We start from the raw sequence: 72,089 nt of genomic DNA on the forward strand, positions 1-72,089 counted from the left end.
TACTTTTTTGATTTATTTCTGTAGACTCCCTCACCTCCACCTTCCATGTTTTTCCTGGTTCCCTCTTCCCCTTCTACTTACCTACTTCTCTTGCATGACTTCTCCCGCTGCAGTTTCCTGCCACTCTCTAGCTCTGCCCTGCCATGCTCCTACCCATCCTAGGACCTACTTAATGGTGTCCGCTGCACTCCACTGACATGCCAAACGCAAGCCTGTTTGTGCCCATCCATGCCTGGAACATGCCCAGTGCCATGGACACTAGTCTGTCCAACTGCCACCACTATACCTCTGCTGACTTGCAAGCACTCAACACAGTACGTGACACTACTGCGGCCCCTGCACTAAGCTGTCTCACACAGCAGGACCCTTCTCATGAGTTTATTGCTGCTGCTTCTGCAGTATCTCCCCCACACTACACCCTGAACGCACCTTACCCTGAATAGCCTGCATGCTCCTCAACACCAGATCTCTCTGCTAACATTCTCTGAGGTTTGGAACCTCATCAACACTCATTCTCAGACATCCTCTTCCTCACTGAACCTAGGTCAGGCCATCCCCTCCCCCCACAATCTCAGTGGACACCCCTGGGCTACAGTATCATCTGCTGTGGCAGGCTCCTCAAACCTGTAGGAGACATTGCAATCATCAACAAAGACACCATCACCTGCACTACCCCAACAGATAAACCAAACACTCTCATGGAACACTCTGTATCACAGCCTCTCCACAACCATCTCAGGCACCCTCCCTTAACTATTGCCAGGACCTCGCACCACCTTCACCCATCTCCTCACCGACTTCATCACTTCCATCGCTATCAGATGCCATGACTTTCTTCTGCTCAATGACCTTAACTTTCATCTCGATGACTCAACGGATGCAAAGGGCAGACCTCCTACAGTGCTCTGGAAACATCAGACTCACGCAGCTCATACAATACCTGACACACATCGCCGGACACACACTCAACCCAATTTTCACTGTCAGCTTCGAGATTACCTTCAGCAACCTTAACATGCTCACTAACCATCAACTTCAGCAGCAACTAGAACAACATAACAGAAGCAGACTAGGCCCACACCCTTAGAGCCAACCAGCCTAACCTGACAGGTGACCTAAAGGGCAACCTATGCACCTGCAACAATTGAATCACAAACTGCACCATCATACTGGCCCCCATGAAGAGGATCAGATATACAAGAACTCACACTCAAGCATGATGGAACACAGAAGTCTTAAAAGACTCCAAATGGTATTGCAAATAGCTGAAAAGAAGATGGATAACTAATCGTGACAACACCTTCACTGAGTCCTATAAATGTGCACTCAAAAGGTACCAAGCACAGGTTAAAGAAGCCAGGAAAGCAGACCTTATGCTCAGTCTCAAATCCTTCTCCAGTTGTGGCAAATAACTCTTCAACATCGTCAAAGAAGTTACCAACCCACCAGCAGTCTCCAGCACCATCACCCCCTCTCAATTCTCTGTGATGATCTTTTTGACTTGTTCTATAACAAAATAATACTCAAGACCTACACCAACTTGGCACTCAAACCCACCATAGATGATATCATCAAGCAACCCCCCAACACACAAGGAGGACCCACCCCCTAACTGACTGAAGCCCCATCACCACAGAAGACGCTATCAGACTCTTGCAGACCATCTACCAGGGTCCCCACATACCCCTGCCCTCATCATATTTTCAACCTGGGAAGCACACCGATCAGTATCCACCTTACCCACATCATCAACTCCTTCATCCTCAGCAGAATCTTTCCAGACACCTGGAGATACGCGGAGGTCACTGCTCGCCTGAAGAAATCCTCGGCCAACCTTAAGATCTCAGCAACTACAGAGCCATGTTGATCCTGTACTTCCTGGCCAAAGTCCTGAAGAAAGAGATCAGCAAGCACATCTCCACCCATCATGAAGAGCGCCATCTCCTGGACTCCACCTAGTCAGGATTTCGCAACAGCCACAGCATCGAAATTGTCCCCCTTGCAGCAACAGACAAAATTCAGTTAATCATGGACAGATGAGAAACTGGCGTTCTTATCCTGCTCAATCCCTTGGTAGTGTTCAACACCGTCTCCCATGGAACCCTCATCACCATGTTCCAAGAATCATGTTTTTAAGTGCCTGGCATGTGCTGGATCACCTCCTTCCTCTCCAACAGGACAGAATCAATAAGACTCTCTACTTTCACCTCTGAACACAAAATGCTCATCTGCGGAGTCCCCCAGGGCTCCTTTCTCTGTCCAACCCTGTTCTATGTGTGCATGGCACCTCTTGCCATCATTAAAACCTGCCTCATCAACATTGTCTGTGTACCTCATTTTTTTGCTGACTGTCACCGGTGGTAACTGACTCTGACTGTCTCTGGGCTCTGCGTAATCAGGCCCAGGGCCAGTGCTATGTTGAAAACACAGTGAACACAAGCATCAGGGTACACTATTTGTAGGGTACACCTATAATGTGCATGACCTACCCTATACTTCAATAGTAGATAGTATTGCAGTTGGATGAAAACTACCTTAAATATTAGGTTATGGCAGTTTAGAGGCCAGCAGCCTTTGTTGCACTTGCATGTGTGCACTGCTGAGAGCCAGATGCCATATGCCGTTCAGCCCTGTGTTGCAGCACTGCCTTTAAATGTAAATTGTGCCCAAACTTGACTTTGGTGGTAGGGGCCCTTTGAAAGTGATAATATACAATATTTATATATTAGGTACCCCAAGGGCTCTCCCCTAGGTGACACACGGGTGGGGGTGGGATCATGTAATTATAAGCAGGGTCCTTATAAAAGATGTTTTATATGCCCTGGGGATAGATAAATTGCAAACCTCACTTCTCCCATTGTAGTAAAGTGCCTCCCAAAATCAACGTTGGTGCTAGGAGCAGTATGGAGTGAAGACCTGCAGTATGTTTGCATATTCAGGACCCTTAAAGTCCCCCCTTGGTGTCCCAGGGGTGGGAGGTCATGTACCTTTAAGCAGGGCATTTATGAAAGATGTTTTATATGCCCTCGTGATGGAGAATTTGCACATTTCATTGTCACCATTGTAGATACCTAGTCCCAAAGAATAACATTGCAATAGTTTATGAACGCATAACTATGGCTAGGAATTCAATTAAGATATCATTCAAGGACTTAGGAGAATGGCATTGATAAATCCAGCAATATGCCATTGCTGAATTTATCCTACATTGTATAGAAAAGAAGTGCTAAGACTTTCATGGCTATAAGCCAACATTCAGCCTTCATGCAGTCCTCCCTGATTGGTCAGAGTAAATAGGATTAGCCAAGCTGCTTAGATGAAGTGATAAGTGGTACACAGGGGAGAGGCTATCTGCTGGAGAGGGCTCTGCTTCACAGGAATGCTAGAGCAGGGGGAGGGGTCATAAAGCATGAGGTTGCAGAGAAGAATAGGACAGGCAGGGAATGCCAGGGCCATCAACCACCTTACCCCCTTTGACCCAGCCAGATGGCAGGCTTAAGGCAGGAATTTGCAGATGGTGGGGATGGGGTATTTATGTAAATGAGCCAGACTGCTGAGAATTCAGCCATACTGCATTTTATTTTATTATTATTATTTTATTTTTTTTTCGTTTCCAAAAATGTATTATTCTGTTAAAGCACAGTACACAATAATATACAATCTATTAAAAAAAAAGAAAAAAAAAAAAAAAAGAAACCAATACATACACAGCCTATGAAATTCACAGTTTAGAGGCAGTTAACCAAAGATATCAAAGAACATAGAACATAAAGCGTTTCCTCGAATTCCCGTCCAGTTTTTTTTGTTCTCCAGCTGTAACCTATCCTATCCCACTACGCCAATCTGCTATTGGCTTCCAGATACACAACCCTCTTTCCCTTCCCCTCCTGCCTTTCCTTGCATAGATTGGCTTTTCCATGTTATATGAGGACAATAAGTTAGCCAGCCATACTTGTAGTGAAGGGGGGTTAGGGTCTAGCCAGGCCCTAGCAATACACAATCTATATACTGCCATAGCCAAAAAAACAAACTCTTGGTACCCTTCCCCTTCTTCTGGTATTATTCCTAGAAGTATATGCACTGGCTTAAGTTTCAGCTTAATCTTCAATGAAGTCTCTAGGAAATCTTCCAAATTTCGTAACAATGTGTGTAACTGTGGACATAGCGCGAACATGTGTATTATGTCCGCATCTCCTGAATTACAACGCGGACAGGTTGTACCCTCCGTCCCTCCCCATTTCGCTATCCTTGCCGGTGTGTAGTAGAGGGAATATATAGTTTTGTAATGCTGCGACTGTAGAGATGCCGAGCAAAGAGCTGTGCGCCCTAAGTCCAAAGAATCCTGGAACCACCCTGGTTCCCCTTCTAACTTTTCTGCCCACTTCTCACTATATTTATCCAAGTCATCCTGCATACCACACACAAAGCTGGCGTATAGGTTTCTTATTGAGCAATCCCCCCCTACTCTTATTTTTTCCATTATCTCTACCTTATTGTATCCAACCAGCCCACCTTGCTTATTTCCCCAAAAACTCCTAATTTGTAAATACTTAAAAAAATCCTTATTGTTCAGTCCAAACTTAGTGCTCAACTCCAAAAAGATATTTACAACAAGGGGTGGTGAGGGACAGAGTCTCTGAATTAAGCAGAAAGCTCTCACCCAGTCAAGAGATCAGGGCTAGATCCAACACCGTTTTTTAGCTCACTGCACCATCCCAGTTTCAGAACCTAGCTGTATGCAAATTAGTCTGTTCCTGTCCCAGTGCATGATGGGAACAGAGCAAACCAAACTACAAAAGCCAATTCTTACACTGGGAAGGAAACAAGCTCCCGGGGACCGGTTTCTGGCATTACAGCCGTCTTCGGCCCGGTTTGCTTGAATCCTGATGGTGCAATGAGCAAGGGTCTCACATCTGAGAATACCCTTCCACGCTTAGGGTGGACAAAAATATTTACAACAAGGGGTGGTGAGGGACAGAGTCTCTGAATTAAGCAGAAAGCTCTCACCCAGTCAAGAGATCAGGGCTAGATCCAACACCGTTTTTTAGCTCACTGCACCATCCCAGTTTCAGAACCTAGCTGTATGCAAATTAGTCTGTTCCTGTCCCAGTGCATGATGGGAACAGGGCAAACCAAACTACAAAAGCCAATTCTTACACTGGGAAGGAAACAAGCTCCCGGGGACCGGTTTCTGGCATTACAGCCGTCTTCGGCCCGGTTTGCTTGAATCCTGATGGTGCAATGAGCAAGGGTCTCACATCTGAGAATACCCTTCCACGCTTAGGGTGGACAAAAATATTTACAACAAGGGGTGGTGAGGGACAGAGTCTCTGAATTAAGCAGAAAGCTCTCACCCAGTCAAGAGATCAGGGCTAGATCCAACACCGTTTTTTAGCTCACTGCACCATCCCAGTTTCAGAACCTAGCTGTATGCAAATTAGTCTGTTCCTGTCCCAGTGCATGATGGGAACAGGGCAAACCAAACTACAAAAGCCAATTCTTACACTGGGAAGGAAACAAGCTCCCGGGGACCGGTTTCTGGCATTACAGCCGTCTTCGGCCCGATTTGCTTGAATCCTGATGGTGCAATGAGCAAAGGTCTCACATCTGAGAATACCCTTCCACGCTTAGGGTGGACAAAAATATTTACAACAAGGGGTGGTGAGGGACTTAGTCTCTGAATTAAGCAGAAAGCTCTCACCCAGTCAAGAGATCAGGGCTAGATCCAACACCGTTTTTTAGCTCACTGCACCATCCCAGTTTCAGAACCTAGCTGTATGCAAATTAGTCTGTTCCTGTCCCAGTGCATGATGGGAACAGGGCAAACCAAACTACAAAAGCCAATTCTTACACTGGGAAGGAAACAAGCTCCCGGGGACCGGTTTCTGGCATTACAGCCGTCTTCGGCCCGGTTTGCTTGAATCCTGATGGTGCAATGAGCAAGGGTCTCACATCTGAGAATACCCTTCCACGCTTAGGGTGGACACAAATATTTACAACAAGGGGTGGTGAGGGACAGAGTCTCTGAATTAAGCAGAAAGCTCTCACCCAGTCAAGAGATCAGGGCTAGATCCAACACCGTTTTTTAGCTCACTGCACCATCCCAGTTTCAGAACCTAGCTGTATGCAAATTAGTCTGTTCCTGTCCCAGTGCATGATGGGAACAGGGCAAACCAAACTACAAAAGCCAATTCTTACACTGGGAAGGAAACAAGCTCCCGGGGACCGGTTTCTGGCATTACAGCCGTCTTCGGCCCGGTTTGCTTGAATCCTGATGGTGCAATGAGCAAGGGTCTCACATCTGAGAATACCCTTCCACGCTTAGGGTGGACAAAAATATTTACAACAAGGGGTGGTGAGGGACAGAGTCTCTGAATTAAGCAGAAAGCTCTCACCCAGTCAAGAGATCAGGGCTAGATCCAACACCGTTTTTTAGCTCACTGCACCATCCCAGTTTCAGAACCTAGCTGTATGCAAATTAGTCTGTTCCTGTCCCAGTGCATGATGGGAACAGGGCAAACCAAACTACAAAAGCCAATTCTTACACTGGGAAGGAAACAAGCTCCCGGGGACCGGTTTCTGGCATTACAGCCGTCTTCGGCCCGGTTTGCTTGAATCCTGATGGTGCAATGAGCAAGGGTCTCACATCTGAGAATACCCTTCCACGCTTAGGGTGGACAAAAATATTTACAACAAGGGGTGGTGAGGGACAGAGTCTCTGAATTAAGCAGAAAGCTCTCACCCAGTCAAGAGATCAGGGCTAGATCCAACACCGTTTTTTAGCTCACTGCACCATCCCAGTTTCAGAACCTAGCTGTATGCAAATTAGTCTGTTCCTGTCCCAGTGCATGATGGGAACAGAGCAAACCAAACTACAAAAGCCAATTCTTACACTGGGAAGGAAACAAGCTCCCGGGGACCGGTTTCTGGCATTACAGCCGTCTTCGGCCCGGTTTGCTTGAATCCTGATGGTGCAATGAGCAAGGGTCTCACATCTGAGAATACCCTTCCACGCGTAGGGTGGACAAAAATATTTACAACAAGGGGTGGTGAGGGACAGAGTCTCTGAATTAAGCAGAAAGCTCTCACCCAGTCAAGAGATCAGGGCTAGATCCAACACCGTTTTTAGCTCACTGCACCATCCCAGTTTCAGAACCTAGCTGTATGCAAATTAGTCTGTTCCTGTCCCAGTGCATGATGGGAACAGGGCAAACCAAACTACAAAAGCCAATTCTTACACTGGGAAGGAAACAAGCTCCCGGGGACCGGTTTCTGGCATTACAGCCGTCTTCGGCCCGGTTTGCTTGAATCCTGATGGTGCAATGAGCAAGGGTCTCACATCTGAGAATACCCTTCCACGCTTAGGGTGGACAAAAATATTTACAACAAGGGGTGGTGAGGGACACTCACTGCTCCATCAGGATTCAAGCCTTTCTGGTAAAGAATTGGCTTGGTAGTTTAGTCTGCCCTGTTCCCATGATGCACTGGGCCAGGGACAGACTGATTTGCATATAGCCAGGTTCTGAGCTGGGTTGGGGCAGTGAGATAAATAACGGTGATGGATCAAGCCCTGATCTTTGGACTGGGTAAGAGTGGTCTGCTCAATTCAGACACTCTGTTCATCACCACCCCCTTTTGTAAATCGATTTTGGCCACTATAGGTGTGGCAGGGTATACTCAGACATGAGTCCCTTTCTCACTGCTCCATCAGGATTCAAGCAAGCCGGGCCGAAGAGGCTGAAATGCCAGAAACCGGTCCCCGGTAGCTTGTCTCCTTTCTGGTAAAGAATTGGCTTGGTAGTTTAGTCTGCCCTGTTCCCATGATGCACTGGGCCAGGGACAGACTGATTTGCATATAGCCAGGTTCTGAGCTGGGTTGGGGCAGTGAGATAAATAACGGTGATGGATCAAGCCCTGATCTTTGGACTGGGTAAGAGTGGTCTGCTCAATTCAGACACTCTGTTCATCACCACCCCCTTTTGTAAATCGATTTTGGCCACTATAGGTGTGGCAGGGTATACTCAGACATGAGTCCCTTTCTCACTGCTCCATCAGGATTCAAGCAAGCCGGGCCGAAGAGGCTGAAATGCCAGAAACCGGTCCCCGGTAGCTTGTCTCCTTTCTGGTAAAGAATTGGCTTGGTAGTTTAGTCTGCCCTGTTCCCATGATGCACTGGGCCAGGGACAGACTGATTTGCATATAGCCAGGTTCTGAGCTGGGTTGGGGCAGTGAGATAAATAACGGTGATGGATCAAGCCCTGATCTTTGGACTGGGTAAGAGTGGTCTGCTCAATTCAGACACTCTGTTCATCACCACCCCCTTTTGTAAATCGATTTTGGCCACTATAGGTGTGGCAGGGTATACTCAGACATGAGTCCCTTTCTCACTGCTCCATCAGGATTCAAGCAAGCCGGGCCGAAGAGGCTGAAATGCCAGAAACCGGTCCCCGGTAGCTTGTCTCCTTTCTGGTAAAGAATTGGCTTGGTAGTTTAGTCTGCCCTGTTCCCATGATGCACTGGGCCAGGGACAGACTGATTTGCATATAGCCAGGTTCTGAGCTGGGTTGGGGCAGTGAGATAAATAACGGTGATGGATCAAGCCCTGATCTTTGGACTGGGTAAGAGTGGTCTGCTCAATTCAGACACTCTGTTCATCACCACCCCCCTTTTGTAAATCAACTCCAAAAAGGTGATTATGCCCTGTAGCCCCCAAAGATCTCCAATACTTACTACCCCCTTTTGCATCCACCTCTCCATTGTCATGTCTCCAAACACCTCGTTTGGGAATGACCTGTTTTTAAACAACCTCGTGTATCGATTGAACCTTCCTAGTCCCACTTTTTTCATATACGCCGTCCATATCTTAACTCCTGCCTCCACCGTCTTATATCTAGTCCTTTTAAGACACCCATATTCCACACAAGCTATGAAGCAGATTTCCACCTCTTCACCAAGTACGGCCTTATAAATTCTAGAAGAGTAATCCCTTACCCTTAGATCTTCTCCCCCCTATTAAACCTTGCATATATTGAATGGCCGCAGCCCAATAATACAATTTAAAATCGGGTGCGCCCCAACCACCTCTTTCTCTGGGAAGTGTCATATACCGATAAGCCCTGCGCGTTTTGCCATGGGCCCAAATAAATTTATTGAGTATTCTCTCCAGTGCTGAGAACCATTTCGCTTCAAAGAATAACGGAATTGCCCTAAAAAAATACAAAAATCTTGGGAGTATCAGCATTTTTATCACATTTGTACATCCCACCAAGGACAAGTGTAAATTATTGAGCCGTTCTAAATCGGATTTTACCTTCACAAGTAGGGGAGCCAGATTATTATGCACCACTACTTCCAAATCCGCAGATATCTCCACCCCCAAATAAACTGCAGATTTGACCACTTTTGGATCTACCCCATATTGTCCATTTTGTGCATATCGGTTGCACACTATTTGAGTCTTAGTTTTGTTTAAGCTATATCCGGAGACTTGTCCAAAAGATTCAGCCTCCCTCTCTACTTCCACCATCGTCTCCTCTGGATATGGAGTTAAATTAGCCACGTCATCCGCGTATGCCAGTGTTTTAACTTCACACCCATTCAGTCTCATCCTAGGAATCCCATCATTCAGTTCAAGCCTGCGCAGAAAGGGATCCAAATATAGTGCAAATAGAAGAGGTGACGACGGACATCCCTGCCTTGTTCCTCTTTCAATACTGATTCCTTCTGAATGCCCCCTACACACCCTAATTCTAGCTGTAGGGTTTTTATACAGTGTCTGCATTGCTTTGATGTATTTCTTGCCAATGCCATTCCACCTCAGTACCCCCCACAGAAACTCCCAGGAGACTCTATCAAAGGCCTTCTCAGCATCTAAGAAAATTGCTGCCATAGAGTCTCCTGGAATACTAGCTGCATCAAAGAATGTTAATACCTGCCTCGTATGTTGTGTGGTCCCCTTACCTGGTATAAAGCCGTGTTGGGAGTTGACAACTAATTTTTCAATAACTCCTGCCAACCTTCTAGCCAGGATTTTGGAGTAAATTTTCACATCCGTGTTCATTAACGTAATTGGTCTATATGATCCTGGTTGGTTTGCGGGTTTCCCTTTTTTAAGGATCACAACTACATCCGCCCCCCCCCCAAGAATTAGGAATTGCTTCCCCCAATTGTGCCTTACTCATAACGTCAAACATGTCCATACCTAGCACACCGAAAAAGACTTTATAAAATTCCACAGGTAGCTGGTCAGGGCCTGCAGCTTTACCGGAGGGGAGGAGATTTACTGCCTCTGTGAACTCCTCTTTCTTAAACGGCTCCTCTAACTCCTCCTTGCTTTCTGGAGAAATACCTGCTGGAACCACACCTCTCAGATATCTCTCTACTTCTTGAGAATCCCCCTCCGTATCTTCTTTATATAGCGATTCGTAGAACTGCCTAAATATTTTTCGGATCCCGTCCGCCCCTACTACTCGATTTCTATATTGATCTATCATCTCGAAAATGTTAGCTGCAGCCGCTCGGTGCCTAGTGCGTGCAGCCAGTAGATGTCCGACTTTTTCACTAAATTCATATATCCCCTCTTTTTTAGCCAGGTATTTCCCCACCACCTTGGTTGACATATACTCAGTGGCTTCTGCCTTAAGTGACACCATTTTCAATAAAAATGGTTCTAGAGACAGCTGTTGATGAATCGCTTCTCCCAGTCCCCTCTCTGCCTCGAGGAGTTTCGTATTCAATTCCGTCATCCTATTTTTTTCCTTTGCCCTTGTAGCTAAGAGGTAACTCAGGGTCTCCCCCCTTACCCCAGCCTTAAAAGCATCCCACACCATCCCCGAGCTAGCAGTACCCCTGTTGATGTCCCAATAGCTTCTAATCCAGGATCCCATATGTTCTTTGTACCCCTCCTCCTGCAGTAATGCCCTTTCAAATGTCCACTCTCTTTTTTCCCTCCTATCTTGGCCTATTTTAATAGTTAAAACCAAAGGGCTGTGATCTGAAAATAAACGGGGGTATTTTTCTATTGCAGTTGCGTTAATGAGGGACCCAGAAATTAGAAAGTAGTCCAACCTAACCATCACTCTATGAGGGGCATAATAAAATGTGCTACCATCTATGGCTGGGTGTAACTCTATCCAAGGATCAAACAGGAAGTTATTACTAACCAGATCACATAATGCCCTATAAGTTCTATTTTTCCTCCCTGAGTAAGGAGTCCCTGACCGCAGTAGAGGATTCCTAAAGTCATGTATATTCAAATCTCCACATAACACAATCGGTTCAGGCCAGTTTGCCAATTCCAAGTTTAAATATTGAAATATCTCGGGGTCATCCTGCGTTGAGCCATATACAGTTACCAGTGTAAATTCCTCTCCCCTAAATGTCAAATCCAACATGACCCAACGCCCCCACTCATCCTCCTGTTTTTTATATACTACCACATCCCTGATTTTCCCTAGGATCGCCACCCCTCTATTCCTTGTACCTTGTTTTGAATTGGCTAAAACCGTAAATCCTAGTTGTCCTAAAAGGTAGGCTTGTGCCACCTCTACATGGGTCTCTTGTAAACATACTACATCCAATTGTAACACACCCAACAATGCTTTATTTCTCTTATTGGCATCATTTAACCCACACACATTAATACTCGCAATTCTACAGCTCATTACAGCTTTTCTTATTTCCTAGGCTTCTTCCCCAACCACTTAGAAAAAGTTCAAAGAAATATAGCCTATAACTCCTACATCTCTAGAACCCATTGCAAATTGTATATACCACATACCAAGTGTACTCACAGATATCAACATAGAAGTAAAAAATACACTGTGCTGAAACAGTTCAGTGAAATTAACCAATATTTTTCCCCTTTTCAACCCCCTTTTAACCCCCTTTACCCCCCCACCCCATCTGATCCCTCCCTCCCCCCTTTTCTGGCAAATAGGTCAATGAGACCTATGTGTGACCGTTTTTGGATAGTGCCAATCGCACCCTCCTCCCACCCAGGATCCTGCCACCCAGTGATACTCCCCTGATCGAATGTCATCTATTCCATGTTACATTATTCTACTACCCACCCTTCTGGGTTTTTAACTCATCTAGGAACTGTTGGGCTTTGATCTCTGACAAGAAAAATCTAGATGGCCGCGGCTGGACGGTGCTGAGAGGTCGCACTCACCTCTTCTCCCACACCGGGATGTAATCGGGATGTAACAACAAACCCTGATGTCCTTTTCAAACTGGGGGCATGCGAGCCTGCTTACTGGGCTGAGGAGTTTAGATATCGATGGCAACATCCTCAGTAGTACTACCGAAAGACTAAGGAAGTGGCTCGCGTCTTTGAAACAAAAGATTACTTGGAGCCGGGTACAAGTACAAGTAGTGATAAAAACAAACACATTACTGAAAGGAGCCGGATTTGTAAGGTATCAGCAAGAGGCGGCTAAAATGCGTCCTCCAAAGCCAGAGAGAGGGCATGGTAAGGAGAAAGGACAGATGGTTCAAGCCTTGGTAAAAACTGCTGCTACAGTGGGGGTGAATGAGACGGCGCTCAATTTGGATGGCCCGCCACGCTCTTCAGGCGCAGTACGGAAGAACATCGCCCTCCCCCCGAGAAAGAAACCCGAGCCACGAGGAAAAGTAAACACTCCAGGAGGGCAGGGAAATGCAGCGGCTGCAAGCGACACAGACGCGGCAAAATCATCGGACAAGGACAAGGACAGAGATAAACTCAAAAACGAAGAACCACCCTTGCGGCAGTCTACCTTAGTGGGAGTTTTTTCTCCAAGGATCTCCGGGCTGAGCAAGGGAAACACGAACAGAAGCGGCGGTGTGGCTGAAGTCGGCAGTAGCGGTGTGCCTGAAGTCGGCAAGAGCACCCGCGAGGACACTGAGGGCGCAGGGAGCGTCGAACGCAGGGTTGCTAAGCAACTCCCCAGCCCAGCCCTGGATGGCAAAATCAACTATGTCAGTACTGCTGTAAGCACAGAGACGCTACCAGATCAGACAAGCGCTCACAGCAGAAGAAACTCGACGCCAGGCTCAGTGGTAGACCCAGCAGACCCTGTACTCCCAGAAGGTGAGATGAGGCGAGGCTCATATGAACTAGGAAAAACAGATATGTTGGGAGCCATAATGTAGATGGAAGCTGAGCTGGGCATGGGACAGAAAACTGATAAAACATGGGGAAGTTATGCAAGTTTGCTGGAAAAAAAACACAATAATCAGTAGTAAAAAAAACTATGAAGGGAGGTTAAATATGAATGTGGAAGGAGCCTCAACAGAGGGAGAGTTCTTTTCACCCAATGAGGGTACTGAAACGAATCAAACTACCAAGGGAAGTTCAGATGAGTGTACAAGCTCAGGATTAAGTACCTCTGGTAAAGACACAACTAGAAAAAAACTGAAAAGACTATCAATGTTAAGCAGGCGCCACACTGAGACACCATCTGGGGCTGGTAATCGATTAAAATGGGATTACTCTGCTACCTCTTTAACCTATTCTGAGGAGAACAATACGAGGGAACTACCTCCTGAGGCTACAGCGCAATCAGCTCCTTTCGATATTCTGCTCAACACTCTAAAGCAAATGCAAACAGAAGCAAGGACAGAGAGCCGGAGAGTGAGCCAGGCTTCGAAAAAAAATACAGAATACAATGAGGAAGATGAACAAACTATATGACGAGATTGCGGATAGAGTTACGGAGGTAGAGGAACGCACCGGCAAGCTAGAGGATGATGTCGGGAGCTGGCAGACTTTTCAAACTACGCAGGAAAAACTGTCCGAGGACTTCCAATGGAAACTGGAAGATTTCGAAAATCGCCAGAGGCGAAATAACGTTCGTCTTTTGGGTGTGGCAGAAGGGCTCGAAGGACAAGATACAAGACGCTTTGAGGTTAATTTACTAAAAAGTGCATTTCCTGAGTCCGACTGGCATTGGGAAAAAGAGGTACAGAGAGCGCATAGGTTCCCCTTCACATTGAAGAAAGCCCAAGGAGGGGGGGGGGCGGTCAGGGGAACCTACCACGGGCGATCCTTGTAAATATAGGGAACTACCTGTTAAGGGAAGAAATTATTGAGAAAGCTAGACCCGACAATAGGCGTACAATAGAGGGCGTCACCTTCTTTGCCAGGCCCGATTTTTGTCACGCCACAGTGGAGAGAAGAGGGAGGCTAAGGCAAATGATTGCGCCTCTACAAGCACAGGGTTCAGAAGCATACCTCCTCTTTCCAGCAAAGCTCAAAGTGATAACGAAAGGAAGAACTAGATTTTTCTTGTCAGAGATCAAAGCCCAACAGTTCCTAGATGAGTTAAAAACCCAGCCATACTGCATTTTAGATGAATAGTGCTTTCTGGGAGAAGATTATGCAACACTTTGGAGGAAGTGGTCATGCTCTGGGGGGTTGCCCTGCACGTTTTTGGCAAGGAGTGCTCTCCTGCTTGACCCCAGAGAACACTGAATAAATATGGGAGAGCAGCAGATCCTCTCAGATCTGCTGCTTGAAGCTAAGAGAAGAAGAAGGGTTTCCACACTGGAAACTTGATTTAAACCACCAATGCCCTGCATTCTGACCGACTGCACCTGCTGCATTATCTGGAACTACAGTCCCATGGGTGTACCTTACTTCAATAGGATGTACCTTACCTCAAGAGGTATAAAGAGTGGACTCCCTGCAAGCTACAGGTTAACAGAGCTCACCCGGATCATCATTACCAAGAATCTCCTGCCTGAAGTGCGTACAGTGGATTTGTAAGAGTGTTACCCAGGTGCATTATGCCGATTGTGGTCAAGGCCCATCTTGGAGCTTCCAGACCCTTGGATTGTGTTGTGGGCACTATGGGCTCTCAAGAGGAACTTCAGGAACAAGTCCCAGAAGTTTTCAGAAACTTTGGAAAAAATCTCTATGAGGGGACTGACTCAACCGAGAGAGCAAAGCTGGCCACCTTCGACAATGAGCCAGCCTGAACTGCTAGTTCGTCCAGCTAAAACACTCTGGAAAACCCACTTTCAGAGTTTGACCGGGATCTCCTTGGAAAGCAAGCAAAACATTGGTGGTGATGAAAGTCGTAATATGCTTGAAGGGGCCGCTGTGGTCCAGCCAAGCATATAAGTGCCTCTGTACTGCCGCACTACTACCTAGGAGTGGCGGTTCCCTGGTGGAGTCAGCAGTCTCAGGGCGGCACGACCACAGAGTCCCAATGGGTGCCTCGCCACCTCGATTCTGGCGGTCCTTGGACTGCCAGACTTGTAAAAGGCCCCTAAGTCGGCATCTCCAACCAACCCATGCAAAGACTCTAGACCATCCAAAACACTCTAGCCAGACTAATCATAGACGTCTCCAGAAGGGTCTACATCAATCCCTACCTCAAGGAACTACACTGGCTACCCATCCAGAAACATTGCAAATTCAATCTTCTCCTCCACACCTGCAAAACCCTCCACAACACAAGACCAGCCTATCTCAATATCAACAACTAACTCCAGACAGCTATGTTCCACCTCTTTATACCTCACACAAATCCCCTGCATCCAGATAAGCAAGATAGGAGGGCATGCTTTATCCTTCATCGCCACCAAAAACTGGAACAAACTCCCTTTACCCATCAGAACTGCCACTCCACTCCTCAAAATCTGCAAGAAATTGAAGTCCTGGCTGTTCAACTAGGAGCACAGCCAGTCCTTCACTCCTGTTCCAGCACCTAGATACCCTCACAGGTGATAAACTGTGCCATACAAACTTACATATTATATCATACCATAGCATAACTTAACATAACATTCTAACTTTAGTCAGGTAATCTCCAATCCACCAAAGGAGGACACTTTTAAAGCGCCCCAGGATCTCAGGGGAGACAGACATCTAGAGACTCACAGGTTGCCAGGTAGAAGCCAACAACAGGGTCCATTACAGGTACAGGTCCCATTGATCAGCTGAGAACCTGCAGGAAAGACCTCTTTGAGCTTTTTGTATCCCTGTTGAAGCTTAAACAAGAGGTCAGCCTTCTGACCATTGGTGACCACCTCTTTGTTCTGCGTTCAAAAGAGAGGAGGTCCAGTCTTGAGTGCTTATCTCAGGTCACAGACAGCAGATCCAGCCCTTTCCTGTTCTTCCTCAGGTCCAGGATGTTCTGAATTGGGTGCCTGGAGTTGCCTCATTTGTGCCTGGCACACACTAGTGGATGTGAATAACTCCTATGCATGCCCTAGCCAATGGGGTAAAATTTCCTGGGGCCAACCCTATCCATGTTGGGCATTTTAAAGAAGGTGCAAGTCTTCAGCCACACTAATCATACACTCTGAGGCCTGGAGGTGTTTGAGGAGTATACCATGGTAATCCTATTGTCCGCCGACATCTAACACTAAAATCCAGATTGTGGCAGAAAATGTACCTACAATAAACCCAGAGACAGAAGTTTGGTAGAACGAAACAGCGTTCATCAGCAATCAGAGAGTGGCTACACATAAATTGTCTTGTGTTCTTATCTTGTTCCTGCCCTTTCAAGTGAGCCTCCAGTATTATATGTAAATCCCAAGAAAGAAGTCTGGAAGGACTAAGCAGGGTCATTAAGCATTCAAATATGGACACACAAGAATGATCTTGGCATAATTTTCTTTGTCTTCAAGTGTGCCCAAATGTGTTAAATGGAAACCCAGAAAACCTGCCAAGCAAGAAAGAGGTCTCTTCTGAGACCTCTTTCTTGGATGACAAATAACCATAATACAGTTTATAGAGGAACTGGATCCTCCACTAAGACCCCTCTTTTGAATAATTAATTTTGTAGTAGAGTACGGGTAGTGATCCACTGACATCTGTGCTCATATCCCACCTCACTGTGATGAGTTTGCATAGTTGGGTGTAAGGAGCAACTGGTTTCTCTGCTGACACCTCTGTTTTGAATGATGGGTACACAGAGTGCAATGTGTGGAGGAACTGGCCCATATGCTGACATCTCTCTCCTGGATGATGGATTTGCATAGTAATGTGTAAGGAGGGGTTTACCTGTCTGCTCACACGTCTCCCCTGGGTGAAAGATGTACAACTATGATGTGGTGAGGAAATTACCTCTATGCTGAGAAGTGGATGACACACATATAAACTAGGCTATTGAGAGAGACTGCTCTGTCAGCTCAGACCTCTACCCAAATAATATATATGTATAACAGACTTGTCTCTTTGCTTTTACCTCTCTTCATGGTGATAAAGGTGCATAGAAGGTTCTAGAAATAGATTATATTCTCGGCTGAAAACTCTGTGTTGATCCACTGGTGTCGATAGATGAATATGGGCACACAATCATCTCTTTCCCAGATCTCTCCCCATAGACACAGGTATGCGTAGTAGGGTTAAACTTGTCTCCAGAGTAACAAGCATATATGTAACATGTGCAAAAGAACTGCCCTCTCCACTACCACTACCACAACTATACCAGCTGACAGCAGTTGTTAGTGGAGTATAAGGATACAGTGGTCTGTGTGCCAATACCTCCTTCCATGTTGTATAAGAGTTCTCTATACTGCAATGTGTACCAGGACTCATCTCTTAGCTGAGATTTCAATCTTGCCTGATAACTCACCATATTTGGGTATTCAAATAATTGGCTCCTCCATTAACCAGTCTCTGCAACAAGAGTATTGTATATATGAACAACATATCCAGCTCCCACAGAGACATCCATGGAAGAAGGCACGAACTCGAGGTAGTCAAGATACGTCAGAAATGTATTTTCTCAGGTTATCCCTTAACTCCTGAGATAAGAGACGTGTTTCTGCTTGCTGGAAACCTTTATCAATTTGGTTGGCGCCATTATTTTCACAGTATAAATAGCCCTTCCCACTTAAGGTAATAGTAGTCATGAACAACATACTCTTAATTGCGCTGTCACAATTTCAACCCTATGCAGTACACGCATGTTCTCTTCAGTTGAATATCAGCTATGTTTACGGGGCAACTAATACGTACTTTCTAAATTGCACAATGCAAATCCGTAATTTACACATTTCACCAAACTAACTTTTACATGGGTTAATTCATTTAACTTATAGAAAATGTTGCACGCCATAGCGGGAATATAATGAATTTAGGATTGTGTCTCCAGAGTCTCATCATGTATCGCCTTTCCTGAAAAACAATATTTTTTTAAATTACCATAAAAGAACAGTGCTGCTGTGTTAGACCGGGGGTTACCAGTCCACATAGGGTAGCCTGACACAGAGTACGAAGGTCTTTCCCGAAGGCAAAAATTGTGTAAAGCTTGCGTCACACCCTCACAGGAGCCCAGCGCCCATCCACTCAAAAATGACACTACACCAGTTTAGAAAAATACGGTTCACTTTTATAAAAGTTCTTTGAGCTTTCTTATTCCATCAGTTGGTTTAAAGTTACTCTCATCAAGCACCTCTCCCACAGTTAATTCAGCAATACATCGCTCCTTAAACTCAATGGTTAAACAAGTGCATTATGTATTTATATTATATTAAAGGCAATTTCTTGGTTGATCTGATATGGCACCCTAGGAAGAAAGAATCTTCCACTTTCATAGGAACAGGGAAGGAACCTCAAGCATTCAAACAGATGGAAGATCACTTACTACAACCTGCTTAGTTAAATCGAATTAGGTGATTGACGAGTAAATGCCAGAGTTATTTTTCCCCTTCCCCCTCTGTAAGGAAAAGAGTAGGCATTGATCCAGCGGGCCTAAAGAAATTCTGTCTCAAAAGCACTACCCTACACCATGATACTCACCAATAATCATAAACTCATCACTAGGCCCATAAATGACTGAGACATGAATTGGCCAACTGAATCATGTGACCTAATTAATCGGAACTATTCATAAAACTATTTTCATCTATATACAACTGCAGTTTATCATAATCATGTTTATTTAAATGGAATAATTTAATTAAGTCACTTAGGCAATGGATTAACTTATGGTAACTAGACTCTAAATAACCAAGACCAGCTTGTCATTTCAAAATCTATTTTATTAACTTTATTATCAAGTAAAGAGCATTTTAATAAAGGAATCTTTTATTAGCATTTAATAAGCATCATTTTATTAAGTAAAGGCACATTAGACTGTCAGTTCAAAACAAATCAGCAGAAACAATCTCATTCCCTAAATCCTATTTCCCTGTCTATACTTAATTTTAACCTAAAAGGAAAGATATTAGTTCATTCTCCCTTACGTGAGTCATAAGTCCGTCAGCTTCTCATGCCCTTCAGGATTCAGGAACGAGCCAGCAGAGGTCCCCCCAAGGGGCCAAGTTTTATACCTTTTCTCTATCTAAAACTAGCTAAAAGAATACTTTTTTAAAGACATCCAGCGATTTGATTGGCTGACAGCCGTCAGTCCACATGAAGTCATTGCCTCTTCATTCCGAAATCGTGCTTTTCTATAACATCTTTGTCTATTGTCTACAAGTGACATTAGCTTCCAAGGTCCTTTGCAACAATTCATTAAATAACAGTTTGTTGCTTCCTCAGCTTGGCTTTTCTGCCGTATCCTGTCCTTGGAAAATTATACAACACGGAGCACATCCTGCACAGTTCCACGTATTTTGTTTACTGATGATTATGAACGACAAACTCTTTTTCATTCTTTTGCTGTGCTCGGCTCATCATGACAGGATTCCAAAACACCCATTTTAAGCTAGGCCTCAGGCCTCTTTTCGAAGCACTAGTATGCAAAGAAACACAAAACATTAATTAATTTGAGTAATGAAAGTCATTCTGTTACCCACCCCCATTACTAATGTTAACCCATTCGTTTATGTTACCTAGCTTCAAGCACGAAAAAGCAGCAAATATAAAGACCTTCTTCACTCGAGCCTCAGGATTCTCCACGAGCCTTTGCCACATAAAAGACACAACATAGACGAAAGCACATTTAAAAATAAGCACATGCTATTATTTAAACAGCCGCAATTAATTTTGACAAAACGAAAAGACAAAGTTAGTTTATTATTTAAACGTACTTGCAAATGCAACAAAAAGCACATAATGTTATCCCCATATGTTCATGAAAGTGCATATTAAACTAGGTTGAATTAATACAAATCATGCAAAAACTCATTAATATTATTAATTCATTATCGAAGTACAACTTAGCGAGACATAACACATTTTATTTCACAATCTCGCTTCATCAACTCCCTCATCTAGTGATTTTAAAATCACCAAACAATACCCCAAAATTTTACCAAAATTTTAACTTTTGAAGACATCATATTTTGAACACTCTCTGTGTTAGTATTTCTAAACCCCTGTCTCAGCAGTTTGTCTGGAGCTTTCATATTGAGCTCTGCGCAACTCTTCCATTTCTATCTCCTTCTCTTGTGCCTTTTTAAGTTTGTAAATCCTTCTCTTTTACCTCACATGCTTCTTTCTCTTGTGAATCATGCAACTAATTTTTAACAAAAGTGTCACTATAACTATGATTATTACTGGATAAAGTACTTTGCCAATGATTGAACTGCCAATTTCTCCAAACCATTTCCCAATTGCCTCAAATCTTTTGCTCAGACGTTCTGAAAAATTGTCACTTTCCATAGGTTCTATTTCTGAGTGAAATTCAGTGATATTTTTGATAAGCATCTCTATATTCTGGCTTTTGTCTGGGATATAAGTACAGCAATGCTGGACATGCAAAATCCCACAGACTCCTCCTTCTTTTGCTAGCAGAATGTCTAATGCAAGACGGTTCTGCATAACCATACTTCTGGTGGTGACAAGTTCTGTTTTAACTAATTGAAAACCACTTGCAGTATCTGTGGACAATCTATCTACAATTGTGGAAACCTTTCTGATTTTGATTGCATTCAGGGTTATTCCCACCATAGGAATTATTGCATCAAATATGTCACCCATGATCTCTGAAAAACTTTCTCTCCTGTATCTGTTCAGGTGTTTGCCAATTTCGAATGAACCTTCTGCATTTCTGTCCACATGAACATTTTTTGGAAAAACTAAACCAAGGTAACACGTCCCATACCAGTGGTCTGGGAGGCTAAAGTAAGCTTTGTTCCCACAAACAAAAAAAATTCCAGGAAAAATTGGATCTTTGCCACCTTTAAATCCCCATCCCCCTATGATATGATAAGTATCGTCGCATTGACTAGCACCGACAAAATAATTGTCCTATAATGTGTTGTCTCTTCTAATACAGAATTTCCCACTAACAGGATCATCTATGTGAATAGCAGCATAACTATTTCCACCATTAAGCTTCTCATCCTCGAGCTGCCAAAATCTGGATTTGGTTTGTTTCAGCATCTCATTTCTCTTATAAATCGCCCTTCTCTCCTCAACCAATTTGAGAAAAGATCTTTCTTCATCTCTCATCTTGCAGGTTAAATTGTTCTTGTAAGCGTATTCATAGGTAAGTTCATTAGTCACCAAAAAGAATTCCCTCATCTGTTTAGCAGGTCTAACATTGTTTAAGCTATTTACAACTTTCAGGGTAGCAAAAATTTCATCGTAGTCTGAGTAATAGTTCTCCAGACGACCTGTTTGATAGAACAAGCTAGCTATAACACTGCATGTAATGCCATAAGTAAGGGGAAGCATGTTATATTTGACCCCCTCTGAAACTGAAGCAGGTAGCTTCACACAGACATAGCAATCCTTCACATCCATAACTTTTACATATTCTGACAAGAGTCTTGAGAAAGAATTAGTAGAAAAATCACCAACAGATCTATCTTGGTGGATCTCTGGTTTGTGCTCAATAACTCTATTAGTTTTGCCTACAACATCATGAACATCTTGTTTAGATTCAGCTTTGCCTGTCATGTTAGCTTTATATTCGTCTTTGTCTATGCCAAAAGGAAAGATGACTGCCAAAATTAACCAAACCAAGATAATTAGAATCACACAAATAGAAGACATTTTACAACATCTTCTAAAAATAGCACACGTTGAATTGTCAGTATTAGGTATCTTTTTTTTTTTTACAAAATTTTTACTAAGATCAAATTCAAAAACAAAATTTTTTACAATAGTACTTTATATACACCACCCCTATTTAATTATTTCTTTTTTAGTAACCCTCTAACAGCTTTTTTTCGACCTTGCGTCTTACATCAAAGTGTTTTTCCAGCTAACACAATTTCTTCGACCTTGTGTCACCTAACACAATTTCTTCAGATCGTAAGTATTTCTTTGTTGTTCTGCTACTCTAACCAATCCTTGCGCGAAACTCACTAACAAGCCAATCAGGTTAAGCCACGTCACTACCTTGCTCAACCAATAGAAGTACTGTTTTCAGAAAGGACCAATCAGCTAACAGCTCGTTTCAGTCACGTGAACCAATCAGTGCGCTTGCTGTGACGTATGTCAACCAATCGCAGCGCGAACCCTGTGACGTATACTGCCGCTGCAGCTTCACTGTCTCCGCTCCACAAACTCACCCCTCCTTTACAAATATTTTCACAGCGCAATTTTAAAACAATTCTTTTCACTGAATTTCAGTTAGTAACTACAGAAAAACAAACCATTTGTCTGTTTCGCTAAATAAAGTGATAGTTTTTATCAATCATTCGAGTACACACTCTCGTGAGATAGACGACGCTATTTTCACAAAATCATTTTTACACATTCAAATGGAAAACCTGACCTTGTATACATGAAATCTTCAGCAGGACTTTAACCTACCAATGGAAATCCTCAATCGCCAGTAAGAATAGACGACGCTTCCTTACCCTTCACTCAAGCTTGGAAAAATCCCACTACTCTTTTCACAACGAGTTTTAAAACAGGCTCCTAGTCCCTGTACTCAAAACTACAATTTCATAGGCAATCCTTACGATACATACAACCTGTCATACCTAAAATCCCTAAACTTGTGCTGTACGTACACAATACTAGTGATATATCAATATCACTAATTTGAAACAAAACAAATGAACTGTGTAACTTCACCTGTCACACTACTCTGCTGGCAACTTAACCAGGAATTTTCACACTGCTGGAAAAAACCTTTTGACTACATATAACAACTGGACAAACTTAACATGTGATAAACATGTATCCTATGTATCTACATGTAGCATGTCAGTTACCATAGTAACCATAAGTCTGCTACCAGAGAATAGATCCAGCGGGCCTAAAGAAATTCTGTCTCAAAAGCACTACCCTACACCATGATACTCATCATTAATCATAAACTCATCACTAGGCCCATAAATGACTGAGACATGAATTGGCCAACTGAATCATGTGACCTAACTAATCAGAACTATTCATAAAACTATTTACATCTATATACAACTGCAGTTTATCATAATCATGTTTATTTAAATGGAATCATTTAATTAAGTCACCTAGGCAATGGATTAACTTATGGTAACTAGACTCTAAATACCCAAGACCAGCTTTTCATTTCAAAATCTATTTTATTAACTTTATTATCAAGTAAAGAGCATTTTAATAAAGGAATCTTTTATTAGCATTTAATAAGCATCATTTTATTAAGTAAAGGCACATTAGACTGTCAGTTCAAAACAAATCAGCATGAAAAGTATTTTAGCAGAAAGAATCTCATTCCCTAAATCCTATTTCCCTGTCTATACTTAATTTTAACCTAAAAGGAAAGATATTAGTTCATTCTCCCTTACGTGAGTCAAAAGTCCGTCAGCTTCTCACGCCCTTCAGGATTCAGGAACGAGCCAGCAGAGGTCCTCCCAAGGGGCCAAGTTTTATACCTTTTCTCTATCTAGAACTAGCTAAAAGAATACTTTTTTAAAGACATCCAGCGATTTGATTGGCTGACAGCCGTCAGTCCACATGAAGTCATTGCCTCTTCATTCCGAAATCGTGCTTTTCTATAACATCTTTGTCTATTGTCTACAAGTGACATTAGCTTCCGAGGTCCTTTGCAACAATTTATTGAATAACAGTTCGTTGCTTCCTCAACTTGGCTTTTCTGCTGTATCCTCTCCTTGGAAATTTATACAACACGGAGCACATCCTGCACAGTTCCACGTATTTTGTTTACTGATGATTATGAACGACAAACTCTTTTTCATTCTTTTGCTGTGCTCGGCTCATCATGATAGGATTCCAAAACACCCATTTTAAGCTAGGCCTCAGGCCTCTTTTCGAAGCACTAGTATGCAAAGAAACACAAAACATTAATTAATTTGAGTAATGAAAGTCATTCTGTTACCCACCCCCATTACTAATGTTAACCCATTAGTTTGTTACCTAGCTTCAAGCACGAAAAAGCAGCAAATATAAAGACCTTCTTCACCCCAGCCTCCGGATTCTCCACGAGCCTTTGCCACATAAAAGACACAACATAGACGAAAGCACATTTAAAAATAAGCACATGCTATTATTTAAACAGCCGCAATTAATTTTGACAAAACGAAAAGACAAAGTTAGTTTATTATTTAAACGTACTTGCAAATGCAACAAAGAGCACATAATGTTATCCCCATATGTTCATGAAAGTGCATATTAAACTAGGTTGAATTAATACAAATCATGCAAAAACTCATTAATATTATTAATTCATTATGGAAGTATAACTTAGCGAGACATAACACATTTTATTTCACAATCTCGCTTCATCAGCTCCCTCATCTTGTGATTTTAAAATCACCAAACAATACCCCAAAATTTTACCAAAATTTTAACTTTTGAAGACATCATATTTTGAACACTCTCTGTATTAGTATTTCTAAACCCCTGTCTCAGCAGTTTGTCTGGAGCTTTCATATTGAGCTCTGCGAAACTCTTCCATTTCTATCTCCTTCTCTTGTGCCTTTTTAAGTTTGTAAATCCTTCTCTTTTCCCTAACATGCTTCTTTCTCTTGTGAATCATGCAACTAATTTTTAACAAAAGTGTCACTATAACTATGATTATTACAGGATAAAGTACTTTGCCAATGATTGAACTGCCAATTTCTCCAAACCATTCCCCAATTGCCTCAAATCTTTTGCTCAGACGTTCTGAAAAATTGTCACTTTCTATAGGTTCTATTTCTGAGTGAAATTCAGTGATATTTTTGATAAGCATCTCTATATTCTGGCTTTTGTCTGCGATATAAGTACAGCAATGCTGGACATGCAAAATCCCACAGACTCCTCCTTCTTTTGCTAGCAGAATGTCTAATGCAAGACGGTTCTGCATAACCATACTTCTGGTGGTGACAAGTTCTGTTTTAACTAATTGAAAACCACTTGCAGTATCTGTGGACAATCTATCTACAATTGTGGAAACCTTTCTGATGTTGATTGCATTCAGGGTTATTCCCACCATAGGAAATATTGCATCAAATATGTCACCCATGATCTCTGAAAAACTTTCTCTCCTGTATCTTTTCAGGTGTTTGTCAATTTCGAATGAACCTTCTGCATTTCTGTCCACATGAACATTTTTTGGAAAAACTAAACCAAGGTAACACGTGTCATGCCAGTGGTCTGGGAGGCTAAAGTAAGCTTTGTTCCCACAAACAAAATAAATTCCAGGAAAAATTGGATCTTTGCCACCTTTAAATCCCCATCCCCTATGATATGATAAGTATCCTCGCATTGACTAGCACCGACAAAATAATTGTCGTATAATGTGTTGTCTCTTCTAATACAGAATTTCCCACTAACAGGATCATCTATGTGAATAGCAGCATAACTATTTCCACCATTAAGCTTCTCATCCTCGAGCTGCCAAAATCTGGATTTGCTTTGTTTCAGCATCTCATTTCTCTTATAAATCGCCCTTCTCTCCTCAACCAATTTGAGAAAAGATCTTTCTTCATCTCTCATCTTGCAGGTTAAATTGTTCTTGTAAGCGCATTCATAGGTAAGTTCATTAGTCACCAAAAAGAATTCCCTCATCTGTTTAGCAGGTCTAACTTTGTTTAAGCTATTTACAACTTTCAGGGTAGCAAAAATTTCGTCGTAGTCTGAGTAATAGTACTCCAGACGACCTGTTTGATAGAACAAGCTAGCTATAACACTGCATGTAATGCCATAAGTAATGGGAAGCATGGTATATTTGACCCCCTCTGAAACTGAAGCAGGTAGCTTCACACAGACATAGAAATCCTTCACATCCATAACTTTTACATATTCTGACAAGAGTCTTGAGAAAGAATTAGTAGAAAAATCACCAACAGATCTATCTTGGTGGATCTCTGGTTTGTGCTCAATAACTCTATTAGTTTTGCCTACAACATCATGAACACCTTGTTTAGATTCAGCTTTGCCTGTCATGTTAGATTTATATTCCTCTTTGTCTATGCCAAAAGGAAAGATGACTGCCAAAATTAACCAAACAAAGATAATTAGAATCACACAAATTGAAGACATTTTACAACATCTTCTAAAAATAGCACACCTTGAATTGTCAGTATTAGGCATCTTTTTTTTTTTTTACAAAGTTTTTACTAAGATCAAATTCAAAAACAAAAATGTTAAAATAGTACTTTATATACACCACCCCTATTTTTTTTTTTTTAGTAACCCTCTAACAGCTTTTCTTCGACCTTGCGTCTTACATCAAACTGTTTTTCCAGCTAACACAATTTCTTCGACCTTGTGTCACCTAACACAATTTCTTCAGATCGTAAGTATTTCTTTGTTGTTCCGCTACTCTAGCCAATCCGTGCGCGAAACTCACTAACAAGCCAATCAGGTTAAGCCACGTCACTACCTTGCTCAACCAATAGAAGTACTGTTTTCAGAAAGGACCAATCAGCTAACAGCTTGTTTCAGTCACGTGAACCAATCAGTGCGCTTGCTGTGACGTATGTCAACCAATTGCAGCGCGAACCCTGTGACGTATACTGCCGCTGCAGCTTCGCTGTCTCCGCTCCACAAACTCACCCCTCCTTTACAAATATTTTCACAGCGCCATTTTAAAACAATTCTTTTCAATGAATTTCAGTTAGTAACTACAGAAAAATAAACCATTTGTCTGTTTCGCTAAATAAAGTGATAGTTTTTATCAATTATTCGAGTACTCACTCTCGTGAAATAGACGACGCTATTTTCACAAAATCATTTTTACACATTCAAATGGAAAACCTGACCATGTATACATGAAATCTTCAGCAGGACTTTAACCTACCAATGGAAATCCTCAATCGCCAGTAAGAATAGACGACGCTTCCTTACCCTTCACTCAAGCTTGGAAAAATCCTACTACTCTTTTCACAGCGAGTTTTAAAACAGGCTCCTAGTCCCTATACTCACAGCTACAATTTCATAGGCAATCCTTACTATACATACAACCTGTCATACCTAAAATCCCTAAACTTGTGCTGTACGTCCACAACACTAGTGATATATCAATATCACTAATTTGAAACAAAACAAATGAACTGTGTAACTTCACCTGTCACACTACTCTGCCGGCAACTTAACCAGGAATTTTCACACTGCTGGAAAAAACCTTTCGACTACATATAACAACTGGACAAACTTAACATGTGTTAAACATGTATCCTATGTATCTACATGTAGCATGTCAGTTACCATAGTAACCGTAACTCTGCTACCAGAGAATTGATCCAGCGGGCCTAAAGAAATTCTGTCTCAAAAGCACTACCCTACACCATGATACTCACCATTAATCATAAACTCATCACTAGGCCCATAAATGACTGAGACATGAATTGGCCAACTGAATCATGTGACCTAACTAATCGGAACTATTCATAAAACTATTTTCATCTATATACAACTGCAGTTTATCATAATCATGTTTATTTAAATGGAATCATTTAATTAAGTCACCTAGGCAATGGATTAACTTATGGTAACTAGACTCTCAATAACCAAGACCAGCTTTTCATTTCAAAATCGATTTTATTAACTTTATTATCAAGTAAAGAGCATTTTAATAAAGGAATCTTTTATTAGCATTTAATAAGCATCATTTTATTAAGTAATAGCACATTAGACTGTCAGTTCAAAACAAATCAGCATGAAAAGTATTTTAGCAGAAAGAATCTCATTCCCTAAATCCTATTTCCCTGTCTATACTTAATTTTAACCTAAAAGGAAAGATATTAGTTCATTCTCCCTTACGTGAGTCAAAACTCCGTCAGCTTCTCACGCCCTTCAAGATTCAGGAACGAGCCAGCAGAGGTCCTCCCAAAGGGCCAAGTTTTATACCTTTTCTCTATCTAAAACTAGCTAAAAGAATACTTTTTTAAAGACATCCAGCAATTTGATTGGCTGACAGCCGTCAGTCCACATGAAGTTATTGCCTCTTCATTCCGAAATCGTGCTTTTCTATAACATCTTTGTCTAATGTCTACAAGTGACATTAGCTTCCGAGGTCCTTTGCAACAATTTATTGAATAACAGTTCGTTGCTTCCTCAGCTTGGCTTTTCTGCCGTATCCTGTCCTTGGAAAATTATACAACACGGAGCACTTCCTGCACAGTTCTACGTATTTTGTTTACTGATGATTATGAACGACAAACTCTTTTTCATTCTTTTGCTGTGCTCGGCTCATCATGACAGGATTCCAAAACACCCAATTTAAGCTAGGCCTCAGGCCTCTTTTCGAAGCACTAGTATGCAAAGAAACACAAAACATTAATTAATTTGAGTAATGAAAGTCATTCTGTTACCCACCCCCATTACTAATGTTAACCCATTAGTTTATGTTACCTAGCTACAAGCCCGAAAAAGCAGCAAATATAAAGACCTTCTTCACACGAGCATCAGGATTCTCAACGAGCCTTTGCCACATAAAAGACACGACATAGACGAAAGCACATTTAAAAATAAGCACATGCTATTATTTAAACAGCCACAATTAATTTTGACAAAACGAAAAGACAAAGTTAGTTTATTATTTAAACGTACTTGCAAATGCAACAAAGAGCACATAATGTTATCCCCATATGTTCATGAAAGTGCATATTAAACTAGGTTGAATTAATACAAATCATGCAAAAACTCATTAATATTATTAATTCATTATGGAAGCATAACTTAGCGAGACATATCACATTTTATTTCACAATCTCGCTTCATCAGCATCAATCTCAGTCAGTATCAGTATTATATTGGTTTAGTTGTCTTGTTTTGCTCTGGCCCCTATTTTACTTTACTGTTCAGCATTAGTTCGAGATCAGGTGGATTCCCAGTCTCAGTTTATTTGTCTTGCCAGATCGGCTTCTCTGGCCAGCACGACAGTGATACCAGTATCCAAATGGGGGCGGTCTCCTTTCTAGGACCTTTAGCTTATGATCCCAGGACCCACACCAGCCCCCAGATCCCTCTTTACTTGTGGCCAATAGTGTTTATGTCCATTTCAGCCGTCTCCTGGGCAGTTGAAGAAGACCGGAGCTCTCCGCCAGTCTCTCTCTTCCCAGCGACACCTCCCTCGCAGGCCAGGCCGATCTACAACAGAGCCGGCACCGAGGGGAGGTCGCACTGGTTTAGTGGTTCCACTGAATTCACTTCAGCACAGCTTCTCTTCGGGGCGCTTCCGTCGTCTCCTTGGCAAGCTGCACCACTGAGCAGGTGCGGGAGATTAGCGGCTCTAGACTGATACCGCCCCCTTCTCCTCAGTCAGCCAGTGGCCCTCCTCTGGACCTGCATGTTCGCAGCTATTTTCCCGATGCCACTCCGCCCCCCCCCCCTTTTGAAGTTAGCTATTGCTCCACCGGGCCTGCGCAGAATCGCGCCTCCACTGCTTCACCCTGCCACCTACTCCGCCCTTACTTCAGCAGCTTCCGGGCGTCTCCGTCAGCAGCTAGTTTCCTACCTCCACAGCCCGGAACCACCACTGTCCCTGGTTACTCTATCAGAATTGGGGCAGCGGGTCAGGCGGTTCACACCACGGTGGCCACACTACTTTCCACCAAGTTTTCTAAGTGTGGAAGACGACTATCCAGCAGCGCTTCTAAGCACAGGTGAGGGGAGAACAGATGGGTCAAGCGCAGGCGGTATATGGATTGGAGGGGGGTGACTAGTTCTCTCAGTCCTTTCTCTACCCCTGCAGAGCTTCTTAAGGTTCTTAGTCAGTTCTCATACACTGAACAGCGGGACTGAACTTCCACTCAGCTCAACTCCCCTATAGTCTCTCAAGTTCACCCCAGGCTAGGGGTTAGTCCTTCTTGACTCGTGAGGACCTTTTGTCCAGGGACATCAGGAGTGCAATCTAAGCAGGGCCAGGTCTGCAGGAAGGGGGGGCGGTGACAGCAGTAAGGAGGCAACCCTTAAAAAGAAGTCAACCCTCTGAGTGTCCTACCCCCCTGGCGCCACAGCCTGTACTCCAACTGGCTCTCAGTATGAAAAAATGTCCGCCCTCAAGTTGGACTTTTAAACCCCTAGTCCCAAGTGTCCAGAACAGGCCAGAAGTTTCCCACATATAAGTCTATGGGCCAGTCCCTGAGGTAAAATTCTCTGTCAGTTGGCAGCCAGCATTTTGTGAAGACTCACCTCACTACCACCTCCATTTTATAAGAACACCGGTGCCCCGTTTTGAAGTTAAAAATAATGAGGCACCCAGAGCTCCAAGAACAACACCAGAAATTTGTAGTGGACACAAAAAAAAAAAAGAAAAATTAGGAGGCAAAAGGAAAGATAGGATGGACCACCCAAAGGGCTGACAGGTCCAACATGCTGTTTCACTGAATTGCCGAGCCGTTAACAGTTTCACCATTCTCGAGTCTCTGTGAACTCCGTTATGCAAATAAAATGAAATCCTGCCATGATGTAAAAAGTATTGTATATATGCGTATACATGGAAGAACACTTCTGCAAACAATCGAACTGCCAGTTGTATTTAACATTGCAATACAAACATTGAAATCTATAATAAGTAATAAGCAAAGAAAATCACAGCTAACTTTAAACTTTTTTATTAAAATGATTTACTATTAGAAAACTACAAGAACTATATTATTAAACTACTTAAACAACTGTTAAACAAACAAAACAACCACATTCATTAATTCATAATGCCTTCATCAGATTATGATGAGCAGCCTGGTGTACTTGAAATCAATCCAGCCACATCAGCCTTGCAAATAACTCAGCCACATCAGCCTTGCAAACCGTCTTTAGTATAGCAGTTTTTTGCTTTGAGGCCAGCTAGCAAAATTGTCTCCGCAAAGTTCTCATGCATACAGTTTGTTAAACGGGGTCAACAAAGGCTTGATCAGCCAGAGTTAGCTTGTGCTGCTGAACTGGAGAGCTCTTCATGAGCTTTCACATCATTTCAACCTGGACATGCTGAAAAAGACAACAATCCAGCTTCATCTAAAATGGTTATTTTTTACTCATTATGTACACAGAAAATTATTATTTAATTAGAGACAAGTAGATCTGCAAAGGACAAGGGTTTGCAAGACCACAAATGACCCCCTAGGCACTAAGAACATAATCACATCTCTAATTAAGAGTCTTTTTCTGATTTTCCACACAGTTATTGTTTTCAGTTACTTCAAAAGTGAGCAAGTTTTCATTTTCTTCTCCATACATTTTTTGAACTAGTCGTTTTCTCTTTTGCAATGTGTGTTTTCCATTTTCCTCCTAAAAAAAGACAAAATACCCAGAAAATTTAAACTTGCATACTGGTCAATAACTGAGAGCAGTGATTCATCACTATATTCTCTAAACATTTCAACATCTTTCACCCACAATGACATATTTATATCTAGTGTACCACTAACTTTTACACCCTCAACCCGTAATTTTTTTTCCCAATTACGTTATAACATGCCATCAGCCGCGGTTCCATAGAAGTTTATAAAGTAACGCATTTGTCTCATGTTGTAATACTCTATACATAGCAATATCTCCATTGAAACATCTCATAGAGCTAAAGTGTATGTTCAGTATCGTTCATAAAAACATCAGGACTTGAATTACAGATTGAAGATTCTTTGTTTTATAATTTGAGAAATACTCCCTAGTTAGCTACATATACATTGAACAGTTCATTTTGAACACAATGTGGAATACTTGCTGATATCTCATTACATCCTAATGTCTACTTCTGAAATGCTATTTTTAGAAATCTACACCACTGCAAACAGCTTTTCACTCTGTGAACCTTTGGCCTCATTTATGGCATTTTGTTATAGGGCAACATGCCAAAAGCCAAAGTGAAAGGGTAGGAATGCACCGCATTTAAGCAATATGGTGCATTCCTGTCCTTTCTGCCTGTGCCAGCCTCGTTGTGGCAGACAAGCGCCAATGTGGACACCATTGCACCATGGTGCAAGGGTGCCTCCATTCATCCACAATCCGATGAGGCATTGTCCTCTTCCTACGAGCGCTGCAGAATGCAGCACACATGGAAACATGAAAAAAAAAGGATAAATTAAATTATTTCTCCTTGTTAAACCTCACTTCAGGAGGCATATGGATTTGGTGCTTCCCCAAGTTTACAAGATTTTGTAAATCCGGAGCAGCATCAAAATCTATAGGTGCTGCATGGCAAAAACCCACCTCAATGCCCATGGAACGCATCCTGGGCACAGAAAATGGCAGCACAGCTATTTGACCTGGGGTGCTTTACTCAAGATTTATGAGGCCCCTCAAAGCCACACATGTTGGCTTTGCATGGCTTCAAAATTTAATTAAGAGGCCAGTGTCACGCTTGTACCACTGTACATAATGAAAAAGTGACTCAGGCCTCTCATAAATAGGCCACCTTGTGTGGACTACATTTACCAACAGTAGCGCACTTACTGATACTTCTCAACAAAGTTCATAAAACGTATTATTAAATAACTTAAGTCAGAACAATTTCTCAAATGCAGCTGAAGCCCCCAGTCCCTTTCAGTTCCAAATTAGGTCATATCCGCTGACCACAACTCAAAGAGACATCCTTCTCCTGCAATGTACCAAGGACAATCTGAACTCTCTTTGACTCTGCAGCCAATCACATCACAGCCTTTCATGAACCATGAAATAAGAATGCTATCTATTGGTCCGCCTTGGCCCTTTTTTTCTATTCCTCCCCATAGGATCTGTTGTGGCCTAGAAAATTTCCATGCTGGTCTCGCTAGCATCTCACGAGATCAAACAAGCCTCATGCATTAAGTTTCAATCCCCCAAGCTTGCCTTCCACTCTTGCGAGATCGCAACAGTATTGTAGAGAATGGTAGTATATGGAAAGGACTAGCTTTCCCAAGGACGATCCACTCTTGCATAATGGCTGTGCATTTTTGGATGTGAAGAGGGACTGCCCTCTCATTTCTAGACCTCTCTCAGATGACAAGTGTGTATAGTAAAGTGTGGCGAAGTACTGCCCTCTCCTTTGAGACCTCTATCTCTCTATCTCAATTGGCGGGTGTGTGTGTAGTAGGATGTGTGGAGGGACTAACATCTCCTTTCAGACCATTCTCTCTAATGAAGGGTACACGTAGTAGGGTGTGTAGAGGGGTTGGCCTCTCTGCTGAGACCTCTCAGTAATGATGAGCGTGTGTAGTAGGGTGTGGGTATGGTCAGCCTCTCCTTTCAGACATCTCGCTCTCAGATGACAAATGGGTACTGTATAGTGTGTGGATGAACTGGCCTCTCCTTTCAGATCTCTCTCCCCCAGATGATGGGTGTGCATAGTAGGATGTGCATGGGAAGAGCCTTAGCTCTACTCACATCTGTTCCCAAGCCGATGGGCGTAAATAGTGGACTCCTTACTCCAGTAACAAGTGTGCATACCAGAGTACATTCATAGATCACCTACTCCTTCCTACTTTTCACAATCTAGCCAGAGTCTCACAAGATCATAACAAAAAAAAGAAATAATCTTCTACTCATTACATCACTTATCTCTTGCACCCTTTTTCTCAAAAACAAGGATCTCAATAAGCATGCCTACTCTAGCATAAACAAGTTCATGTTTTTTTGGTTTGCTAATAACTTTGGTCTTGTTTAATGAACCTTCACTAAACTTTCCAAAAACGAAGACCTTCTAACTCAGTTCCTTCATGGAAAGTTTTGGGGTGATCCACGAAGTGGGGCCAGAGAAAAAGAGAAGGTCTCAAAACATAAGAGTAAAACATGTTTTAGCAAAAAGTGCTGAAGGGAATGACATCAAATTCAGCAGGAAGCTAGATCTTCATCAGCAGTTTGTGCATCTTGTGATTTGTGTAAATCGTTTCAGTAGTATTTTTAGATAACAGGGGCCAAACATAATTGTATATTTTGGCAGTTAGGCTCACAAGTCCCGTAAATTAAAAGGTGGGGCTTGTGAATTGGCAGAGAGGCTCATTTTTGCGTGAGCTTTCACGCTCTGTCAGGATTGAGAAGCTCCCATGAGTCCTGCAATCTCTATGATTGGCAGACTTTGAGAATTTCAGAAATGAAATGGCTGTCATTACCGTTCACTGTGAAAAATTGGAGGTGTTATGGAAATGAAATAAAAAAGTTTTATGAGAGGGCAGCAGAAAGGCATGTTGTTCCCCTACATTTAGAGAGAAAGTGTCTAAGGGATAACTACTGTGAAGAAAATAAATGTATATTTTTTTAACACATTTTTAAGAACTCGCAGGACTCCCACAGGATCGTAAAAAGGAGTAAATATGTTCTGAAATTAAAATTGTGTTCTTTGTTTTGAGAGGAAGTTTGTAAGAAATAAGTAGTGTGATGATTAGTAGTTAAATTTGTTTCTAATAAAACAATGTTACTATCTTGTTGTCTACCGCAGGATTGTGAAATATAGAAAGTTGCTGTCGGTTATGATGGGCTTCTCTGGCTTTCGCAAGTGACTCACAAGTGATTTTAAGACTGAAAAAAGGGTAACTACGCAAATCTACATACATGATAAAAGTAGAGGGTAGTTCTAAAAAGACTTATTTTAGTTAACTGTTTAGAGGCTCTTGTGAGAGTAATAACACCTTAAAATAAACTACTGGTATCATGTATCCATTCCATATGAGAGTTGTATCATGTATCCATTCCATATGAGAGTTACAAGAGCTCAGCATACTCACATTTCCTAGCAAAATATAGAATATTTATCTATTAGTACTCACACAAATATTACAAACATTTTGCAAACTATGAACCATACTCTGTTATCTTACAACAAAAAATTTGGTTTTGCAAACTAAGGTCTACCCACTATATATATTATCATATCAGAGAGAAACGTAAATAATTGATTTACTTTAAAAATAAAACCTAGAAATTCACTGAGAAATCCAAAGGTTAAATTAACGTTACAGTTAAGTGTAATACAAATGGGAGTTTTTGATAAAAAAAATCCTTCGAAATTAACTGAAAAAAATAAAGGTTAAAGTAATGTTATAGTTAAGTGAATTTCTCAGTGACAACATTAACGTTTTGAACTAAAAAAAACATAGAAATTCAGCAGGTATATTTAGTAGCACTATTTATAACTTGTACCCCCGCCTTTATGACCTCACATATGACATCACTCATTACAGTTTATATGACATAATTTGTGACATCACTGACGATATCTCAAATTACATCAAATATCATCGAATAAGGCTCTTGGAACCTTCCCTTTCAAAATACATAGGGCATGGGGGATAGGTTTGTCAGGGCCAAACGAGACTCAGGGGGCACAGCCCCCCCTTTCAAAAAAGATATGGCCCTGGGAGATTGGGATCCAGGGCCTTTTGAATTCTTGAGGCGAGGAGGAGGGGAGTTGTGCAGACCCTGTCCCCTAAAACAAAATTGCCCGGGGAGGTGGGTGTCCCCCTGAGCCTAATAAGACTTGAAGAGGGGGCCTCTTTCTCCCCCTTCCCTTTAATAAATATGAGGCTTTGAGAAATGGGGTCCCAAGGCCCTATTAAGGCTCAAAGAAGGGGCCGACTTCACCCATGTCCCCAGGACCTTTTAAAGGCTCAGAGGGGGGGCTGTGCTGCTATCTCCCCTTAAAAAAAACACGGGCCTGGAGATTAAGTCCCATTGCCCTTTTAATGGCCTGGGAGAGAGGATTTGCGGACCCTGTCCCCATTAAAAAAAACAGCCCAGGGAGGTGTGGTCCCTAGAGTCTAATAAGACTCAGGGGTACTTGGTGCACCTCCCCTTTAAATAAAAAGGCCCTGAGGATTGGGTTCCGGGGCTTAATAAATGTGGTGGAGGGGGCCCATTTATCTCCCATCCCCTTTAAAAAAAAAACTTCCCTCAGAGATGTAATCCTGATGACCTAATGAGACTCTGAGAAGGGGGAAGTGGCCCCCCTCTCCTATGAAAAAAGGACCTGGGTGATGAGGTCCCCAGGGCCTTTTGAAGGCTCAGGACAGGGGCCTGCATGAACCCCCTCCCTTAAAAAAAATTACCCTGGGGATAGGGTCCCCAGGGCCTGATAAGGCTTGGGAAAAGTGGCTGCTGGGTCCCCTCCCCTTTAAAAATGAGGCCCTGTGTGAGGTGGTCCCCAGGGCCTTATAAGGCTTGGGGAGGGAGGGCCTCCTTCCCTTTAAAAAACCATAAGGTCTGGTGGCCACCTTTAGACTGTGCGCGACAGGGGTTGGTTTATCATATGATAATAAAATATAATAAAATATAATGTTTTTCTTTTTTTTAAACCTAAAACACAAAAAATTCACTGATAAAACACAAAGGTTAAAGTAACCTTATAGTTAAGTGTTCTAAATAGGTGTTTGTATTTTTTCTAAAAAAAAACTTGTAAATCCAATGAAAAAAACAAAGGATAAAGTATTATTATAGTTAGGTGAATGTGTCAGTGACAATATTAGCAGAACTAACTGTAACTTGCGCTCCCGCCATGCACTGTTTATGACCTCACATATTACATTACACATGAAATAACATGTTCTAAGACATCATTTATGACATCATTGATGACATCTAAATGACATCATTGATGACATCATCCAATTTGTGTGCTATTTTGTTTTATAGTTTACATAGTGGTGGGTAACTACTACATTACTTTTCTACCTAGTTTCTACAGCTTGTGTCCAGCTCATCGGTGAGTTTACAAAATGCATGTCCTCCTAATGCACTATGGGTGTATAGAGGTATTGACATGTTATAAATCTTTGTACTGAAGAGTGACTCTGGGTGCAGGTGACAGTAGACAACTTGTGTTCATTATGTTCCACACACGTTTATGGGTACTGCAGAAATACATAAGCTAGAATGAATTCAGAATGCTGCAGCAAGATGACTCCTCTGTCTCCTCCCCTGGGAACACATCATCCATGCTATGAGGACTCACCTGATTAGTGAGAAGATCAAAGCACTGTGCATAGTATACAGAGCCTATCAAGGAAAAGAACCACTACACCTTCAAATATAATTTAAACTGGTAACACCCCAGTGCCAGACTAGCATCATAGCATCTTACAATTGTAGCATCCTAGCATCTTACAGTATAGAACGCTCCAATACCCTGGAACGTCTTAAACAAGTATATTTTAAATGCTGCTGGCATTAGCATTCAGCCAACCTCCTATCAAAAGACTACCGTTTTGCGAAACAACCAGGGGTATTATTTATGAGATCCCTGAGTCACTTTTGCACCACTTAAAGTGGTGTATGTGTGACACAGGGCCTCTGTCTAATTTATGAAACCATGCAAAGCCACCTCGTGTGGCTTTGAGTGGTCTCATGAATCTTGAGTAAGGCACGGCAGTGCATATCTCTGCGTCATCATATTCTGCGCCCCTGGAGGCATTCTATGGGGGTAGCAGTGGGTTTTGCCATGCCCCAGATTTATAAAATCATGTAAACATGGAGAAGCACAACATCCATATGCCTCCCGAGATGAGGAGTGACAAGGAAATATGTTTATTTCTCCACATTTTTTCCTCTTACTATGTGTGCTGCATTATGCAACACACACAGAAAGAGGAAACCACCTCTTAGGATTGTTTTTGTGCAGGAAAGGGTGCCTTCACAACCACACTAATATCACTTTAGACATACTTCCATAATATAAAGTAAAACAGGTCATGAAAGAAGTATACATAACATTACTTCTTGAACCTCCCCCTTTCGAACCACATGCCCAACTTATAGATACTGAAAATGACTGAAAATGGGTTTAGAGTCTGTACACGCTTTTTGTAGATGAATGTATAGTCATTACATACACTGCAAAAAAGCATTGGAGGTAGATATGGAAATTAAAAAATATTTTGAAATACTGCTGAAAGTGAACAAAATCCATTTTCTTGAATTATAGACACACGTTGATTTGTTTTAAATTCCTACATCAGCTATATGAGAACCCAGTCATGTTCAATTGAATTAAGCCAGGAGTGAGTGCCCGACATCACATGTTTGCATGCAAAAATGCAGATTTAATGCATCTAGTATGGCACTGTCCAGGGATGTCAACATTTTGAGGAGAAGCTATTAAAGTATAGCAAACGTTTGATCAGATACTGTGCAAAATTGGGTTGTTGGTTGACTGAGGTGTAAGCCCTGTTCAAGGTACAGCCCCAGGCCCTTGCACGGTCAACCACAAAACGTCTCTAAATTAATCTGCCCTTAAGCCTGGGTAGCTTGGCACAAAAAGCCAGTGGCGGCTGGCACAGATCAAGGGTGTTGGGGTGGAGGGTGGGGAGTTTGAGGGGTGGGGGTAAGGAGGTAAAGGAAAAAATAAATAAAATGTATGTCCTTGCCTGGTATCTCCTTGTTGTCCCATATCGTCGTCCCTCACTCTGTAACAGGAAACATCCAGGTTTCCAGGCTCCCCTAAGCCAATCACAATGCTGCATTGTGATTGGTCTTAGCACCGTGGTTTGGCACTCAGCGAAGGAGTAGAAGATTGGGCATGCATCCTGGGTGGAAAACATGCAAAGAACTGATGACTATTTGGCCGGCTCAATAGGGACTGTCAATCAGTCCTTCTGCACTCACAGAGTTCCCACCACTCCTCCTATGTCAGGTCTTACCTATTTTTTCCTCAGGAACGTCATGGAAATGAAGATGGATCCACTAATTTGCCAAATCACCTATTGCACCCAACAAAGTCAAAGTGACAATGGAAACCCAGGGAAGAAGGGAAAAAAACAAGGAAGGATGAGGGTAACACATTGAGTCCCAGACTGTGATAGGATCAAGCAAGGACAAGGCGCAACATCTGCAGATAGGAAAGAAGAACACAAAAAAACTGGTAAGTAAGTAGTAGAGTATCTTACTGTATTAAACAGTCTCTAAGGGATGCTCTGCATACCTAAAGTTCCCCTTCTTCATAGTCCTTCAAATGAGTACCATTGTCAGGAATGTGTCTGGTTCTGGTGGAAAAATATGGTACTATTGGTTAGGGAAAAGGTACTATTGAATGAATGAATGTATGAGAAGCCTCTAGTCTAAACCTACCTATTCACCAGACTTCTGATGAAAAGAAAAACAGAGTATTGAAAATACTTTAACCACAGCCTTACATTTCAGGCAACTTTTATAATGTCATTTTCTTTTTGATCACAGGTCACTAAACAAAAATATTCAGAGAAGGAAAGAAGGCCCACAGCCACAAGAGCACCAAATTAGATAAGTATTCAGGGATTAAGTAATTAATAATAAATGACAGAACAAAGCGATGTTACCGTATGCAGCAGTAAAAGGCATTGTCCCTTTCCCCGAATATTTTCGTATTACAGGTCTGCACAACTGAAAAGGATGGAGGACTGGTGGTAACGGTGGCGCGCCAGAAACTGTAACACAGACAGAGGTCCGGGGTGATTAGCGGTAGGCCAAATATAGGGATGCTGTGAGAGGTCCAGAAGAAGCATCGGTGCGAAGTATACTGGAAACGCTGCAAGAGGTCCGGGAGGCGGCGGTGACGCAAAGAATACTGGAGACGCTGCGAGAGGTCTGGGAGGAGGCGATGGCACGAAGAATACAGGAGACGATATGAGAGGTCCGGGAGGAGGCGGCGCCGTGAAGGAGGAATGCAGAGAGGAAACTCGAATCCCGATGTCCTGGAAGAGCCAGAGCAACCTGAAAGGTAAGGCCCACCTCTAGACCGGAACACAAAGCGCTGGCACTCGGAGACGGATGCGCTTTAACCTGTTTGGTTTATTGCGTATGCTCGTCCCCCATGCGGCAGAAATTTTGGTAGTTTGCACGGCTCCCAATATGCCTGCAGTCGAGACAGTCCCCTGCTCTGAGAGCAGAGCGGCCCCGCCCACTCACAAAGACACCTCAGCAGGAACAAATAAAATGATAATAATAATGAGTTATTATAATTTTTTATTTTCACTTTACTTCTACTGCTGAAAACAGTGGGAGTGATGCTACTCTGCCTTAGCGGAGGAGCCGCCACTGCAAAAAGCAGTCAGGCTTAACATAGAGCCAATGTGCAAAGTATTTATGCAGCACACAAACAGTAATGAAGTGAAAGCAGAACTCAAGAAAAAACCCAAAACAACTTAGAATTTAAATTCATTATTTGACACAAAATGACATAAATCCAATCAGTTGAACCGGAGTTATGAATGTTTTAAATTTCTAGTAAAAACCAGACCGCGTACATCTGGTCTTGTGAGACTAATCAAAGTTGAAAGTTATGGCCGACCATGATGGAGCAGTGTTTGGATAAAAGAAGTCGATTCAGCCTAGTCAGCACTTACCTATAGGCATAAAAGAAATTCTGAGAAATTCTGAGAAAGTGTTTGAGAAAGTTAAAGTTCAGCAAGGATGCAGAGGGTGTCCAATGAGAGAGCGGCGTCATCAAATTACCTTTGGTCGAAGACACAGTCAAGATTTCTGCGTTCGGACAAATTGAAAATCTCCAGCTGGACGAGTCAGAGGGATGTAGGCAAAGACAGTTCCACAAGGTTGAAAAACCCTATGGTGTGGGTCCACTGAAAAGGATTTGCCGCTGTAGCGAAGAACGTAACAGGAGAAGCAGTAAAGTCAATGTGTGGAGAGGCAAGCACGTTGTCCTGGCCTCCTCCTGGTTCTCAGAGCAGTTTTTGGCTGCAATTATGGGAATTGGCCATCTGGGCATCTGTAGCACCACTACCAAGCATTCAGGATTGGAGGGACACCACTCAGGCTCGATTCAGGGTTTAGGACTTACTCAGGCTCGGTCTAGGGGCAGGGCCAAGAAGATTGGAGCATTTTATGTCCCTGTGGTTTTGAACAGGAGGCCAGCAAACTAGCCCTTGGAGTCATCTTTGGTAGTCTCGGGTGCAGATGAATATGTAGGGCTCAACAGCAGAGCATGCCTTTGAGAGTTTAAGGCATAATCCAGGCAGCAAAGCAGTCCTTCCAGGTGCAGCAGCAGTCTGGCAGAGTGCACAGCAGGTTACAGCAGCAGGCAGTGCTTTCACAATTCCAATGGTGAACTGAAGAGTGGGTCTGACGGTCCTAGTTTTATACCCGTTGCCCTTTTTTAGGAAGGTAGGATATGTTCTTTGAAGTGCATGGAATTTTCTGACTCCCTTTCCCTGACTCCAAACTGGCTCAGTGACTATACAGGAGTGTTGGACCCCTTGGGTGAAAGAGGAGCACAGGCTGTTCAGTTATAAGTGGTGGCTGTGCTAAGCTCTGCTCCCCCATCCTGCCAGCGGATGGCCCATTGTGGCACACCTTCTCCATCTATTGCGTAACTGTCTGGGAGGAATTCACAAAGTCTAACTTTCAGTTACACCCAGTCATGTGGCCCAGGCCAGGCTATAGGCACAAATAGGCTACTTTCTAAAAGTGGATTTTTTTTTAACTTTTGATAAAAAACCTGACTTTACCATTAAATAGGGCTATTAACCACAATTCCAAAGGCACACAATATGGCAAAGCCACAGGCTCCCAATTGGAAATAACAGCTTATTAAATGTAATAAGGAATCTCCAATGTTATCCTGTGGAAGGAGTAGGAGTTTTTCACTACCAGGACAGCACCCTGCCCTATGAGCTGCCTAGGGCGTGCCTTAGGGGTGATTTATTCGTAATGAAAGGAGTGTTTAAAGTTTGGCAAGGAAGTAAATGCCAAGTCAACATGTCAGTTTAAAACTGCATTCCGGCTTCAGTTGCAGGCCTAGGACATGCTTTAATGTTTTATTTAAATAGGTGGTACAATAGGTGCTGCAGGCCCACTAGTAGCATTTAATTTACAGATCTTAGGCTTATGGTATACCACTCAACAAGGTACTTACTAGTAAATTAAATATGCCAATTGGGTATAAGTAATCTCCTCAGAGTTAAGATGGCAGAGTGCTGCTGATCAGTCTCAGCTGCCTGGAGGAGTTCTGCTGGCACCGCTCCATGACTCCTCATGGTGATGAGCGAGGAAATCATCCACTAGCAGGAGCCCAAAGAGCTCAAACCCCAACCTTCAGCCTGATGAGCCGAAATATTTCCCAGAGACTGTGGAAACCCCAATGGTGCAAGTAGATGCAGATGAGACTGTGCAGCGCATAGTAACAGGGGTACTGCTGCAATTGTAATAATTCAGCTTGAAAGACCATCGGGTCAGGTACTGTCTTCTTTAGATACATCTACGTCAGACACTGGTATGCTTACTGATTCAGCACATTCTCTACAGCACTCATGTGGCGTCTCACACTCTGGTGGCCCCTGGCCTTGACTGAGTGCAGAAAACAAGAAATGTTTTTTAGTAAATGACCTGAGGGACCTCTGATGCTGACACAGAGGTCATAGGTATCTGAATTGGTTGCCCCCCCTGGCATTCTGTAGGAACATTTTGGGGACCAGTCTGCTTCTTCAGACCTCACACATTCCCATAAACTCTTAATTGAGACTGTCTTTCTCACCTTGATAAACACCCCTCTAGCAGTAGGTCTGGTATTCCTGCATATCTCTGGGACAATCATCACTGGAATCTCACCTCATCAGGTCCGTATTAGGTTTGTGTCTGATGTTGTGATGCTAATAAGATGGTGAGCAAAGGGGCTGGGTTTGGCCAGCATACCAAGTTGTCTATAACCCTCAAGACTTCTTAGCCACTGCCAGAACATCCCTCAGCCATTAATATGTGAAACTGGTGATACTGCACTGGACTGGTAAGAAATGCTGAAGACCTTTTTTCACTCTCTGATCTGTCAGATAGGGAGAGTCCCTTATCCAGAGCAGGGTCATATTCAGAACTGGTGGCAGCAAAGACTAAAAATAAGGTTGCTCCAGTGGATACTATACAGTGTGGGCGCTCCACTCGTGCTCCATTGGGCAAGGGCACTGGTGTCAAAACCTGGGGAATAGAAAAGTACGATGGGTAAGGCGAAACTCCAAAAGGCTTCATTTGAGCAAGCTCGTGTCCCTGTATGGATGCCTCAGAGGGAGTGGTCCTGTTAGCAAAGATTCATGAATGGAAGGTCCTGGAGGTTAAAACTGACCTGTCAGGTAGGTGGGTTATTGCAGATACAGTGCCAGGTAATGTGCATTTAACGATGTGTGTGCTAAATGCATCAAGCAAGGATGATCCTTTGGTCTTTATATTTTTGCTATCTGAATTGAGTCAATGATGTTCCCCATTTTTCATTTGTGGGGCCTTTAACCTGCCACTGGTACTATAATTTCACATTAGTTCAGCCTTGCTGTCCTGAAAAAGTATTGCGCTGGGTTGAGGGAGGGTATCAATTCACAGGCTGGGGTTGAAGTATGGTGTGCATGTCAAGGGGCTGAGCCTGGTTATACATTTTACTCTGCTTTACATTAGGTCCTTCACCAGCTTGATATTTTTTTAGGAAGCAGTTCTGTTGAATCTGTTCTCGCTATTAAACTGAATCTGCATGTCATCTCGGATCACAACGTTTTTTCAGTATTTCTTAAATTGAGCTCTAGCGCACTTATTGTATCTCCCTCTAGGTGGTCTTTTGATCACAAATTATTACTGGAGGAAGATATTTAAATTATATCACTGACTATCTAAAAGAATACTTTTATGCTAACCAAAATTCAACCTCGCCAACAGTAGTGTGGGATGCGATGAAAGCTGTGGCACGTGGTCAGACTTTCAGCTCAATAAAAGGGAAAACATTTTGGTAGAACAGTCTCGCACTGACCTCATATGTTCTCGTTGGAAAACTCTCAATGTCTCTGTGAAGGCAACTTCTATAAAGCAGAAAGGGTATTGGAGCAACATCCTATTGCATGTATGACGCCTTAGAAAATAATTTGGGATTAAGCTTATCAAAGCGTTTCGAGTGACAGGTTCTTTGTTTTGAAAGCAGTGAAGACATGGGGTGGCTTTAACTTTCCAGATCAGAGAAAGCAATCTATGAATACAATACAATCACTAGCATTCAGAATTTGGCTGGTCAGACCAGTGGGTATCTTATCTGTGTTTCGAGAGTTTTATTTTGCTCTTTATTATGAGGAGAGTCCTCCTTCACAAGAAGCCATCATAGGCTATCTGCAGGTGATGGGTTTACCCTGCTTAGCAGTTACACAACCCAAGATATTGGATGCTCCAATTATGTCAGCAGAGATTAGGAAAGTACTGACATAATTGGCTTCAGGAAAAGCATCTGGCTCCGATTCTATTCCTATTGAATTCTATAAAGCTTTTCGGGGATAATATTGTGTTTAGACTTGAAAAGCTGGTCAATTCTCCATCTTTTCAGCAGTCTGTACCGACTTGTTGGGGAGAAGTATATATTTAATTTTTTTTTAAGATCTTCTCAATTGAGGCTTGTACCATACAATTCCTTTGATGACTAGAGAAACTAAATTTACACTTGTGTTCTTGCTAATCTTGTATCTTCGGTTATCTCTACTTTAGTTGATAGTATGCAGCACCGCTTTATCCCGGAGCAGGACACAACTGATGATATTATTATGTCCATTTTGGTTTTTGATGTAGCAGAAACACAGGGGAAGCCCACAGGAATGATCCTGCTGGACGCAGTGAAGGGAACAGCAATTCTTTCCCATACATCCTTTGGCAATTCTGACATGTTTAAGATGCGTTGAGTGGTTTTTGATGAAAGGCAGTTGCATAGATGACATGACTTCGATTCCCTTTCAACTCTCTCATCTATTACACAATGTCCTTCATGGGCCACTTCAATTATCTGTTGTCGCAGACTCTCCGGAAAAACAATCCTCAAATCTCATAAAATGTTGCCTTCTTTAGTAACAGGCAGCTCATCATTTAAATTTTTAAACTTCTGGTATTCACCGTCACTGGGAACTTGAGGGTGCTGGTGCCAAGACTGGTGTGTAATAATGTCTTTGACTTTTAACATGCCACTATCTTGGCAGTGACAATTTGTTCCAATGAAAATGCAGCTGGCATTCTTGATTTTACAATGAAATGTATGTATGCTTCATCTGTCTGAGGAACCTAGGTACCATGACACTGTAAAGGCACTCATGAGAAGTAGTCAGCAGTCCAGTTTCTCTGGATGGCGCACAATTGTATTGTTGTATTCTTCTAAGCGTAGATCCCAACTTTAAATACAAGGAGGCTTCTATGCCTTTGGATTGGCAAAGAAGATCAACAATGCTTGATGATCCGTCACAAACATGTATGGCTTTCCATATAAAAATATGTGGAAATGTTAACAAGCCCACACCACTGCTAAACTTTCTTTCTCGGGTTGTAAATAAGCATGTTCAGTTTGGGACAAATCTCTGCTGGCATATGCCTTCAAGTATTAGGGTGTCTGCTGTGCTTGGCAAGGATTGCGCCTAAACTGACTGGGCTTGAGTCAATAATAACCTCTGTATGAAGCCTTTGGATCAAAAAGTATGCCATTTCAGTAACATTCTCAATAGCTTGTTTGATCTGTTTGAAGCGTTGCTGGCATTCATGTAACCAATGAAATGTTCAAGTCTCTCAATATAGCACTTACAGTGGCAAAGTCTTGTTTGTATCTAGAACAGTAACTGGCCATGCCAAGGAATGAATGTAACATGTGGCTCACTGGTTAGAGACGGCAGACCTGAAAGCAGAGGTCGGCCAGGGACCAGGGTTCGATTCCCGACGCGGCAGGGTCTTGAGCCATGGTCAGCGGACTCGATAATTCTCGCCTCGATGCCTACTCCAACCATGGGTCCCACTCAGCAACTCTGGGCAATAGCTTGCTTAATCTCTACTAACGGCCCCATCAGCACCAGGGATGCTTGTCTTCACCTTGGAGATGCCCAGGAGGGACCATCTCACAGAGAAAGCCAGGATGGGTTCCCCAGCGGTATACAGCGCCGGGACGCCCCTTTGCTGGGGCAGCTGTGCGCTTTACAAGTATATGACATTTACGACATTTAACATGGAAACATTTTGTGGGAGACTGGCATTTGTCAATGCATGCATGTATCGATGCAGCCTATGTATACACTCTCGTTTTCGATGGCTTAAGTCATGCCTATGGAGATAGCTCATTGTATTTGTCCTAAGACATTATGTTTATCGAGGCACCACTGTCGATAATAAAAGGTGTTGAACATTTACTTTTTAGTGTAATATTCGGACAATTAATGACTTTGGAGCTTTTCCATGTTGACTTTTCTTTGACCTGTAGTTTTCTTTACAAGCGGCCAGTACAACATTCACACATTTTTCAGAGGTAAACATCAAAATTGCACAGCCATCCTCTTCACTTTCACTTGATGTAGAAATCTTTGACAATGGTTTATTTATTTATTGTGGAGTTTTATATAGCGCGAACTAGACTCAAAGGTATCAGAGCGCTTTACATGAGCACCAGTTATGTTACAGACAGACACATTCAGTTTTGTTAGGCACAGAAAGATTAATTGATTTGCCCAGAATCACAGAATGTTGAGCGTTCCTGCAGAGACTCGAATCCGGTACCCCACCTCCCAGGTCGACTGCCCTAGCCTTTAGGCCACAGATGATGATCGACTTTGTTTTGGTGTAGATTTGCCTTATTTGGTGTGGTCGCTTAGCCCTGAGGGCGTGAGTCAAGCATCGCTTCTGAAGTGCTCAGGTGGCCATTTTGTCTCGCTCCTAGATCCACTTATGTCTTACTTTGCCTTGCAAACCATTACTAAGTGGATCTCCTTTCCACAGCCTTTGCAAACCTGTTCAATGGTGGGCTGTTTAGCTTCAGTTGGAAATGAAAATCCACAACTGAAGCACAACTACTTCTTCTATGGAGACATCACTCTGTGCCCCTCTGCCTTGTGCTTTGACTCACTTTTTATGTTCATGACTGACTCGCTTTGGGCACCTCTAGCCTCTGTGTTAGCAGCTTTTTGATCAGCACACTCTTCAGCTCTGGAAGCCATTAGAAAACGCTCTAGACTAAGAGTTTCTCTCTGCATTCGGCATCTGAATGTATTTGGCAAGAATCAGTCAATAACTCTGAGTCATATAGCTTCCTCATCATTAAGTTAATTGAACTTACAGTTTATTCAGTCTCTCAACAAATTTGTCAATGGTTTCACCATCTTTCTGTCATTCTTGACTGAAAATGTACATTTCGCAATCCACATTCGACATTGGATTGAACTTGAGATTCAAGGCTTCTTTGACTTGACAGCATTTTCTTTTTGACTTTGTTTACATCTACACCAGCTGGATTCTTAAGGTATTTGATAATCACCTTGTTATCTGTTTCTTCTAGTGTATCAATGAAATCATCAGATTTCTCTATCCAAGCAGTCTATCTGTCACCACTGTTCAGCTTTCTGGTGGTATTGAATGGTGGTGGTTTCAGGAAAGCGGCTGCATTGTAACCTTTGGTGGAACTTACTGATGTGGAGAGTAAGGCTCTTTCCAACTCTTTCCTGTTTGTGCAAACGATCTCGGAGTCCTTACGTATGCTGGCATCTGGGTCATCTCTTATAATTACAGGAAACATGACCTCTTTCTTGGTCTTCATTGTAAAAGCAAACTTTTATGATTCTGATCCCTGCTCTCGGCCTTCTGATCTTCGAGGACCTCTGGAGTTGTTCTTAGTCCCACTCAGCAGCCTTGGTAGTGTGCTGATTCATTTATGGACAGCTCTGCAAACACAAACCCAGGTGCTTCCTCCGAGGCCACTCTACCCAGCTCTGTGGTATGATGACACTCTTTGCTCAGTTCTGGTAAGCAGATCACTGTTTCTTTTATTTGAAGTGCTTTGCTTGTAAGAGTCTCTTTGTAGTGTCTGACACCTGGTTGATCACAGCACTTCTGTTTGCAGCCTTATCTTGCAATTGGCTGTCACTATTTGCTGCTCTTTCAAAGCCTGGTTGTATCCACCTTTAGCATTATCAATCTATATGATATACAGAGTTAGGTTGCGTAGTAACGCCATACCTCTCTTTGCGACCATCCCAGCAGGTTCTTGACTATTGATGTGCAGACTTCTTAGTGTAGGTTTCATTATATTCAAATCCTCCACATGGACTGGGGCTTCGCTTTGACTCCACATACACCAACGTCGATTCTGCAAACCGACGGAGTCACACATGGCACGTAAAAGCAGTTTGTTGGACTGCGGCAAACTCTCTGGTAGAGCACTGTTAATCTTCAAGTTACTTATCCTCCATCTCATCATCAGTTGCAGCATCCTCCCCAGCCTGGGTACCTGCTGATGACTATGCCACACACGGAGCTTCGTATAACACATGTTTATCCTACTATGTGTAACCGCGAACTCAACATATGTCATACAGCAACCTGCATTAACTTTGCTACGCTCTAAAGTTTATGTACAGTTCTACTGAGTCCATCACGAGCCACATGTGTTCCATCATTGCTAACTCACACGTCACTACAGAGCCCTCAGAGGCGCTGCTTAGATCATATTAGCAATTTCAAAACCAAATCAATGGAAGGAAATGTTTCATAGGACATTCCACATGACAAGGAGAACAGAGAGGCATCACACTGCTAAGTTGAGACCTGCATAAGACTTTTTTTCCAGAAACTCATTGTACTTCCATTCTACTGGTTCTGAAAGAATTGCATCTTTATTGAGACTCGAAGCTTTGACCGTCAGATTGGACACCAAAGAATCAACTTTACCTGAGAGAATTCAGAATCCTGTCAGGTTTCGTATTACGGATCAGCTGAAAGTCCCTGTCGTATTGCCTATGCTAGTGAACAAGATGGAATGTATCAACAGTCATAGAAACAAGGAATGAGACGGGGAAGTGAGTGAGAGGAGTGTATAGTAAGACTGGATCCCACTCTACGAGGCTTTGTCTGTTTCAAACTATGCTCCACTTCGACTGGATGTCTGTTATAACAGGTAGTAGATCTGTCCAGTGATCCGGTCAAGGCCCCTAGCCACTGCTGAGCACACACAGGTAAGACTTTATGATAAATGAGAAGAGAAACAGCACAGTTAACAATTTAAAGCAGGGATTGGCTCAGGGAACCAGAGGAACCTGTAAAAGGAAAAACAATGGACAATGAAGGGACGCCAAAATAGGTGCAAACTAACGCAAGATTCTGATTAACCAATTCAACCATGCAGTATATTTCCAGGGAAAGGATGGAGTTCCCACAATGACCAAATAGTGTGACTCCCCATATATCCAGACATGACCTGAGTCCACAAAGTGTGTGAAAGAGTCATTAACAGGACTCTGTTATTACTTTCTTAGCCTCCATTGACCAGTGCTACGGCATCTCTGGACCTTGTGGATCTGTCGTCTCACCTCCTAAAGACAAAACTAAAATCTTGGAATTTAAATTGTGCCCAATAAAAAAAAGGAAATTAAATTGTACCCTTATCTTTCCATTCTTTCTGAATTGACAGCTGATGGAGTGACAGGGCAGGAACTGGATCTTTAGGAACTGATGAAAAAAGCATCGCTGGCACTGGTTTATGTTAATTTTATGGAAAGACCAGATTTTCTCTCAAGTATCCAAATGTTTACGATATAGCCTCCTTCCGGGGATATTTGCCCGGGGAATCTTCAATTTTCAACGGATTGATTCCCTGGACACATTATATTGCTTGTGTGCTTATTTTCAAGGGGTTAAACAAACTCTCGCAATATCTCTTAGTAAGAGTTTTAGACTCATTCCACACATTCCTTCCCCCAAAACATTCTTCAGCTCAGCTCTTGAAGAATCACTGTGAGGCTGGGAAGAGAGCATCCTGCTTTCACTTCTCAGAGTGTTGCCCATGATTTTACAAAGAGTGCCAAGCAGACAACAAGAGCAACTAGCCAGACCTCTTGAAACAGTTCTCATAGGACCCCAGGCAGGGAACATGAAGACGTGAATGGGGCTTTATTGTTACCCTTAATATGTGGAATCGCACACAATCTGCCATCTCTGCCAGGGACTCACCAGAAATATAGAGCAATGCAGAGGTCTCTTGTTCAGCAGAGATGTGCCCAGAATCCAGGACAATATCAAACCCCGCCTTACCAGTGACCTCGGAGAATTCTCCAGCCAGACCAGAAGAGACAGTAAATAGACCTCATGGTCAGTAGAAGTCAGAATGAGAGAGGAAGCCATCCACGTGCTAAATCAAGCTACACTCCCGGCTTCTGCAACGAGCTACACGTTTAGGAGGAGGAAAGGGAAATCACATAACTCCATTCTTTACATAATAGGACGTGTTTTCGACAGATTATTTCTTTATAGTTCTCTGTGTGTTACTAAAAAGGGAGAAACACAGGCTTGAAAACCTGTCATGGAGGGACAGTTCCCTCACAGAATGAGAAAGGGGACAGGAAGTGGCCACAGGATGCAATGAAATTTTCACGGTGGCCTTTTGCAGGTAAATAATAAGACATTAATTTACTTCAACTTTTGTGCGCTACTTTCTTTCTAATTTTATCACGTTGCCTTGTGACAAAGCAGTGTATGCAGATTATGTATTATACATTGGCTTCCTATTGATGTATTTATGGTCATTTACTGTCACACTCCATGGAGTAGGCTGTTTACTTAGATATATCTTTTTGGTTGCATGCCTAGATGCTGCTGAGGAAGCTATCACTATGATTGCCTCCGCACATGATAGATGCATGACCTCCTCTTGGGGCTTTCAATATAATTTAATGGCTCCATTTTTCTTTTGCACATTTTTAAGCTTTTCTTTTCCTATTACATATGACAATAAAACACGCGTAATTACTTACAAATGCATTCTGCCTATGCCTTTTATTTGGATGAATGTCTATAAGCTATTACAATGTATCACACTTCCTGACCCTGATTCCCTTTTAATTTGTATTGATTTGTAGTCTCTTGTTAGAAACTAAATGCACAATATGTTTGAAAGGACTTTATTGAGAAACCACGACATCATTGAATAGGACAAGGTCACATCAATGCACCCACCGAGCTCTGTGCCCTAGTTCCCCAAGTAACTTGACGCTTTACATAAGCTCAACATGGTCCTTGCATTCTCCTCTAACTAAAAGGTCCAAATATGGGTCACAATTTAACAGCTAAATGGAAAATACCTGCAAATTGTGAATTCATGTGAACCTGAATGAGATGAAAAGCAAACATCAGACTATGGACTAAGGTTACAAGTGTTATTCGGAACTGTAAGTACATGAGAGAGGCATTTATTCATTTATAAGTTGAAAAAAGATCATACATAGCACAGGCAGTAAAAACAAAATAAGCTACAATTTTAATGTGTTATCAAAGTTCAAACCTGAAATCTGAATACAGTGGGAATGTGTGCGGGCCCCTGCAAGAAGAGGGGCGTCGCGGTGCGTTGCATAATGAAAAATAAGGGTGGGGGTGATACAGCGCGCAGGTCACCCGACTCTTATTCTACCAAATATGCACTCCTGGGCCCATAACGTGTTTATCACAATATTTTATTGGTCAGGTAACTTACACACCGCTATCAGTAATTCTTGTTCACTTAATTTTATTTCCGTGTACCTGACTTACCACTCCTTGTCACAGGTACCTAAGATCTCAATGGTTCAGGAGCTATTAGAGGGTAGGAAGATAACACACACCAAATTCCATAAACAATTTAAAATGTTTGCACTTTTGTAATAACCACAAACGCAAGATGTTTTAAAACCCTTTATCTAATCATCATTTTCTTCATATGCCATGAGAATAAAATTCACACAGATCAAAACATCAATAACTAAAATCAAGAATATAGTGTAACTATGAATTAGAGTAAGAATGATTTATAAATTGAAGAATAAAGGAAAGGGAAAATAAGGAACACGCTAATTTTGTCTAACAGATTTTCATAACGTTACTAAAGGTGGGTAAGAACAAGGGAACATACTAATCAATGTTGACTTGAAATATACTAATGATTCAGAGGAAAGACGAAACTTATCAAGATGTGCTTATTTTCTATAGGAAGGGAAAATGGGAACATGCTATATATGCAGACAGTTCAGTATTTGACAAAAGGTAGGGAGAAGATATGGAACATGGTAGTAAAAATTCTTTACGTGAGAGTCTAATGACAGAGAGATTTACATAGGCAAGTTTGCTTTATTTAAGAAAAGAGAGAGGGTTTAGATAGACAAACATCCACACAGGATATATTTACCTAGAACAGGACGGAGACTAACCCTGGCCACGGGTCAGCTGGGAAAGGCAGGAAAGGACCCTCAAGGACTTAGGATGTCAGTAGGCGAGCAGGTACAGCTCATGGACAGTCAGGACAGGATTTGGATCAGGACTGGGCTCACCAAAGGGTACGACCAACACCTGCAGCTTCAGATGCAACGCCTGCGCTACGCCCTCTCTGCAAGGAATCTGCCAATAACCCCGATTGGGTTCTCGAATCTCCCAGCAAAGTGCTTCGCCAACACTTAAGGTTTCTCCACCCCAGACTGAGTTTGTGGAAATTACGGACAGAGTGCTCCGCAGCTCTCTGTATCAATCACCTATAGAGTTCGTAGGGTCAGTGACAGGTCAGCTATTCGGACAAGTCGGACAACTTCTCTAGCTAAACCTAGGCTAGTTATACTGTTTTCGGGTCAGTGTACCACCCACCAATGTTGCAAGTGTAAGGATCCCCAACTTCGGATTGGACGAGAGAGGTGGTTAGGTCATGACACCACTTATAATTTGAACTTTCCCATACTAAATATTCAGTTTTCGAACCCACCCCTTACATTCCCGTTCCCATGGCATAGAAATTCAGAATACAATAGAGCATACACAAATGTATCAAGTACAGGTACGAGTTGATTTCTTCTCGCTGGGGCATGGGTCATTTTCCCAGGAGCATCTTAGCTTCGGCAGCCAGCTGGCTGAGATCCACTGCTGCAAGACTCTCTTTTCCCCCATCACGTGATTGGTACCGCACAGGCTTCCAAGATGGAGTGGCACCCCTTTCCCAGGCCCCCAGAGAGTGAATCATGAAAAGTAAGCGAAAACAATTTAGAAACACAGAAAAAATGAATACACTGTATACCATGATTGGCTATACTACATCCCTTACTTTATAATAACTATAGCATTAGGAGTTAAGCAGAACGAAACGGCTGAGCAAAAGCAGCAGTGCAAGCGAAGAGCATGTGAGAAACAAAGCAGCCATCTTTAGCAGTACTGCGCATGAGCGAAATGTTCCCTCCAGAACTGCGAGTGCGTCACATCACATGGGTATGACCGGCGCATGCGCAGACTAAAATCCTGCAAAGCAGCGACCATTTTAAATGCAAGCATAGTTAGGAGTAGTAAACACATAGGCAAGCCTCACTGGGACACCCTCGTGTAGTGTCAAAGTGCAATATTAATAAGACAAACAGGTTGATTATGACGTTAACGTTATTCGAGGTTCTTGAATACAAGCAAGTCGCGTAACGTGCGAATCCTTGCTCCATCAATCCCCTCTTCGATGATATTTACTATCATCACTATCAATGGAACCAGATGCCAAATTTTCCCTCCCACAGTTCTCCCATTTCAATTTCTACAAACTTTTGGTTGAGCCTTTTTTCTGCATCCTTATTAGGATGGTAATTCTCCATTCTTTTATAGATTTTATTTTTCAGCTCTTCCAATTCAAGCTCATTAACATTCCGTTTCACTCCTCTCTTATTCACAGCATACTTCTTTTTGCATTCTTGACATTTACAGCAAATTATTATTATTAGCACAATTAAAATTATTCCTGCTATGGGACTAAGTATTTTACTCACAAGACTTTTACCTATGTTAGAAAACCAACTACCAACAGAGGAGAGACCATCAGTTAGTCTCTTCCAGGCACTGTCAACCTCTAGTGGTTTGAGCTCCTTTTCCAAATTAGTTATGTTTCTCACACATTTCTTAATTTCAACACTCTTATCAGGAATGTAAGTGCAACAATGTTGCACTTTATTTTATTTATTTATTTATTTTATGCTCTTGTATAGCGCAAGAATCGACCCCTTACGAGGTATCTCCGCGCTTTGCTCGCAGGATGGAGTAACTGCCATAGAACAGAGAATGAGGATGTAAGCTGATGTTTGGAACATTTATTCTTCCTGGAATAGGACGGTTTTTAGTTTCTTCCTGAAAGAAGAGTGATTATGGGTTTGTCTGAGGTCAGTTGGAAGATTATTCCAGAGCTTGGGCCCTACCACAGAAAATGCTCTGCCCCCTTGTCTGTTTTTTTTGACAAGAGGGGTTTTAAGTAGCAATTGGTTGCTTGACCGTAATGCTCTGTCAGGTTTATAGAAAGGTAACTTTTGGGATAGGTAGTCAGGGCCTTTCCCGAACAGGCACTTGTGGACAATGCAACAGATCTTGAACTTGGTCCGTTGTCTTATAGGCAGCCAATGCAGTTCACGCAGCAGGGGTTTGGAAGGGGTTCTGGGGGGGGCATTCAGGACCAATCTTGCTGCTGTGTTTTGGACTACTTGGAGGCGATTAATAGCACTCTCATTAGCTTGAATAAGGAGTCCGTTGCAGTAGTCAATTTTGCTGATCACCATAGTCTGCACTAGGGTCTTTCTATAGCTGTCAGAAAGGTAGGGGAAGACTCTTCTTAACAGACCAATGGTGTGAAAGCATGCCCCAGCGACTGCATTCACATGTTCCTTCATGGTAAGGTCTCGATCCAGCTTCACCCCCAGATTTTTTACTGTAAGTTTTGGGGTGGGTACTGGTCCCAAGTCAAGGGGCCACCAGTCGGGGGACCACAGTAAGGACGCTTTTCCAAAAAGCATTAGCTCCGTTTTTCCAACGTTGCATTGGAGGCGGTTGGCAGCCATCCAATTGGAGATGGCCCTCATTCCTTCTGCAAAGTTGTCCCTAACGTTGGAGTTGAAGGAATGGAAAGGATAAAGAAGCTGGGTGTCGTCGGCGTAAGACACCGGGGTGAATCCATATTTTCTCACAATCTCAGCGAGGGGGGCCACGTACACATTAAACAATGTGGGGCTTAGGCATGAGCCCTGTGGCACCCCCTTCGTGAGCATCCTGGAAGGGGAGCAATATGATCCCAGGCTGACCGATTGTGAGCGCCCGGACAGAAAACTTTCAACATTCTACAGACTCCGCCCTCTTTCGCCAATAAGGTATCAAGAGCAAGTCGATTTTTTAAAACCATTGATCTGATCGCAACCATTTCAGTATTGACCAGCAGGAAACCAGCAGCAGTGTCAGTAGATAACCGATCCACCACTGTAGACAATTTGCAAATTCGGTGTGTATTCAGAACCACTCCCACTCCAGGTATCAATGCACTAAATATATCACCTAACATTTCTCCTACGCTTTCTCTTCTACTACGCACTAACCATTAGTATTTTTATTGCTTCCAGCGGTGTCATTCACATGGTATATTTTCGGGAAGACAATTCCAAAATAGCAGCTTCCATACCAGTGATCCGGCAATTTGAAATAAGCCTTGTTTCCACATATATAATAAATTCCGGGAAACACAGGTTCTGACCCATTTTTGAAACCCCAACCTCCAATTACCTTGTAATTGTGTTTGCATTCACTGGAACCAATGAATATATTAATATAATAACTAGTCTTTTCTCTATGAAGACAAAGTTTCCCTTTTCTTTCGAAATCCAGCAACAGTGCAGGGTTTGCTTCACCATTTGAGGTGCTTTCCATGTTTTCTGCCCACTTAGGAGTTTTCTGTCTTTTATCATTTGCCTTTCTTTGGAAACTTTCCCTTCTTTTCTCGGCCATGTTTAGAAACATTTTCTCTTGTTCATGTAATGAACAGGTCAAGTTATCTCGGTGTGCTTCACCTAAATCTATAGTACCTATTGTCAAAAAGTATTCTTCCATATAACGTGTCAAGTCACTTTTAGTATGTACAATATTCAGGTTTCCACGAATAGGAAGTTCAGAAAAAATTATGTCAGAGTTAGAATAATAATACTGTAAAGTTCCTCTATAAAATAAGCTTGCTAAAATACTACAGGAAATTTCATAGGTTAGGGGTAAATGGTGATAGGTCACACCTTCAGCTACAGAAGTGGGTAGCTTCATACAGACATAGAAATCTTCTATTTCCATGGCTTCTACATAGTGTACTAAAAGGTTTGCAAATACATTTAAATGTGTTCTGTTTCTGATTCTGTGATAATGTAGTCCTCCCTCATCTGATGCATCTACGTCCAGTTTTGTCTATCTAAGACGTATGTTTTCTCACGTCTTTCTACACTTCGTGGTGTCTCTTCTGTCGGCAGAACTTCTGTGTCTTTTGTCACTTGTTTAGTAGGATACAGGTTAGAGTCTTTACTTATCATGAACGGCATTGTAATTGTTAGTCCTATCCATAGTATCAGTACTATTGCTATACTACACAAACATATTTTACAGCATGTTTTACAACAATTTCGTCTAGGTCTTCCATTCACATTAGAATCAGACATTGTGGCTCAAAAGAAGTTTTCCAACCCCTCTTTGTAACTTTACACAGGTTGCTTATGCAGGGTAACTTTCGGGTTGGGTCTTCTTCTTCGGAAACTTGGTCAGTAATCAGTTCTTCATCACTCTTGTCACTTATCTCAAGGTCTTCAAATTCCTCTAGCACTAGGTAAGTCCATTCAGGACTCCGATACTTTTCGTTTTGTCTTTTTATTCTGCTACTTCTTCTTTTAAGCTTGGCTCCGGCTTTCTCTTTTTCACTGGAGGCCCTTTTCCTGTCTTCTAGCTTTTCTTCTACAGTTTTCAATCTTAGTCTCAGTCTTTTTATGAATCTTGGTTCACTCTTCTTCTGTTTGAGTCTTTTAACTGGCACTGCGGTTTTGCTTTCCTCTAATGGTCGTTTATTTTCATTTAGTTGTGGCACATTTATTTCAACACTGTCTTCTTCCCTTCCTGTCTGACTAGTTCCAGGTCTTATTTCAGTCTCTTCTGCCTGGTTACTAAGCTGGCCTTGTTCAGGTATAAGCTGATTGTTACTTTCGTTTGTTTCAAATTCAGTTTCCTGAACACATTCGTCTATTTCTATCTGATCCTGTTCATGCACTTCGAACCCTTGATTTTCTTCCGCATGAACTTCAGCCCTAATTTCTAACTTTCCCTTTTCAGTCTCTGGAGTTCTTGGAGGTGTGTCGATAACCTGCCCTGTCCCTATCTGACCTTCCTCCTCATCAGATTTGACATGGATTTCGATTATCTGATTATCTCCCTCTAATCCTGTCTCGTCCTCACTCTGCCACTCTCTATCTAAGTAGGTGTATCTTCGTGTTCTCATTGGATCGAGAGTCAGATCGTCTGCTGGGACCCACTCCTCTTGACTGGTGCTCGGTTGTTCGTCATCAGCTATTTCAGGACCAACGTCTGGAGACCCTTCAGCTGCACAACCTTCAGCCTCAGTTGCTTCTTCTTCTGTCACCCTCTTGGTATGACTGGCATGGATCCACTTTGGCACACCTGCACATTTTCACCGCGGTTGTGGTGACAAGAATCACTCGTCTCAGTTTCCCCCCACTTCGGTGCTAGGCAACTCGACTGGGTGTGTTTCTTTAGAACAACCCAATCACCTGGGTTCAGATTATGTACTGGAGTTGTTGGCCTGGCGACGGCGTCTTCCCCAATCTGGTGAGAGATAGAACGCACTAGGTCACCCAGTTGCTTGCAGTACTCTAGTACCAAATCATCAGAAATACTTAGCAGTTTGTGTCCTGGTACCCATGCCTGCCGCATCACTCTTCCCATCAGTATCTCATGGGGACTCAGGCCTGTTTTGCGGTCTGGAATACTTCTCAGTCCCATCAGGACAAGGGGTAAAGCATCTATCCAATTCAATCCAGTAGAGTTACACATTTTTCCCAATCTTGACTTTATAGTACCATTCAGCTGTTCTACTACTCCAGAAGCCTCTGGATGATATGCACAGGGCAGTTTTTGTGTAATTTTAAATGCTTCACAGAGCCGAGTCTTTGGCAAAATGCCCACCTCTGTCTGATTCAATTGTGACCGGAAAACCGAACCTAGGTATCAGTTCTCTTAGTAACAATTTGGCTACAGTAATGGCATAATTTTTCTTAGCTGGGTAAGCTTCCACCCATTTTGAGAATAGGCAGACTATGACAAGGACGTACTTCATTCCTTTACAACGGGGTAACTGTATAAAGTCAACTTGTAGTCTGATAAAAGGGCCCTCTGCTTTTCCAATTGTACTTGGCAACACCACTGTTTTCTTCCCAGGATTAAACTGCTGACAAGTTAAGCACCTCTGGCAGAGTGCCTCTGCAATGTTCCTGTACTTCGAATTGTACCATTCCTGTTTGAAAGCACGGACCATTGCATCTCTCCCGATGTGTGTGTCTCTATGTATCAGTCTAGCCATAGGAGCAATCAAGCTGTCTGGCAACACAGGCATACCATCACTGTGGTAAATAAATTTACCGTAGCATTTTTCCATATAATTATCAATAAAAGACAGCTCATTTAAATGTCTCCCTCGTGGGCCCGAGGGAAGATAGCAGGAAGACCCGCAAACGTGCACGGTTTCCGTCGGGGCTGTAGAAGGGGTCAAAGGCCGCGTGACTTCACCGGCGAGTGGGGAAGGGGGGTCCCTGTTCGGGCGCCAAATTATGTGGTAAATAAATTTACCGTAGCATTTTTCCATATAATTATCAATAAAAGACAGCTCATTTAAATGAGAGGCAGAGTCCGTGGTATCTGAGTCATACGGGCTTTAATGGGATAATCCTCAAGGATGGAGCATCATGTTCCATCACCTCTAAGGTTCAGGAAGGGACATTCAACGTTTTATTAACATTACACATTATATATAGTGAAAAAATACAGTTGAAACCAATACAGTAGGCGTAATAGGTGAAAAGAGAGAGATAAGAACACATGTGCGTAATAGGAGGCGTGAAAAAAGGCGTACACATGGGCGTGCACAGTACATGTCAGAGAAACGTCACAGAAACGTCACATGTGGGTGGATGCATAGGGAAAGTTGCAGGATCAGCAGAAACCCTTGACCTGCATGCGCGCGCAACTAGCATGACGTGTAACTGGGGGCTTTGACTTTAGCACTAGTGGAGGAGACTGGTGTCTGGAGTGTCAGGGCAACCTGTACCTATAACATATTTGGTATCTCATGTTTGGAGGATGTAGTGTCTGAAGTGAAAGGTCTCTCGGGCAGAGGCCGTTCAATACTGAATGCTAGTGCGTGCATACGTGTCTTGGTGCAATGCGCGGAGCCATGGGCCTACCATGGTAACGGGTTCAGTAAATCACTTGCAAGGAGGACAGAAAAGCTGGGCCCTCTGCCCTGCAGCCGGGGATATATTTACCTATTTCACTAGACTGGAATGTGTTTTCGAGGAGGCTGAGCAGATAACTGTAGGGAAAACATGAATTTGGCAGGCAGTCCAGGCCGAGCCGGGCACCGCTGTGCTAGCAGGAAGTAAGGCAGGGGTCAGGGATGCGTACAGCTTTCGGAGACAGGAGAGATGAGGCAGAGAGGCCTCGTTTAAGGGCCTAGCTCGACTGGGCCAGGAAACATGGAGAAAACGTGTGCGAATTTCAGAAGTGCACCATGTAAAGACGTTGGCACCGTATGCCTAGAAGCCTAATTAACGGGATTTCTTTGCATGACTGGATAGCTAACATGTTAAGGTTAGACGCAAATGTATTTGCGTTTTTCTAGCATGTACAGAACAGAAGTTACACGACATACATGGAACATGGGTGCATGGATAGGGTGCGAGTGGGGGACACATTAGCTACCTGAAAATTTCTATTACCTCATTCCCTCCTTGGACCCTACTATACCCTTTAGGATATATCTATATTCATGAGACCATCTATCTGTTCATAAAGCATCATTTGTTCATCTTTCTTTATTCGGGAACGGGAACGTGTACTTGGACGGGTAATACAAGCTGTGGCGCACAAGCCGCAAATCGCTGGCCCACATTGCAGACAGAGACAACAACTGAATACTATGACCAATATTATTCCTAGGAATGATAACAATTTCCATCCCCAGGCGGATATTACACTCCAGAACCAACCGGACCAAGTCCAGGAGCCTGGATTCTGGTGTATCAGATGAGCTATTTCATGAAGCCGAGTTATGGCCTTATACACGGATGGCGCGTTATTAGGAATAAACACGCAACAACTGGATCCGATGACTCTACAAGCCCCGCCCCTATCTGCCAGTATGACGTCAAGGACAAGGCGATTTTGAAGAACAAGAAGTCTCATAGCAGACTGTTCCTCGGTCAGGTTACCTAAAGCAGAAGTAGTCTCATTCACTACTGCCTCTAAAGTCCTAGTCAATTTGCGTATCAATTTACTATTCTGGACAGGACCTACAAAGAAAAAGAATCCTTTATTGAAATCTGTATATTGCTCCCAGGTAGTTTCTGTCTGGTTGACAATCGGGGTCTTGATCTCCCTCCTATGTCTTACATGAACGAGATATGTATTTCTGTGATAATCAGGCGGGGCTAGAAAAACAGGTGGCAATAGGAACGCAATATAGCACGTCCCATCCCAATCCAATGGCAGACGTACATAGGCTGTCTGACCACATATGAAATAAGAATGGCGAGAAGCTTTGAAAGTAGATTTTCCTTTATCACTGAATTCGACAACAGTATTACAATCACTGTGTCCTAGATGTACTGAACCATTCTTTCTGACGCATAATTCACCTTTCACTGGCAAAACTGTAATAAACGGCAAGTCAGAATTAGTCTCAGACTGCACATTCAGAATCATGAGGTTAAGTGTAAAATTACCTAATCCATACACTTCATTTTCTAGATCGGTCCCTGTCCTTTGGGGAAGACCTTCTATGTCTGGGAAACATATTTTATTCATGACTGTATTCAGGTTCCCCCATATCCAATTGCCTTGGGAAACCGTGGACTTACTATCTAGGGAAGACATTAAAGTAAATAATAAGAGAAAAAGTTCCCTCCTAGGCCTCAGTTATTTCAGATCTGTATTTATCAAATTCTTCATATAAAAGTGACAAAATTGCACCAACCACATTTTTTTCTCATTTTTTTCAAAAATATATATCATTTATTATTTTTATACTTTAGAGTATTAGCATTGCTTTCACAGATACAATACAAAATTCATTATTTGAAAACAGCAGATGAAGCTAAATCACAAAATCCATATAGCAAAAGTAAATTATTAACACAATATATACAACAAGAAAAAAGGAATCACTATTTACAACAACATTATACAAAAGACAAGAAGAATTATTTTCATTAAAAAAGGGAGAAAGAACAATTATTCATGTGTCCCAAAAGGTTCTCACCCACACAAACAACTAACACACTCATGTATACACATTCACAAAAGCTCCAATTGTGAAAAGGTAGCTGGGTACTAGTAGACAAGGAGCCCCCTGTCACTAGAGCAGTCTCAACCAAATTTTTGAGACCCACACTCTGGTAGTCGACGCGCGTTTCGGCGGCTCTAGGCCACCTTCCTCAGGACCTTTCCCCAGATGAAACAGCAACCCAGTGAGACCCAAGGGGACACCATAAGATCTTGGTGTGTGTTCAATTCTTGATGTATATTCAAGTGAGTAGCTGTATCACAGGTATGTGGGCTTTCTTTCTATTCATTTCCTCTTTATCCAAACATGGGTGTCTCTCCAAAAATGCCCAATTAATAAGTCCCCGATGTCGCACACTTAAGGACTTCAAAAGGATGGTCAGGAGGATGAAATCCACCCTTTTCCATGGGGACACCTTTTCCTGGATTAAACTGACAACAGATCATGCAAGTACGCACTTTCTGTTTTGCGGCTGCTCGTAAATGTTTGTTGTACCAGAGATTCTGTAAACTGTCTAACATGGCTTTCTCTCCTAAGTGTGCTGGACTATGTGCTGTGTTAATTATGATTTGAACCATAGAGTCGGGGAGGAGCAATGTGGCCCTTCCCTTCGTCATCCATCCCTGATCTGTCTGGATCCCTCCTTGTTCAGTCCATTTCTTGATTTTGTCTGGTGTTGCATGTGTCTGTATGTCGAGTACGTCTAGAGTGGGATCCTTAACTGTCAGGCAATGCGTCAGTGTAGGTACATCGGTCTTTGTCATGTCAGTCGGGATGACTGTCTGAGCTGTGAGTTTGGCTGTTCGATCTGCCAGGTCGTTACCCTGGGAAATAGTGTCGATGACTTTAGTATGTGCTTTGCATTTCATGATGGCTATGGCTGTAGGTAAGTGTATTGCTTCTAACAGAGCTTGAATGAGGGGACCATGCTGGATCTTGGTACCGTGAGAAGTTAAAAAACCTCTCTCTTCCCAAAGAACTCCGAAGTCGTGAACGACTCCGAATGCATACTGTGAATCCGTGTATATGTTTACTTTCTTGTTTTTGGCTAGAATACATGCTTGGGTCAGAGCAATAAGCTCTGCAGCTTGAGCAGATAGTGTGTCAATACGATGTGTTTCTATGACTTCAGTTTCAGTGGTCACTGCATAGGCGGCCACTAACTCTCCTGTGCTTGTTCTCATACATGAACCATCCACGTAAAGTGTCAGGTCTGGATCGGTCAAGGCAATGTCTGTCAAGTCTTGCCGGGGCTTTGTCACTGTATTAATGACTTCTACACAGTCATGTGGTGCTGGATCTGTTGTACTCGAGGGTAATAATGTGGCAGGATTAAGTATGTTGCAGCGTCTGATTTCTATGTGTGGCTGAAACAGTGTCAGTTCATAACCTGTCAGTTGTGCTATGGTCAAGTGCTGAGTCTGGGTACGGTTCAGAAGAACTTCCACAGAGTGTGGAACCTGTACTGTCAAGGGATGTCCTAACACTATTGAGTCGCTTTGTCTGATAGCTAGAGCTGTGGCTGCAACTGATTTTAAGCACGCAGGCAAAGCCTGGGCTACTGGATCCAATGTACTAGAAAAATAAGCACATGGCTTATGGTGTCCTGCTTGATCCTGTGTGAGAACGGATAATGCTGTGCCATCGCGTTCTGTGACAAAAAGTGTAAAAGGTTTACTGTAACATGATGTCGCTAAAACTGGTGCTTAACATAAAGCTTTCTTCAAGTCATTAAAAGCTTGTGTATGTTCCTGAGTCCAAGGGAGGACAGTCGAAGTCGCTGCCTCCTGTGTCGTCAACTGTATGAGTGGCTTGGCTAGAAAAGCATATTGGGGAATCCATTGTCTGCAGTACGAAGTGAGGCCAATAAAGGCCCGTACTTCCTTTTGAGTCTTGGGTTGTGGCAGATGTGCAATTAACTGGATATGATCTGGTGTCAATTGTCTACCCCTCTTGGACAGCAAGTGCCCAAGGTATACCACTTGCTGGGCACAGAATTGGAGCTTCGATACTTTGTGCCCCTTTTCGGCCAGAAAATACAAGACAGTCAGTGACGCGTGCTCGCAGTCACGTTCGGTACGTGCTGTGATCAGTAGATCATCAACATACTGTAGCAGAGCAGTGTCAGTAGGCATGTGAATACTGTCTAGTTGTCTTTTCAGTGCTTGGCTGTAAATACTAGGACTTTTCGTGAACCCTTGAGGTGCACGTGCAAATTTGAAGCTTCGGCCATTTAATGAGAATCCGAATAAATATTGGCTTTCCGGATTGATGGGGACACTAAAGAAGGCGTTCTTAAGATCAATTACAGTAAAGAACGCAGCTTCGGAACCAATGGCAGTCAATAGTGACGAAATATCTGGGACCACTGGGTACTGTGGTACTATACACTTGTTGAGCTCTCGAAGATCGATCACCAGTCGATAGACTGAAGGTGCATTTGGATCAGTTCGTTTAAGAATCGGAATGATAGGAGAATTACATACATTGGAGTCAGTTTCTACAACTACTCCTTGGGCAATGAGTTCGTCAATAATTTTCAGTAAGGCTGCTACAGCCTTGGGGGGCAATTTGCATTGTCGGATTCGGGGCAGTACAACACCTTGCTCGAGTGTGACATGATAAGGAGTAATGTGCATACAACCCACATCAGTTGGACCTTGCGCCCATAGATGCTGTGGAACATTTTTCAATCTTACATCAAAATCTCTCAACACATAATGACCCTTAAAATCACGAAGGAATAATCTCACTCCTTACGGGGAACAACATATAACAGCTCCTAGAGCTTTCAGCGTTTTAATACCAAGCAAGTTTTCGGGACATGATTTCGCAAGTAACAAATCTGTAGTACGGGCAATGGACCAACTGCAATGGGAACTGGCTGTGATACTTCGTTAACAATAGGCTTTCCTGAAAATCCAAGGGAAACATTCTGTGAGCCTGAGAGGGGTGCCCCTGGAACCTCGTCATGACTAATGGTAGTTCTGCTCGCCCCTGTGTCAATCAAAAATTTTCTGTCTTTCCCTAATACCTGACTATGTACATAGAGACCATCTTGATCTACAGGAACCTCGATAAGGGGCAAGCCAACCTCCCTCTCTAGGCTGTTTCATGTGTACTGCTGATAATCGGGGTAATCTGACTGTGCATACTGATACATTTGCTGCGTGACGTGTTGTGTTGCGGCAATGGGTTGGGGTTGGGGTACAGCTACTGTCTGTTGCTGTGCATTCTGTGGAGGTTGCGGATTCTGTGGAATATTCTGTTGTACGTGTTCTGGTCTAGGCGGACGTGGTCTTTCTTTCGTTTTGCCTGTAGCAATATTATGTCTGAGAACGGCACAATCACTTATAAAGTGACCTGGCTGTTTGCAGTAATTGCAGTTCCCTTTAACAGGAGCTGCAGAATGACTAGTCTGTGTGTTCTGCGTGTTACCCCTCTTCTGACCATCTGCTGGAACAGAGTGGGCAACTAGTACTTTCATTTTCGTGTCTTTCATACGTCTCTGTTCATGATCGTGTTCCTCTCGACTTTCAATACTCTGTTTTTAACCTGGGGTAAGGAATTCTCGACTAATTTGGTTACAAAAAGATGATTCGCTACTTGTTTTCAGGCCACTATTAATAATGAAACATTTCTCGAATCTGGAATAAAAATCACTAGTGTCTTCGTCTTGTTTCTGTTTGCAGGCTGAGATTGCATCCCAGTCTTCCTTTTTAACTGTCAATAATCTAGGCAAAACCTGTACTAATAATCCTGGTAATGCTTTAGTTTTTTCCCCAAGACCTAAACCTGGGGTACGTCTATTTTCCTCGTCTTCTAATTCAGTCCAAATAATCTTTTTATCCTCCACCTCCCATTGTTTTTCGTAAATCCCTGCTGGCAACAATACTTTTAGCATTTTAAGAATGTCGAAATACGTGTAATCGCCCATAAGTAGCATATCTTTTAATTCACGGTGGAATCCTGCAGGATCTTCATCGTGACAAGGTACAATTTCCTTCATTTCCAATAATTCCATTTTGGTCAAAGGAGTGTATACGAATACGCGTTCAAGCGTACCCCCTGTACCCAGAACTGGATGGACTTCTCGTAAGGGATTCTGTCTGTCTAGATGATATGGCTGTCTTACTGGGGGTGGAACGGAAACAAGATGTGGAGTCAGGAAAGTTCTGTATTTATGACGTTGTTCTAGAATGATATCAAATAAATCGGTACCTAGGCCTCTCCATCTTCTCAGGAGTAAGTCTTGCAATAAATTATACAATGGACCTGGATCAGATTGCTGATTTTCATATAAAGTAATGAGATGTTGGATCATGTATATACCAGCTAGTCGCTGTTCTTCTGGAGTAAGGCTCAAAAACGTTTGCACGACTAAACCATCTTTATATATACTGTCATTTCCAGCCCATTGGACTGCTGACCGGGCTAGTTCTTGATCACGTAAGGTATTAAGTTCATGGTAACCTATTCTTTCTTTCAGTATTTTATCAGTAACTTGAAACACATGTTCAAGAGAACATTGCTCTGGTATCGGGGAAAGGAAACGTTTCTTGTTTTCTAGACAAATGGGTCTGTCAAAAGGTCTATCCAAAGAATACTGTTTAGGGAGTTTCACTCTACCTACGTACGCTATCCTGTCTGGATTCTCCACTGGAGTCTCTATTTCTTCCTCCTCATCCGAGGATTCATTCTTGTCTGACTCGGCTTCCTTTTCAGCCTTATGTCTGTTATGTATTGCTACTATTTCTTTACGGATCTTTCTGGACATGGCATCTATACACGTTTGTTTATCATGTTTACAATCTGCAATATTTTGACTCCATTTTGTCAGTACCTCCATCTCTTCTTGAACAATACCTGGCCGATCTTGTTCCCTTATCAAACAATTTATTAAGAATCGTAATAGTAAACCTTGTGTCTCAACTTTCTGATATGCCATGGCTTCACGAATACATTCTGGCCTCTCCCCCGTTCTAATAAAATGATATATTTTGTCTAGATGGTCTGGCATTTCTGGTAATAACATCAAATGATCTGTAACACGTCGTAGACGTAATGAGGCTAACATCATGTCTCCTTTCTTCCCAGGTACTGAATCATATCTACAATCCGTAATATACTGTCTAAGTTTTTCATGTGTCATCGCTTTCGGAGTACGCTGCGTTGCTAATTCTCTGATTGTCATTCGGTGTACTTGTGGCGGGGTGCGAAGGTGACCTCCTGAAGCAGAAGCGAGGGCATGACCTGACGTCGTGGCAGGTAGTAAAGGTACATGTGATGGGGTTGGACTCTGAGTTATATCTGTCGCAAAAGGATTGTGAGGACCAATAATAGGGGGACCAGTAGCAGCAGCAGCAGAAGGGGAAGTGACAGCAGAAGGAGAAGTGACAACAGGTGCGGGAAGCGAATCTTGGCGTGGAGGGGTCGTGGCTTGAACAGCCGGAACAGGCTGCTGTACATTATTAGCGGGTGGTACAGGTACATTGGTATATGCTGGAGCTACATCATCTAAATAGGAAGAAAGGAAGATGTCTGCGGCGGTCTGTTTGTGACGGAGTTTGGTCGGAACCAATGGTGGTGGCAAGTTACGGGGTGCTTCCGGGGTCGCCTTGGGCAGGCCCTCGGCAAGAACTGGATACATGCCTGTAATGAGTGCATTTCTTTGGCGGTCTAATTGTTCTAATCTGACCTGTTCTCCTTCTTCTAGTAACTCTTTTTCTCTGGCTTTTTCGGATTCTTCTCTACTTTTCTCGGCTTTTCTGATTTCCTTTTCTGTTCGTCTATGCGATTCTTTACGCCACAATTCTATGGCATCTTTCTGAGATTGTCTGGCTTTCTTTTTCCACAACGCTTCTTCTACTCTCATGATGCAATCTGCATCCCATGTCCCTGAGACAGGCCATCTAAACTTCTCTTCCAGATTCTTGGTGTAATCCACCCATAAGTCTAAATACAGCACAGCATCTAAGCCGTGTTTGTGGTACATAAAATATCCTGGAGTGTCCCTAGGTGGGACAGGAACTGCTTCTTCGAGTATCCCTTTCCTAGTACCTATCTGACGTAATTTTGAGAACAACGGCATGACTGGAATGATTCGGACGTGAACACAATAAACACAGTAATAAACAGTAAACAATCATTCACACCACAACATTAAAATACGTTAAAACATGTCGAACTGAAATTACCTGGAACATAGAAAACACATATCTGAAAAGTCTTGAGATAATACTGAATAACTAGATGCACTGCTAAAACAGTACAGACAATACCGGTCCCATGAAGAGACATGTCGGACCGTATTCACCTAAGCGAACACGTCGGGACCAGATCTGTGTACCCAAACCTGTCTTGACCGGGGACAAATTAATGAACCCGTCTAGATGCGTTCCCAACAACGGTACTCACCGGGAAGCAAGAAACTGAAGGCCTCGGAAACTGGACTGGACTGCGTCAGGCTACGGATTCTCCTACGCATGCGCTTCGGAACAGGTGGGCCTCCGGACACCTCGGACCTTGCTCTCTCGACTAGGGCTCTGGTCGGGATCCTCCGCATTCCTCACCGCCTCGTCTGGACGCCGGACCGCAGTCTCCGTCTCCCTCGTGGGCCCGAGGGAAGATAGCAGGAAAACCCGCAAACGTGCACGGTTTCCGTCGGGGCTGTAGAAGGGGTCAAAGGCCGCGTGACTTCACCGGCGAGTGGGGAAGGGGGGGGGTTCCTGTTCGGGCGCCAAATTATGTGGTAAATAAATTTACCGTAGCATTTTTCCATATAATTATCAATAAAAGACAGCTCATTTAAATGAGAGGCAGAGTCCGTGGTATCTGAGTCATACGGGCTTTAATGGGATAATCCTCAAGGATGGAGCATCATGTTCCATCACCTCTAAGGTTCAGGAAGGGACATTCAACGTTTTATTAACATTACACATTATATATAGTGAAAAAATACAGTTGAAACCAATACAGTAGGCGTAACAGGTGAAAAGAGAGAGATAAGAACACATGTGCGTAATAGGAGGCGTGAAAAAAGGCGTACACATGGGCGTGCAGAGTACATGTCAGAGAAACGTCCCAGAAACGTCACATGTGGGTGGATGCATAGGGAAAGTTGCAGGATCAGCAGAAACCCTTGACCTGCATGCGCGCGCAACTAGCATGACGTGTAACTGGGGGCTTTGACTTTAGCACTAGTGGAGGAGACTGGTGTCTGGAGTGTCAGGGCAACCTGTACCTATAACATATTTGGTATCTCATGTTTGGAGGATGTAGTGTCTGAAGTAAAAGGTCTCTCGGGCAGAGGCCGTTCAATACTGAATGCTAGTGCGTGCATACGTGTCTTGGTGCAATGCGCGGAGCCATGGGCCTACCATGGTAACGGGTTCAGTAAATCACTTGCAAGGAGGACAGAAAAGCCGGGCCCTCTGCCCTGCAGCCGTGAATATATTTACCTATTTCACTAGACTGGAATGTGTTTTCGAGGAGGCTGAGCAGATAACTGTAGGCAAAACATGAATTTGGCAGGCAGTCCAGGCCGAGCCGGGCACCGCTGTGCTAGCAGGAAGTAAGGCAGGGGTCAGGGATGCGTACAGCTTTCGGAGACAGGAAAGATGAGGCAAAGAGGCCTCGTTTAAGGGCCTAGCTCGACTGGGCCAGGAAACATGGAGAAAACGTGTGCGAATTTCAGAAGTGCACCATGTAAAGACGTTGGCACCGTATGCCTAGAAGCCTAATTAACGGGATTTCTTTGCATGACTGGATAGCTAACATGTTAAGGTTAGACGCAAATGTATTTGCGTCTTTCTAGCATGTACAGAACAGAAGTTACACGACATACATGGAACATGGGTGCATGGATAGGGTGCGAGTGGGGGACACATTAGCTACCTGAAAATTTCTATTACCTCATCACTACATACAACGACACCATCTTCGTTCCTTGGCTCACAACCAGATTTTCTCCATCTTTCCGTTTCCTCTGGTTCTGCTGCCTTTTGCAACTCTTTCAGTTCCTCCCAAGTTGATACATCCTCAAACACCATAAGTTGGCAGCTGTTTCCGATTCCCCCCAAATTGATATTCACTGACATTCTATGTCTTTCACAATGTTGGGCTACTTGGTCAGCATATCTATTTCCGGCTGTCACATCGTCATTGCCAGATTTGTGAGCAGCACACTTGACCACTGCCAATTCTTTTGGTAACTGGATTGCTTCCAGTAAGTTCTGCACCACTTTCCCATTACGGATAGGGTTACCCAAGGAAGTAATACATTCTCTTTGCAGCCACAACTGGCCGAAGTCATGCACAACCCCGTAACCATACTGGCTATCAGTGTATATGGTTACTCTTTTGTTTTTCCCATTTTTACAGGCTCTTGCCAATGCAACCAATTCGGCTACTTGTGCAGACTTTACTCCAAATAGGTAGGATGCTTCTAATGTCTTTTCTAGAGTGCACACAGCATAGGCAGCACTCAGACCTCCATCCCTATGTCTTAAACATGAGCCATCTACAAACAATTCAATATCTTCTATCGGCAAGGCCGTTTCCTTGATATCTGGGCGTGGTTTTGTGCTAAATTCAGTCAGATCAATGCAATTATGCAATTATGCTCGACCTCTTCTTTGACTTCTGCAACCAGTGTATCTGGTAATAGAGTTGCTGAATTCAGTATATTACATCTAGTGATGGTTACATTTGCTGCACCCACCAGGATTCTTTCATACTTAGTCAGCCAACTAGGTGTGAGGTACTGAGTCTTGGTTTGGGTCAGTAGAATTACAACTGCATGTGGGACATACACAGTTACCGGATGTCCCATGACAATGGATTCACTTTGTTCAAGACTCATGTAAGTTGCTGCCACTGCTTTCAGACATCCAGGCAATCCAGCAGATACTGGATCCAAGGTAGCAGAAAAATATGCCACTGGACGTCTCGTCAGACCATGAATTTGAGTTAGGACTGAGAGTGCACAATTGTCTCGTGTATCACAAAACAGGGCAAAGTCTTTTGAATAGTCAGGCATTCCCAATGCGGGAGCAGTGCACAGACAGTCTCGCAAATTCACAAAAGATGTCATGCTTTCATCATCCTATTCAACTGGATCTTTTGCTCCTTTCTTTGTCATTTTTATTAATGGCTTTGCTAGGACTGCAAATCCCACAATCCACTGTCTACATTATCCTACTACTCCCAGGAACATTCTGATTTCTTTTTGAGTATTTCCATGTCTCGATTTATCCTAATTCGTTCTGAAGTAACTTTCTGGATACCTTTTTCTATCTGGTGCCCCAGATATTTCACTGAGTTTGTACAGAACTGTAATTTGTCTGGTGATACTTTATGTCCACCTTTTCCTAAATGATTCAATAATGCAATGGTATCAGTAACACAGTCGTTCCGACTTTTAGACGCCACCAAGAAGTCGTCTATGTACTGTACAAAAACTGATTCTCCAGGTAGGACTAATGATTCAAGGCATCTTTTCAAAATCTGATTGAAAATCGAAGGACTTTCTGTGTACCCTTGAGGAACACGATTCCAGACATAGACATGACTGTCAAATTCAAATGAGAAAAGAAATTTGCTGTCTGGATGCAATGGGATTGAAAAGAATGCGTGACATAAGTCAATGACGGTAAACCATCCAGCATTCCATGGAATTTGGTACAAAATCACTGCAGGGTTTGGCACAATAGGACAGCAAGGGACAACGATTTTGTTTACCTTGCACAGGTCTTGCACTACCCTGTACTTCCCACTAGGCTTTTTGATTCCAATTATAGGCAAATTACAAGGACTGCTCATTACTTCCTGTATGATGTTTGCTTCCAGCAATCTTTCTATTTCAATGGCAACCCCTGCTTTCACTTCTGCACTCATTTTATACTGCTTGGTATTTGGGTAAACTGCATTGGCTTTTCTGGCTATTTGAATCGGGTCTACGTTTGCCATTAATCCTACATCCTTTCCAGTGAAATCCCACACCTCTGGTTTCACTGTCTGTTGGAGCTTTTCAGGTAAGTCTTGTATTGTCAATTTCTTAATTTCTGAGTCAGGCCTTATTAAGATTAATTTATACAGTCCATCTTCGTCCGGGGTCTGAATTTCACCGCCCTTTGGTGTGCAAAAGATGGTACAGTTCATTTTGCACAGCAAATCACGTCCCAGTAAGTTCACAGGACTGGAGTCACAGACGACAAATCTGTGCATCTCTTTGAAATTCCCTATTGAGATTTCCATGGGCTCAGTTACTGGGGTACTAATTATCTGATTAGGCACACCCACTACTTGGATCGCTTCTCCCGAGAGGGGTAGCTTTGGAACGTCTGCTGTTCTCACAGTAGAACGGGTAGCACCAGTGTCCAACAGAAAGGTGACTTAATTTCCTTCAACCTTTCCTTCAATGTATGGCCCTGTCTGGTCTACCGGCAAGGAGGCGCCAAGCACGCACTCCTTGTCCTCCGCCCTCAGAACCCGTCAGTAAGGTTCATCACAGAGAAACGTATCATTCAATAGGAATTGTGTAGTTGCTGCTGTTCTATCCTCCCATACCTCAATTTCCTCATTCTGCTGTGCTCTATTCTTATAATTTGGCCTAGT

This window comes from Lissotriton vulgaris, unplaced genomic scaffold (assembly GCF_964263255.1).
Source record: "Lissotriton vulgaris unplaced genomic scaffold, aLisVul1.2 SCAFFOLD_500, whole genome shotgun sequence".
Lineage (NCBI taxonomy): Eukaryota > Metazoa > Chordata > Amphibia > Caudata > Salamandridae > Lissotriton > Lissotriton vulgaris.